This window comes from Arachis ipaensis, chromosome B5 (genome assembly GCF_059453495.1).
Source record: "Arachis ipaensis isolate K30076 ecotype BB chromosome B5, ASM5945349v1, whole genome shotgun sequence".
NCBI lineage: Eukaryota > Viridiplantae > Streptophyta > Magnoliopsida > Fabales > Fabaceae > Arachis > Arachis ipaensis.
In genome coordinates this window covers 57,728,222-57,800,310 of record NC_142440.1, presented here as the reverse complement: position 1 = coordinate 57,800,310, position 72,089 = coordinate 57,728,222, and the positions used below count along the sequence as shown (strand labels likewise).

The 72,089-nt window shown below is 39.1% G+C and overlaps 2 non-coding genes across 2 annotated transcripts; one reads left to right on the top strand and one right to left on the bottom strand.

The window, feature by feature from the left end:
• Positions 1–19,791: 19,791 nt before the first annotated feature.
• Positions 19,792–19,899, top strand: LOC148564299 (small nucleolar RNA R71). The gene has a single exon (XR_015885224.1). It is a non-coding gene; the product is annotated as a small nucleolar RNA R71 (small nucleolar RNA).
• Positions 19,900–46,881: 26,982 nt separating this feature from the next.
• On the bottom strand, positions 46,882–46,985 carry LOC148564298 (small nucleolar RNA R71). Its single transcript, XR_015883883.1, has one exon. It is a non-coding gene; the product is annotated as a small nucleolar RNA R71 (small nucleolar RNA).
• Between the last annotated feature and the right edge of the window lie 25,104 nt (positions 46,986–72,089).

The window sequence follows — 72,089 nt, the reverse complement described above, 5'->3', positions numbered from 1 at the left end:
GTGCTTCAAAGTGAATTTTATTGGCCAACTATATTCAAAGATGCCAAAGATTTTGTGCACCAATGCAATGAATGTCAGAGAGCTGGAGGGCTAACAAAGAAGAACAAAATACCTCAAAACTTAATTTTAGAAGTGGAACTATTTGATCTCTAGGGTATGGACTTCATGGGGCCCTTTCCTCCATCATATTCCTTCAAATACATTCTGGTAGCAGTGGAGTACATCTCTAAATGGGTGGAGGCTATAGCCACAACTACCTATGATGCACCAATTGTCCTTCAATTTCTCAAGAGACACATCTTTACCAGATATGGAGTGCCCAAGGGCCTTATTAGTGATGGTGGCAGTCATTTTTGCAACAAACAAATGGAAAAACTGCTCCACAAATATGGAGTAATTCATAAAGTGGCCACACCATATCACCCTCAAACTAATGGCCAAGCTAAATTGGCAAATAGAGAGCTGAAAAGAATCTTGGAGAAGACAGTTGGGATCATTAGAAGAGATTGAGTAAGAAAGTTGGATGATGCTCTATAGGCATATAGAACAGCATTCAAAAACCCAATTGGAAAGTCACCCTTTTAGCTAATCTATGACAAATCTTGTCACCTTCATGTAGAGCTTGAACATAAAGCTTTCTGGGCCACCAAACTCCTCAATCTTGACTCTTAAGCAGTAGGAGAGAAAAGGCTATTACAACTCAATGAGCTGGATGAGTTCAGACTAGAAGCTTATGAGAATGCTAAGATATACAAGGAAATAGCTAAAAGATGGCATGACAAGAAGATCACAAGAAGGAAATTTGAGCCAGGATAACGTGTTATTGTACAACTCTAGGCTTAAGATCTTTCCTGGGAAGCTCGAGTCTAGATGGACTGGCCTTTATCTGGTGACCAAGGTTTCTCCATATGGAAACCTTGAACTTCTGAATGAAGCTACAAAGGACACATTCACAGCAAATGGTCACAGAGCTAAGCATTATCTAGGAGATCTTGGAACAAAAAAGAGAGCATTCATGAGCTAGGATGAACAAGAATGGAGGATGTCAAGCTAGTGACAATAAACAAGCGCTTGTTAGGAGGCAACCTAACTAGAGGTAGTTTTTCTTTTCCTAGCTGTTTCAATAAAAGAGTTAAGTAGATGTAGCTGTATTGCAAGGAGCTAAGTTTGGTGTTGCACACCAAAACAATTTAAGGGTGAATGTAGGAAGCTAAGTTTGGTGTTCCACCAAAAATTTCATTAAAAACACACTTTAACCCTCTACATAAATGGTCACTGGCTGCAAACAATCAGGGAAACTACTTAACCATTGATTACTTTCTAGCTATAGTTTGTTTTCTTTAATAAAAGCACAAGGTTTCATCTGATGCATAACAGACAGTGGCAAGGAACTAAGTTTGGTGTTCACACACCAAAGTAAGTTCAAAAGCCTACAAACATTCATGCATGATTAACTATTTTTCAAGTGCTTGGGGAACAAGCAACTTCCACTATCATTGGAGAAAATTATTCAACTATTTAGAAGGACTGTACATCATCAACAAGAAAAGCACAAAAGCTAAGGAGGATGATGAAGGACTAAGCAAGAAGATGCCAAAAGGTTGTATTGTTACTCAACTATTTATGCCTGGAAGTGCCAATTGTCCCCTTTCTGATTAAGTTTACCCCTGTCTGCATTTTGTTTGTTTACTGTCTTTTTATTCTTCAATTAAGTGATCTAGCCAAAATGTCTACTTCATTTACATCTGCTTGAATTTATGTCTTGTGCTCCTCTGCATAAATAAGAATAAGAATGAGGATCAGTGGTGGTAATTGCTTGATTAGTTGTTAAGCTCAAATAATAAAAGCTGCAAGGTAGAATATCTCTCTCATGTATAGACTTAGTTGTTGCTATGGACCATCAATTAATAATTATCCTTGGAAGAAAAGATAAAAAAAACAAGTAAGGAAGAAAAGCCAAGGATTGGCAACAAACAAATGAAAGAAACAAATAATAAAGCTAGACACCAATAGCTTGGACCTTAAGACACATGCATGTGGTGATATTGTATTAGGATCTGCTTGGATTATTAGGTTCTTAGGAGTATTTTAAAACTTGGTAACTTGGATTAACTAATCCGGGATTACCAACCGAAAATCCACTATCAAGAGCAACCTAATTACCAGACATTTAGTAACCCAAAGAGGTGCTGGGCATCAATGTTCTTGAGAAGAATTGTGAGTCAAGTGTCTGTAGTGAAGAGGTGTTGAGAAAAATTGAGCCAAAAAGCTGCTGCAACACATGACACTGAGCTACAATTCAAAAATAAGTTTCTGAGCAAAGGGAAGAAAGAAAGTCTAACAAGGATCAATAAAGAATAAGGCATTATAGCAGCAATTCTAGTTAATACTTAAAGAGAAATTTCACATTTGGAAGTTGATAATAATTGAGCTGCATTCTGTCTGCATAAAACCCCATGAACCAAATTCACTTACCTGCTAATAAGAACATATATGCTTTTCTGTTTTCTCTCATTCCTTCTCATGTTTTAGTGCTTTCTTGGGGACAAGCAAGATTTAAGTTTGGTGTTGTGATGACAAGTCATCCTATGCTAGATTCACAAGCATTTGTCAATTGTTTCATTAGGTTTTATGCACTTTCTTGCACAATAAGTAAGTGACTGGAGTGGAATTTCATGTTATCTTGATTCAATTAAACATAATTAATTTTATACAAAATCATGAGATTTATGCAAGAATTAGGTGATTATTATGAATGATGCAAAACCTTATGATTTTGGTGAGACTTTGATTGCATGTTTTGTTGATTTCAGCTGAAAAAAATGCAGAGAAAGAGAGGCAGTGCAGAGTAACGCTGCATTCAAATAAAGAATGCCACGCTCTCTAGCAATGCGCATGCGTACAGGACGGTTACGTGTCGGGGAAGGATTTTTAAAGACCCACCCGTACGCGTGCATGACGCGTACGCGTGGATGGAATTGGCGCTTGTTTGCAAAGAGAGCGCTAGTGCACGAAATTGTGATCATCAATGGCGCCAACAACTTGGTGCGCACAATTGTAATCTCAACTCTTTTTCACAACTCCACACAACTAACCAGCAAATGTACTGGGTCGTCCAAGTAATAAACTTTACGTGAGTAAGGGTTGATCCCACAGAGATTGTCGGCTTGAAGTAAGCTATGGTCATCTTGTAAATCTCAGTCAGGCGGATTTGATGAGATATTTTGATGAGAAACGAATCTCTCCCAAAACACCCAAAACTAGCCGGCAAGTGTACCGGGTCGTATCAAGTAATAAAAACTCACGGGAGTGAGGTCGATCCCACAGGGATTGAAGGATTGAGCAATTTTAGCTTAGTGGTTGATTTAGTCAAGCGAATCAAGTGTTGGTTGGGTGATTTGTGATTTGCAGAATGTAAATTGCATGAAATCAAAGAGAGCGGGAAAGTAAATTGCTGAAACTTAAAGAACAAGAAATTAAATAGCAGAAACTTAAAGTGCAAGAAATGTAAATTGCAGAATCTTAAAGCGCAAGAAATGTAAATGGCTTGAAAAGTAAAGGGGATTGGGATGAGGATTTGCAGAATTTAAACAAGGAAAAACTAAATTGCATCAAATAGAAAAGAAAAAGGGAATTGGGATTGAACCGGATCTTATAACAGCAAAGTAAATGAACAATGAAAGCATTAAACAGAGAATTGAAATGAGGATTTAGATCTCAGGACCCAGAGACTAGAAAACCAAGTCTAGATCTCAATGCCTTCCTAGATCCAACAAGAACAATAGCAAGGAAATTGTAAATTGCAAAGAAAAGAGATGAAGAACAATAAACCGGAAATGAAATTCAGTAAATAAAGCAGAGAGATCCAAGATTGAGATTGAAACAGAATTTCTTCAATTCTCAAATCCAAGATCCAAGACAAAGGTAAAATGAAATTGAAAGCAATGAAGGAAAGAAATTAAAGTTCACTCAAGTTCAAAAGCTCTCCGAAAACTATATTGAAAATTCTAAAAGGAAAGCTCTAAAGGAAAACTCTCCAGCCCAGCTCTTCCATAAATTGAATTCTATCCTATTTATACACTTTCCAAAATGATCTTCAAGCCTTGAGTTGGGCCTTTGTCCTTGGTGGAATTGGGTTGAAAGAGGCCTTGGTTGATTGCTCTTTGAAGATTGAAGAAGAACCGAAGTGAACCAATTGAACCGGAAATGGAGTTAGCCAACGTTGGTCTTCAACGTTAGGGTCAAAGTTAGGGGTCTAACTTTGACCCTAACTTTTCATATCAGCAAACCACATCCTTCTGGTATGGACGTTGGCGCCAACGTTAGGGGTCTAACTTTGACCCTAACGTTGGCCTTGCTTGGTGTGATTGGCGCCAACGTTAGCCTCCACGTTAGGGGGCTAACGTTGGCGCAAACGTTGCCTACTCCCCCATTGTGATTTAAGTGCCAACGTTAGCCTCCAAGTTAGGGGGCTAACGTTGGCGCAAACGTTGGTAGCCCAGGGAGAAACTCTCAAGTTCCAACGTTAGCCTCCAAGTTAGGGGGCTAACGTTGGGGCTAACTTCATGCAACCCAGTTCAATTTTCACTTATTCCATTGTCCTCTCTTCACTCCTAGCCATTCCTCTTTGCTTCAACCTTTCTCCAAGCCTTCTTCACCTATCATTGATCAACCAAACTAATCAAAGTTTTGCTCAAAATCATGAGGTATTCAATCTTCCACAATATGCAACAATTATAGCTTAAAACCTCATGAAATGGTATGAATTCACATATGGTTGGTTCAATCAAGGGAAACATGAAATTCTACTCAATTAGCTTGCTTGTAGCTTAAGAAAGTGCATAATTCTAATGAAAACAAAAGAAAAAGACTAGCTAAAATGGGCTAAGATGACTTGTCATCACAACACCAAACTTAAAGCTTGCTTGTCCCCAAGCAAGAAATGAATTTATTAAGAAGAAAGAATGAAATGGAAGAGGAAGTTCATGCTAGCAAAGTGTTATTGATAGTTCATGGGGTTTTATGTGGATATGCAAATGCTCACTTCTTATTGACTCCTAGGCCTAGAAAGTCTCCTTCAAGCTTCAAGTGACATACTGCTATGACCTCTCATTATTCCTTTATCCTTGGCTTTTACTTTATTCTCAAGCTTTATTTGAGTGTCATGTGTAGCAAGTTCATTTTCTTTTCTTTCTACTTGACACATTATTCACTATAGACACTTGGCTCACATTCCTTCTTAAAACATTGATGCCCAGCACCTCTTTGGGCTACTAAATGCTTTGTAGTTAGGTTGCTCTTGATAGTGGATTTTCAGCTGATGATCCCGGGTTAGTTAACCCAAGTCATCAAGTGTTGAGGCACTCCTAAGAGCTTACTAATCCAAGCAGATCCTATTACAAAAACATCACAGGCATATATTTCAGAGTTCAAGCTATTGGTGTCCAGCTTTGTTTCTTTTTGTTTTTCTTTTGTTTTGCCACCTTTTAGCTTTCTTTGTTCTTTCTTTCTTTTTTTGTTTTTCTTTCTAACCAAGGAATTCTATTCAATTGAGATTCATAGACAATAGGCCACTCTCTACTTAGAAGGAGATATCTTAGCTTTTTATTCACTAAAAGTGAGTTATAATGCAATCACACACACACCACCACTTACTTTTATTCCACTTCTAACTAACAGAGACCATTTCACTTCACATTCAAACTGTTCTTTTATTAAATTTAAAGATGCAGGGGACAACATATACTTCTTGTTAAGTGAAAATGAACACACAAGCCAACACATGAACTAGCTTACTTATTTTGAAATAACCAACATAATGCAAAGACTTTTAAATGACTACAAAAAAAAAAAAAATGCAAAAACAGATTGGAACAGATAGAATGCATGTTGTGATGATCAAGGAGCAAATCCACCTTTTATTTGTCATGCCTTTTCTTTCTCCTTTCATATACTTGGCTGCTAGTGTTCCCACCATCTTTGTTTGGTGGTTCTTGATCTTGCCAAAAGCCAGCCTTGTTCATAGCCTCCTCCACTCTATCTTCAAGTCTCATAGCCCTGTTCACTTCCATCTCACTTCTCATTTTGAAAAATTCATCAAAAGTTGGGAATGCCGGATCCATGTGATGCAAATGTTCTCCAATATAGTTTAGTTTGATTTGGCTATTGACATTGTAATCGGCTTGCACTTCATACCTTGCTTCTTGGAGTGTTGTGAACTCCTTGAAGGCCTTCAAACTTTCAGCTTGCATTTGTTCCAACTTCCCAAAAGATTCATGAGATTGAAAGGCATGTTCTTCTTGCATCGCAAGAAATCTTGACTCAAATTCATTTTGTTTGTTGATTATTCTCAGCTCTCTTTCTTCTTGTGCTTGTTGGTTTTGCATGTACAGAGAATGATATTCCTCTTGCCTTGCTTGGATTCTTGTGTATTGCTGGGATAACCTCCCTATTGCTTCTTGCATTTGAGTCATGTCCATATTGCCTTGTGAGAAAAAGTGTGGCTGTTCCTCCTCCTCTTGTGGCTCTTCTTCCATGTGGGGCTCATCTTCTTCCATTTGCTCTTCTCTTTCCCTTCCTCCATGTGGCCTTCGGCCTTGGTGTGCTTCAAGGGGCATCATCATTCGTTCAATAGTTATGGGCATGCCTTGGCTTAGCCACATTGGATTCTCCTCTTCCAATGGAACTTTGGCCTTTGCACACAACTTCCAAATGGTGCTTGGATAGTACAACCAAGATCCGGCCGAATTTTTTTCAGCTATCTTTAGGATGTCTCTTGCAAGGATCTCATGAACTCTTATCTCTCCACCCACCATGATACAATGCAGCATTAAGGCTCTCTCCCTGTTAACTTCTGAGGTGTTCACTGTCCCCAGAATTGACCTTTTCATCAACTCATACCATCCTTTTGCCTCCGGAATGAGGTTACATCTCTTCAAGAACTTGTATCTGTTCTTGTCATCTCCCTCCCATCTTGAGTTCTCAAAACAAATGTCTCTTGCAATCTCTTCATAATTTTGATCCTCAGTCAATCTTTGTTGGTATCCCGGTTCATCAAAGCGCACTGACTTTAGTTTCAAAACTTTCTTGATTGCATCTGGGCCAAAGTCTACTTCCACCCCACGCACATAGCTCTTGTACGTTGGGGGTCCACGCATGTCAATCCTTGGGGCATTTGCATAAAACTCTCTTATAATATTGGTATTAATTCGAGAGATTGGTGATGTAAGTTCCTCCCATCTTCTCTTCCGGATTTTGTTCTTTATTTCTTGACACCCATCATCCGGCAACATGAATGGAATCTCAGGATAAATTTTTTTCTCGTTCATCCATTGAATTTGCATTTGATGAGACCAAGACTTGAACTTCCATTGGTCATACTCATGTGTTTCTTCCTCTACTATTGGATCTTTTCCTTTTCGTCGTTTGGTTCTTGAGGAGGATGCCATAATCACTTGGTTGGTTGAGAGGGAATGTGGGGAGTGTTGGAGAGTTTTGATGTGTGGTTGGAGGAAAAAGAGATTCGGACTGAACTTGCTAGGGAATTATGAAGAGAAGATTGAGTGTTTGGAGTTTAAAGTAAAAGAAAAAGTTGCACAAGACTTGTAATGTTGAGGAGTGATTCGGTCATGTGCATGGCTTGAAGGTGGTATGCTTTTATATGAGAAATAGAGGGCTAGGATGCAATTAAGCACCATGGGGATCAAGGGTGTGCATGTATGGATGAATGAAGACAAAATTTGCTCCTTCCCTAGCCTTTGCCGTGATCATTTTCAATGAGGGGCAGATTTCTTCCTTGAAGCATGTGATATGATTTTGTCCTTATGCTAAGCTTTCTTTTGTCTTGTCCTTCTTTTCATTGAAGATTCTTTGACCTCCTAGTCATCACAACAAGACACATGCATTAGTCTTATCCCACCGTAGCAATATTATTCTTTTTAGTAAAAATATGTGAACTATCAATTCTTATCTCATGTGAGCCGTGACACTTCCTATGGGGGACACCAAACTTGATGTTTGGTAATATATAAAGAAAATGAGTTTATTCCTCCAATAAGTGAAGTTTAAATGTTCATAAGAATTGTTTTCATCATACTTTCTTTTTCTCTTTTTTTTTTTTTTTTTTTTTTTTTTTTCATGAAGGATTAATTGTATCCTGGTGCATCAAGGTTTGATGAACACCAAACTTGCTTCTTGTCAAAGGGTTCATTACAATTAATACCTTCATCAAAAGAAAATTCTATTTATAAGGTTTTGAAAAATGACAAATGTATGATTATTGATGCATGAATTTCAGATTCTCATGAAGCTATGTGGACACCAAACTTAGTGTTCGGCTATATGCTCTATCAAGACATTTTAAGCATGTGAAACAAAATCCTTTATGATATTGGTTAAGTGTGCTTGAAGACACACCAAACTTAGCATATGTTTCAAAACAGTGCATGCAATAAATGGATACGTTCATGAAAAGAGAAAATAATTCATGCATCAAGTGACCATAGTTTATTGAATGACAAGAATCTTAAAGCATGGGTTGCCTCCCATGGAGCGCTCTTTTATTGTCACTAGCTTGACATTGAAGCTTTCTTTTATGGTGGTTGATGATTGTAGTGCCTCAACTTGTCCCCTCTGATCGTGAGCTTCTTCTTTGTTCCTTGGTGCTCTATCTCAGCATGTTCTAGTGATAATATTTTGCTCACAGTGTAGTAATCGTTAGTCTGTTGGTCTGTTCCCAGTTGTTGATAGACTAACTGCACTTTGTCACCTTTGGAGAGCCCTTCTGTTGGGATTTTTTTGTTCTTCCACCCCTTTTTGATTCTGTTTTTGTTTTTCTTCCTTCCTTTTGTTGATTCTTCTTCTTTGAAAACAGGCTCCCTTTTGAAATTCCTTTTCTTAGTTGCCAATACTACAATGTTCCCTTGAGCTTCTTCATTACTTTGCACAGTCTCTTTCTCTTTTTGGCCTGCTGTATCATCTATCTTTTGCTTGGGAGGGCAGTTGTTGTTTGTCTTGTTGATTTCCTCCCTCCACTGCAGATTCTCCTTGTCTGTTTCTGTACCATCCTTCTTTTCATTACTGTTCTGTGTTTCTGGTAGTACACTCAGAGTGATACTTTCATTATGCATCCTGAGGGTTAATTCTCCTTGCTCTATGTCTATGATGGCCCTAGCAGTGGCTAAGAACGGTCTTCCCAGTATAATGGAGTCGCCCTCATCCTGATTCGAATCCAGGATCACAAAATCTGCTGGGAAGATGAATCTATCTACTTTGACTAGAAGGTTCTCAATTATACCACTGGGGCATATCACTGATTTGTCCACCAATTCTAGAGACATCTGTACTGGTTTTACCTCTTTTATGCCTAACTTTTTCACTAGAGAGGCAGGCATCAGATTGATACTAGCTCCCAAGTCACACATCGCCTTCTTGATAGTCATACTGCCAATGGCGCAGGGTAGAAAGAAACTCCCAGGGTCCTCAAGTTTGGGAGGAAGTCCCTTCTGGATTAGTGTTCTGCATTCCTCAGTGAGCAGTACAGTTTCATTAACTTGCCAACTCCTCTTCTTGTTGATAAGTTCCTTCAAGAACTTTGCGTACAGGGGCATTTGCTCAAGTGCTTCAGTTAAGGGAATATTGATCTCTAACTTCTTGAAGATTTCAAGAAATTTTGGGAATTGTTGGTCCTTAGTTTCCTTGTTAAACCTTTGAGGATATGGCAAGGGAGGAGTGAAGTTATTTCCCTGCCTTTGGTCCTCAGTTGGCCCTTCAATTACTTCCTTTCCCTTTCTTGATTTTTGTGGCTGATCTTCTTTTTCTTGAACTTGATTCTGAGTTGGCTTGCTTGCTGCCTCCTTCTTGTCATTGACTTTCTCTTCTTCAGCTTGTTTCTTGTCACTTTCCTTTGGCTTCTTGGTTGCTTCTTCATTTTTCACCAAGACTCTTCCACTCCTCAGTTGTATTGCCTTGCATTCTTCCTTAGGATTTGGGATTGTGTCGCTTGGCAGTGAGCTTGAAGATCTCTCAACAGAAATCTGTTTAGAGATTTGCCCAATTTGCCTTTCTAGGCTCTTCATGGAGGCTTCATGGTTCTTGGTTGTCATTTCTTGGTGTTTCCACATTTTGTCTATCAAGGTTTCCAAGTTGGTGAGTCTTTGAGATTCAGGTGATGCTTGTGGTGGGTTGTGAAATGTGGATGGTGGATGGTAGGCATTTTGGTTGGTGGGTTGGTTATTAGATTGGTAATGGTTGGGGTTGGAGTAGTTGTTTTGAGATTTTCTGTAGGGGTTTTGGTTGGTTTGCTGCTGGTTGTGGTTTTGGTTGTTTCTTAAAGTGTTTTGGTTTGAGTTTCTCTGCCATGGTTGTTGATTTTGGTTGTGATTGTCTCCCCACCTAAGGTTTGGGTGGTTCTTCCAAGAAGGGTTGTAAGTGTCACCATATACTTCATTTGGCCCAGAATTTTGGTTGTGCATGTACTGGACTTGTTCTTGCTGTTGCTCTTCTTGAGTCTCTTCACTCTGTCCCCATGTGGTTGATGGTTGGCTAGTGTTGACTGCTGCAACTTGGAGACTGTCAATCCTCTTAGCCATTTGCTCAAATTGTTGTTGAAATTGCTGTTGCATTATCTTGTTTTGAGCTAGGATTGAGTCCACTCCGTCTAGTTCCATTACTCCTCTTCTTTGTGATGGTTGGCGGCTTCTTTGATGAGCAAAGAAATATTGATTGTTGGCCACCATGTCCACAAGATTCTGAGCTTCCTCAGCAGTTTTCATTAGTTGTAGTGAACCTCCAGCAGAATGATCTAATGCTTCCTGAGATTTCAATGTCAGGCCTTCATAGAAATTTTGCAGCACGTCCCATTCATTGAACATCTCTGGAGGACACTTTCTGATTAAGGCTTTGTACCTCTCACATGCTTCATACAAGGATTCAGCATCTAATTGTGTGAATGTCTGCACCTCGGTTTTCAGCCTGATGACTCTCTGGGGTGGATAGAATTTGGCTAGGAATTTAGTCACCAAGTCATCCCAACTAGTGATACTTGCTTGGGGAAAAGTTTCAAGCCATTGTGCAGCCTTATCCCTTAATGAGAACGGGAATAGCAGAAGCTTGTAGGTTTCAGGATTCACACCATTGGATTTGACAGTGTCACAGATCCTCAAGAAGGTAGATAGATGTTGATTTGGATCCTCCAATGGTCCTCCTCCAAATGAGCAGTTGTTTTGGACCAATGTGATGAGTTGTGGCTTCAGTTCAAAGTTATTTGCATTGACATTAGGGGTGAGAATGCTGCTTCCACAATGTCTAGCATTTGCAAAAGTATAGGAAGCCAATACTCTCCTCTGTTGTGGTGGATTATTAACTCCTTCTCCTGGATTAGATGTATCTCCTTCCATCTCGTGGTATTCTTCCTCAGATTCTTCTTCTCCAACAATATTTTTTCCTCTTTCGGCCCTTCTTATCCTTCTAAGAGTTCTCTGATCAGCTTCAGATAACACAGGAGCGGATCTTCCTGTACCTGACATACAAACAATACAAAAGAAACCCCAGCAAGATCACTTCAATCTACTGCTAGAATGAAGTTTAGTTTAAGCAAAAATTCAAACAGTTAGTAGGTTAATCAAAAGTTAATGAAAAATAAAGAAAAAGTGCTTGATCTAGATTACCACCTCGCTTAATCATTGTCAATCTAATCAATCCCCGGCAACGGCGCCAAAAACTTGATGAGATATTTTGATGAGAAACGAATCTCTCCCAAAACACCCAAAACTAGCCGGCAAGTGTACCGGGTCGTATCAAGTAATAAAAACTCACGGGAGTGAGGTCGATCCCACAGGGATTGAAGGATTGAGCAATTTTAGCTTAGTGGTTGATTTAGTCAAGCGAATCAAGTGTTGGTTGGGTGATTTGTGATTTGCAGAATGTAAATTGCATGAAATCAAAGAGAGCGGGAAAGTAAATTGCTGAAACTTAAAGAACAAGAAATTAAATAGCAGAAACTTAAAGTGCAAGAAATGTAAATTGCAGAATCTTAAAGCGCAAGAAATGTAAATGGCTTGAAAAGTAAAGGGGATTGGGATGAGGATTTGCAGAATTTAAACAAGGAAAAACTAAATTGCATCAAATAGAAAAGAAAAAGGGAATTGGGATTGAACCGGATCTTATAACAGCAAAGTAAATGAACAATGAAAGCATTAAACAGAGAATTGAAATGAGGATTTAGATCTCAGGACCCAGAGACTAGAAAACCAAGTCTAGATCTCAATGCCTTCCTAGATCCAACAAGAACAATAGCAAGGAAATTGTAAATTGCAAAGAAAAGAGATGAAGAACAATAAACCGGAAATGAAATTCAGTAAATAAAGCAGAGAGATCCAAGATTGAGATTGAAACAGAATTTCTTCAATTCTCAAATCCAAGATCCAAGACAAAGGTAAAATGAAATTGAAAGCAATGAAGGAAAGAAATTAAAGTTCACTCAAGTTCAAAAGCTCTCCGAAAACTATATTGAAAATTCTAAAAGGAAAGCTCTAAAGGAAAACTCTCCAGCCCAGCTCTTCCATAAATTGAATTCTATCCTATTTATACACTTTCCAAAATGATCTTCAAGCCTTGAGTTGGGCCTTTGTCCTTGGTGGAATTGGGTTGAAAGAGGCCTTGGTTGATTGCTCTTTGAAGATTGAAGAAGAACCGAAGTGAACCAATTGAACCGGAAATGGAGTTAGCCAACGTTGGTCTTCAACGTTAGGGTCAAAGTTAGGGGTCTAACTTTGACCCTAACTTTTCATATCAGCAAACCACATCCTTCTGGTATGGACGTTGGCGCCAACGTTAGGGGTCTAACTTTGACCCTAACGTTGGCCTTGCTTGGTGTGATTGGCGCCAACGTTAGCCTCCACGTTAGGGGGCTAACGTTGGCGCAAACGTTGCCTACTCCCCCATTGTGATTTAAGTGCCAACGTTAGCCTCCAAGTTAGGGGGCTAACGTTGGCGCAAACGTTGGTAGCCCAGGGAAAAACTCTCAAGTTCCAACGTTAGCCTCCAAGTTAGGGGGCTAACATTGGAGCTAACGTTGGCTACTTCCAAAGAGTGATTCACATGCCCAACGTTAGCCTCCAAGTTAGGGGGCTAACGTTGGGGCTAACTTCATGCAACCCAGTTCAATTTTCACTTATTCCATTGTCCTCTCTTCACTCCTAGCCATTCCTCTTTGCTTCAACCTTTCTCCAAGCCTTCTTCACCTATCATTGATCAACCAAACTAATCAAAGTTTTGCTCAAAATCATGAGGTATTCAATCTTCCACAATATGCAACAATTATAGCTTAAAACCTCATGAAATGGTATGAATTCACATATGGTTGGTTCAATCAAGGGAAACATGAAATTCTACTCAATTAGCTTGCTTGTAGCTTAAGAAAGTGCATAATTCTAATGAAAACAAAAGAAAAAGACTAGCTAAAATGGGCTAAGATGACTTGTCATCAGGATTCAAATGGTTATGAAGTTTAAAATAATAAAAAGATGAATAAAACATAAAATAAGATAGAGATACTTATGTAATTCATCGGTGAGAATTTCAGATAAGTGTATGAAGATGCTTTGTTCCTCCTGAACTTCTGCTTTCCTATTGTCTTCATCCAATCATCCATACTCCTTTCCATGGCAATCTTTATGTTGGGCTTCACCGTTGTCAATGGCTACCTCCCGTCCTCTCAGTGAAAATGGTCCAAATGCGCTGTCACCGCACGGCTAATCATCTATCGGTTCACGATCATGTTGGAATAGGATCCATTGTTCCTTTTGCGTCTGTCACTACGCCCAACACTCGCGAGTTTGAAGCTCGTCATAATCATCCCTTCCCAGATCCTACTCGGAATACCACAGACAAGGTTTAGACTTTTCGGATCTCAGGAATGGCCGCCAATAATTCTAGCCTATACCACGAAGGTTTTAATCTTAGATTAAAAATCCAAGAGAATATACTCCAGCTGTCGTCCAATGACTACGTTGAACATCATGTAGATCGCTTTGTGGTTGTCAGGCACATGACCTTAGCTAAGCGAGTAACGAAGATTGGGTAGTTGTCACGGGTCACCCTTTCATTTTGACTTAACTGAATTAAGTACAAGAGTATATCTTGGAGAAGAAATAGGCTTGATTTGAATAGAAAAATAATAGTACTTTGCATTAATTCATGAAGAACAGCAGAACTCAACACCTTAATCTATGGTGTGTAGAAACTCCACCGTTGAAAATACAAAAGTGATAATAGTGTTCATTGGCTTCGGCCCCTGAGAGGGAACCAGAAGAACCAAGATGAAAATACAATAGCAAAAGGTCCTATTTATAGAGAACTAGTAGCCTAGGGTTACAGAAATAAGTAATTAATGCAGAAATCTTCTTCCGGGCCCACTTGGTGTGTGCTTGGGCTGAGCATTGAAGCTTTCACATGAATAGACTTTTCTTGGAGTTAAACACCAGCTTTTGTGCCAGTTTGGGCGTTTAACTCTAGGTTTTATGCCAGTTCTGGCGTTTTGACGCCAGAATTTTTATGCTGATGTGGAACGCCGGTTTGGGCCATCAAATCTCAGGCAAAGTATGGACTATTATATATTGCTGGAAAGCCCAGGATGTCTACTTACCAACACAATTGAGAGCGCCTCAATTGGGTATCTGTAGCTCCAGAAAATCTACTTTGAGTGCAGGGTGGTCAGAATCCAACAGCATCTGCAGTCCCTTTTCAGCCTCTGAATCAGATTTTTGCTCAGGTCCCTCAATTTCAGCCAGAAAATACCTGAAATCACAGAAAAACACACAAACTCATAGTAAATTCCAGAAATGTGATTTTTATTTAAAAACTAATAAAAATATAATAAAAACTAACTAAAATATACTAAAAACACACTAAAAACAATGCCAAAAAGCGTATAAATTATCCGCTCATCACAACACCAAACTTAAATTGTTGCTTGTCCCTAAGCAACTAAAAACAAAGTAGGATAAAAAGAAGAGAATATACAATAAATTCCGAAAACATCTATGAAGATTAGTCTTAATTAGATGAGCGGGGCTCTTAACTTTTTGCTTCTGAACTGTTTTGGCATCTCACTTTATCCTTTAAAGTTCAGAATGATTGGCATCTATAGGAACTCAGAATTCAGATAGTGTTATTGATTCTCCTAGTTTAGTATGTTGATTCTTGAACATAGTTACTTTATGAGTCTTGGCCGTGACCCTAAGCATTTTGTTTTCCAGTATTACCACCGGATACATAAATGCCACAGACACATAACTGGGTGAACCTTTTCAGATTGTGACTCAGCTTTGCTAGAGTCCCCAATTAGAGGTGTCCAGAGCTCTTAAGCACACTCTTTTGCTTTGGACCACGATATTAACCGCTCAGTCTCAAGCTTTTCACTTGACACCTTCACGCCACAAGCACATGGTTAGGGACAGCTTGTTTTAGCCGCTTAGGCCAGGATTTTATTCTTGTGGGCCCTCCTATCCACTGATGCTCAAAGCCTTGGATCCTTTTTATTTTACCCTTGCCTTTTGGTTTAAAGGGTTATTGGCTTTTTCTGCTTGCTTTTTCTTTTTCTTTCCTTTTTCTTTTCTTCTTTTTTTTCGCAAGCTTTTCACTGCTTTTTCTTGCTTCAAGAATCAATTTTATGATTTTTCAAATTATCAAATAACATTTCTCCTTTTTCATCATTCTTTCAAGAGCCAACAATTTTAACATTCATGAACAACAAATTCAAAAATATGCACTGTTCAAGCATTCATTCAGAAAATAAAGAGTATTGCCACCACATCAAAATAATTAAACTATTTTAAAATTCAAAATTCATGTACTTCTTTTTCTTTTTCATTTAAAAACATTTTTCATTTAAGAAAGGTGGTGGATTCATAGAAAATTCATAGCTTTAAGGCATAGGCACTAAGACACTAATGATCATGTAGTAAAGACACAAACATAGATAGAACTTAAAGCATAGGAAATGAAAAACAGAAAAATAAAGAACAAGGAAATTAAAGAACGGGTCCACCTTAGTGATGGTGACTTGTTCTTCCTCTTGAAGATCTTATAGAGTGCTTGAGCTCCTCAATGTCTCTTCCTTGCCTTTGTTGCTCCTCCCTCATGACTCTTTGGTCTTCTCTAATTTCATGGAGGAGGATGGAATGCTCTTGGTGCTCCACCCTTAGTTGTCCCATGTTGGAACTTAATTCTCCTAGGGAGGTGTTGATTTGCTCCCAATAGTTTTGTGGGGGAAAATGCACCCCTTGAGGCATCTCAGGAATCTCATGATGAGGAATTTCCTCATGCTCTTGGTGAGGTTCATGAGTGGGCTCTCTTGTTTACTCCATCATTTTCTTAGTGATGGGCTTGTCCTCATCAATAAGGATTTCTTCCTCTATGTCAATCCCACCTGAATTACAGAGGTGACAAATGAGATGAGGGAAGGCTAACCTTGCCAAAGTAGAGGAATTTTCCGCCACCTTGTAGAGTTCTAGGGATATAACCTCATGGACTTCTACTTCCTCTCCAATCATGATGCTATGGATCATGATAGCCCGGTCTATAGTAACTTTAGACCGGTTGCTAGTAGGAAATGATTGAGCGTTGGATGAACTCCAACCATCCCCTAGCTACGGGCTTGAGGTCATGCCTTCTTAGTTGAACCGGCTTCCCTCTTGAATCTATCTTCTATTGAGCGCCCTCTTCACAGATGTCTATAAGGACTTGGTCCAACCTTTGATCAAAGTTGACCCTTCTAGTGTAGGGGTGTGCATCTCCTTGCATCATAGGCAAGTTGAATACTAACCTTACATTTTCCGGACTGAAATCTAAGTATTTCCCCCGAACCATTGTCAGCCAGTTCTTAGGGTCCGGGTTCACACTTTGATCATGGTTCTTGGTGATCCATACATTGGCATAGAACTCTTGAACCATTAAGATCCCGACTTGTTGAATGGGGTTGGTGAGAATTTCCCAACCTCTTCTTCAAATCTCATGTCGGATCTCCGGATATTCACCCTTTTTGAGCTTGAAAAGGACCTCGAGGATCACCTTCTTCTTGGCCAAAACTTCATAGAAGTGGTCTTGATGCACCCTTGAAATGAATTTTTCCATCTCCCATGACTCGGAGGTGGAAGCTTTTGCCTTCCCTTTCCTCTTTCTAGAGGTTTCTCCGGCCTTTGGTGCCATAAATGGTTATGGAAAAATAAAAAGCAACGCTTTTACCACACCAAACTTACAAGGTTTGCTCGTCCTCGAGCAAAAGAAGAAAGAAGAGAGTAGAAGAAGAAGAAATAGAGGAGATGGAGAGGGTTAGTGTTTCGGCCAAGGGGGTGAGTAGGGTGTATGATGTGTGAAAATGAAGGAGTGAAGATTGGTTTATATAGGAGTGGAGAGAGGGGTAGGGTTCGGCCATGTATGGGTGGGTTTGGGAGGGAAATTGGTTTGAATTTGAATGGTGAGGTAGGTGGGGTTTTATGATGGATGGATGTGGATTGGTGAAGAGATTATGGAGAAGAGGATAGGATTTGATAGGTGAGGGGTATTTGGGGAAGAGGTATTGAGGTGATTGGTGAAGGGTATTTGCGGAAGGGTGTTATGGACAGGTGTGAAGAAGAGAGAGAGAGATGAAGTAGGTGGGGATCCTATGGGGTCCACAGATCCTGAGGTGCCAAGGATTTCTCATCCCTGCACCATATTGGTGTGTAAACGCCCCTTTGATTGCCAATCCTGGCGTTAAACGCCAGGTTGCAACCCATTTATGGCGTTTAACACCAGCTTTAATCCTCTTTTTGGCGTTAAACGCCAGTCTTGTGCCCATTCCTAACATTAAACGCCAGTCTTGTGCTAATTTCTGGCGTTAAACACCCAGAATGTTGCCAGACTGGGCGTTTAACGCCCATTCTGCTATTCTTACTGGCGTTTAAACGCCATCAAGCTTCTCCTCTAAGATGTGCTATTTTTAATACTGTTTTTCATTCTGTTTTTGTTTTTTCAGTTGTTTTTGTGACTTCACATGATCATCAACCTACAGAACACATAAAATAACAATTGAAAATAAATAGATAAAATAAAATTGGGTTGCCTCCCAACAAGCGCTTCTTTAATGTCAATAGCTTGACAGTGGGCTCTCATGGAGCCTCACAGATACTCAAAGCATGATGATGGCCTCCCTACACCAAACTTAGAGTTTGAATGTGGGGGCTCTATTTGACTCTGCATTGAGAGAAGCTTTTCATGCCTTCTCTCCATAGTTACAGAGGGAGATCCTTGAGCTTTAAATACAAGGGAGTCCTAATTCACTTGAAGGACCAATTCTCCTCTGTCAACATCAATCACAGCTTTTGTTGTGGCTAGGAAGGGTCTGCCAAAGATGATGGATTCATCCATACACTTCCCAGTGTCTAGGATTATGAAATCAGCAGGGATGTAGTGGCCTTCAACCTTTACCAAGACATCATCTACAAGTCCATAAGCCTGTTTCCTTGAATTGTATGCCATCTCTAGTGAGATTCTTGCAGCTTGTACCTCAAGGATCCCTAGCTTCTCCATTACAGAGAGAGGCATGAGGTTTATGCTTGACCCTAGGTCACACAGAGCCTTTTCAATGGTCATGGTGCCTATGGTACAAGGTATTGAGAACTTTCCAGGATCCTGTCTCTTCTGAGGTAATCTCTGCCTAGTCAAGTTATCCAGTTCTTTGGTGAGCAAGGGAGGTTCATCCTCCCAAGTCTCATCACCAAATAACTTGGCATTTAGTTTCATGATTGCTCCAAGGTACTTAGCAACTTGCTCTTTAGTAACATCTTCATCCTCATCAGAGGAAGAATACTCATCAGAACTCATGAATCGCAGAAGCAAGTTTAATGGAATCTCTATGGCCTCTGTATGAGCCTCAGATTCCCATGGTTCCTCATTAGGGAACTCCTTGGAGGCCAGTGGACGTTCATTGAGGTCTTCCTCAGTAGAAATCACTGCCTTTCCCTCCTCTATACATTCGGCTATGTTGGTTAAAGTTATGGCCTTGCACTCTCTTTTTGGATTCTCTTCTGTATTGCTTGGGAGAGTACTAGGAGGGAGTTCAGTAACTTTCTTACTCAGCTGACCCACTTGTGCCTCTAAATTTCTAATGGAGGACCTTGTTTCAGTCATGAAACTTTGAGTGGTCTTAATTAAATCAGAGACTATGGTTGCTAAGTCAGAGTGGCTCTGCTTAGAATTCTCTGTCTGTTGCTGAGAAGATGATGGAAAAGGCTTGCTATTGCTAAACCTATTTCTTCCACCATTACTGTTGTTGAAGCCTTGTTGAGGCCTCTGTTGGTCCTTCCATGAGAGATTTGGATGATTTCTCCATGAAGGATAATAGGTGTTTCCATAGGGTTCTCCCATGTAATTCACCTCTTCCATTGCTGGATTCTCAGGATCAAAAGCTTCTTCTTTAGATGAAGCTTCTTTGGTACTGCCTATTGCTGCTTGCATGCCAGACAGACTCTGAGAAATCATATTGACTTGCTGAGTCAATATTTTGTTCTGAGCCAATATGGCATTCAGAGTATCAATCTCAAGAACTCCTTTCTTCTGATTTGTCCCATTATTCACAGGGTTCCTTTCAGAAGTGTACATGAATTGGTTATTTGCAACCATTTCAATGCGTTCTTGAGCTTCTGCAGGTGTCTTCTTCAGATGAAGAGATCCTCCAACAGGGCTATCCAATGACATCTTGGACAGTTCAGACAGACCATCATAGAAGATACCTATGATGCTCCATTCAGAAAGCATGTCAGAAGGACACCTTCTGATCAATTGCTTGTATCTTTCCCAAGCTTCATAGAGGGATTCACCTTCCTTCTGTCTGAAGGTCTGGACTTCCACTCTTAGCTTACTCAATTTTTGAGGTGGAAAGAATTTGGCCAAGAAGGCATTGACTAGCTTTTCCCAAGAGTTCAGGCTTTCTTTAGGTTGTGAGTCCAGCCATGTCCTAGCTCCGTCTCTTACAGCAAAAGGGAAGAGCATAAGTCTGTAGACCTTAGGGTCAACCCCATTGGTCTTAACAGTGTCACAGATTTGCAAAAATTTAGCTAAGAACTGATGGGGATCTTCTAATGGAAGTCCATGAAACTTACAATTCTGTTGCATTAGAGAAACTAATTGAGGCTTAAGCTCAAAATTGTTTGCTCCAATGGCAGGGATTGAGATGCTTCTCCCATAAAAGTCGGGAGTCGGTGCAGTAAAGTCACCAAGCACCTTCCTTGCATTGTTGGCATTGTTGTTGTTTTCGGCTGCCATGGCTTCTTCTTGTTTGAAAATTTCTGTTAGGTCCTCTACAGAGAATTGTGCATTAGCTTCTCTTAGCTTTCTCTTCAAGGTCCTTTCAGGTTCAGGATCAGCTTCAACAAGAATGCCTTTGTCCTTGCTCCTGCTCATATGAAGGAGAGGAGAAGAAAGTATAGAGACCTCTATGTCACAATATAGAGATTCCTTGAGGTGTCAGAGAAAAAGATGAATGGAAGGAGGAGGTAAAGAGGAGAGAATTCGAACTTATCAAGAGGGATAGGGTTTGAATTACACATTGAGGAGGAGTGTTAGTCCTTTAAATAGAAAATGTTAGAAGGAGGAAGAATTTTCGAAAATAATAAAAAAAGATTTTGAAATAATTAAAGAAATCTTGAAAATTTGATAAATGATTTTCAAAAATTTAAAATTGAGAAAGTAATTAAGTGATTTTGAAAAAGATTTTGAAATCAGAAATAAATAAAAATATATGACTGAAAATTATTTTGAAAAAGATGTAATTGAGAAGATATGATTGAAAATCAATTAAAAAAAGGAATTTTTAAAATTAAAGTTGATTAACAAGAAATTTAAAAGATATGATTCTAAAATTTAAAATTTGATCCTTTCTTGATAGGCAAGTAACAACTTGAAAATTTTGAATTAAATCATTAATTGTAGCAAGGATTTTCGAAAATAGTAAAAAGAAAAAAATGGAAATAAATTGATTTTGAAAAGATATGATTGAAAAGATTTGATTTTGAAAAATTATGAAAAATTGAAAAAGATTTGAATTAAAAACAAAATCTTCCCTCTTGTGCCATCCTGGCGTTAAACGTCCAGAATGGTATCCATTCTGGCGTTTAACGCCCAAAATACTACCTTTTTGGGCGTTTAACGCCCAGCCAGGTACCCTAGCTGGCGTTTAAACGCCAGTTTTCCTTCCTCACTGGGCGTTTTGAACGCCCAGCTTTTTCTGTGTAATTCCTCTACTGCATGTTCTGAATCTTCAATTCTCTGTATTATTGACTTGAAAAGACACAATTTTGAAAATTTTTTTGAATTTTTAATGATGAAAAACAACAAAATGAAACTAATCATGTAAAACTAAGATCAAATAAACAAAGCATGCAGGACACCAAACTTAGGACTTTTCATATTAGAGACACTAAGAAATTGAGAATGCATATGAGAAACAACAAAACACACAAAACAAGTGAATTTAAAGATCAGACCCAATAAAATCATCAAGAACAACTTGAAGATCAATGAAGAACAGAATGCATGTAATTTTTGAAAATTAGGAGAATGCGATTGACACCAAACTTAAAATTAGACACTAGACTCAAATGAGAAACATAAATTATTTTTGGTTTTATGATTTTATAAAATTTTTTGTAATTTTTCGAAAATTAATTTGGAAAAAGAGAAAGATAAGGAGATTCAAAATTTTTAATAAGAATTCCAGGAATCATGCAATGTTAGTCCAAAACTCCGGTCCAGGAATTAGACATGGCTTACTAGGCAGCCAAGCCTTCAATGAAAGCTTCGGTCCAAAACACTAGACATGGCCAATGGCCAGCCAAGCTTTAGCAGATCATTACTTTCAATAGCAAAATTGATAGAAATCAACAAGCTCTTGTGATGATAAGTTGAAACCTCAGTCCAAGAGATTAGACATGGCTTCACAGCCAGCCAGACTTCAACAAATCATCATGAAACTCTAGAATTCATTCTTAAAAACTCCGAAGAACAGAATAGAAATATTAATTTTTTCCTTTTTTTTTTTGAAATTTTTCGAAAATAAAAAGAAAAAAGCTTAAATATAAAATAAAATTACCTAATCTGAGCAACAAGATGAACCGTCAGTTGTCCAAACTCGAACAATCCCCGGCAACGGCGCCAAAAACTTGGTTGTGCGGGGATTGTTTGTTCCCTGGCAACGGCGCCAAAAACTTGGTGCACGAAATTGTGATCATCAATGGCGCCAACAACTTGGTGCGCACAATTGTAATCTCAACTCTTTTTCACAACTCCACACAACTAACCAGCAAGTGTCCTGGGTCGTCCAAGTAATAAACCTTACGTGAGTAAGGGTCGATCCCACAGAGATTGTCGGCTTGAAGCAAGCTATGGTCATCTTGTAAATCTCAGTCAGGCGGATTCAACTGTTTATGAAGTTTAAGATAATAAAAAGATGAATAAAACATAAAATAAGATAGAGATACTTATGTAATTCATTGGTGAGAATTTCAGATAAGCGTATGAAGATGCTTTGTTCCTCCTGAACTTCTGCTTTCCTATTGTCTTCATCCAATCATTCATACTCCTTTCCATGGCAAGCTTTATGTTGGGTTTCACCATTGTCAATGGCTACCTCCCGTCCTCTCAGTGAAAATGGTCCAAATGTGCTATCACTGCACGGCTAATCATCTGTCGGTTCTCGATCATGTTGGAATAGGATCCATTAATCCTTTTGCGTCTATCACTACGCCCAACACTCGCGAGTTTGAAGCTCGTCACAGTCATCCCTTCCCATATCCTACTCGGAATACAACAGACAAGGTTTAGACTTTCCGGATCTCAGGAATGGCCGCCAATAATTCTAGCCTATACCACGAAGGTTTTAATCTTAGATTAGAAACCCAAGAGAATATACTCCAGCTGTCGTCCAATGACTACGTTGAACATCATGTAGATCGGTTTGTGGTTGTCAGGCACGCAACCTTGGCTAAGTGAGTAACAAAGATTGGGTGATTGTCACGGGTCACCCTTTCATTCTGACTTAACTGAATGAAGTACGAGGGTATATATTGGAGAAGAAATAGGCTTGATTTGAATAGAAAAACAATAGTACTTTGCATTAATTCATGAAGAACAGTAGAGCTCAACACCTTAATCTATGGTGTGTAGAAACTCCACCATTGAAAATACAAAAGTGATAATAGTGTTCATTGGCTTCGGCCCCAGAGAGGGAACCAGAAGAACCAAGATGAAAATACAATACTAAAAGGTCCTATTTATAGAGAACTAGTAGCCTAGGGTTATAGAAATAAGTAATTATTGCAGAAATCTTCTTCCGGGCCCACTTAGTGTGTGCTTGGGCTGAGCATTGAAGCTTTCACATGTAGAGACTTTTCTTGGAGTTAAACGCCAGCTTTTGTGCCAGTTTGGGCGTCTAACTCCAGGTTTTATGCCAGTTCTGGCGTTTTGACGCCAGAATTTTTATGCTGACGTGGAACGCCTGTTTGGGCCGTCAAATCTCGGGCAAAGTATGGACTATTATATATTGCTGAAAAGCCCAGGATGTCTACTTTCCAACACGTTTGAGAGCGTGCCAATGAGGCTTTTGTAGCTCCAGAAAATCTACTTCGAGTGCAGGGAGGTCAGAATCCAACAGCATCTGCAGTCCTTTTTCAGCCTCTGAATCAGATTTTTGCTCAGGTCCCTCAATTTCAGCCAGAAAATACCTGAAATCACAGAAAAACACACAAACTCATAGTAAAGTCCAGAAATGTAATTTTTATTTAAAAACTAATAAAAACTAACTAAAATATACTAAAAACAATGCCAAAAAGCGTATAAATTATCCGCTCATCAAGCGCTACGTTACTTACACGAGTGCCTGCGATAAAATGAGACTTTGGGATTGAATTTTTGCAACCGACACGCACGCGTATGTGACGTGCACGCATCGATGGAGCATCTGGGATGAAGCACGCATACGCGTGGTTGGCGCGGAAGCTTGGAATTGACATTTTACCACCCACGCGCATGCGCAGTGGACGCGCACGCGTGGGTAGCGTTCATGGCGCGAACGTAGCACTCATTTAACGAATGCTATCAGTGACGCACATGCGTGAATGGTGCGTGCAAGCATGATGGAGGCTAAATATGGCAGTGACGCGCACGCGTACATGATGCGTACGCATCGATGTGCAAAAATACAAGGGGACGCATGAGCGCGAAGCATGCGTACGCGTGATGATGCATTCAGCGAAGAAGGACGCGCACCCACAGGGGATGCATACGCATGGGTGAATGAACGATGCGCTCAATTTCAGAACGCTACGTTCTCCGGGAGCTGCAACCAAGTACCAATTCTGACCCACTTCATCAGAGGCCAAAAAGCCCACTCCAAGTACTTGATGACTAAATTAGAAAGTGTATAAATAGTAGAAAATTTGATTTCATGAGGACCTTCCTTCACTTTTTCTGGCTAAAATTGAGGGACTTGAGCAAAAATCTGATTCAGAGGCTGAAGAAGGACTGTAGATGCTCTTGGATTCTGACCTCTCTGTACTCAAAGTGGATTTTATGGAGCTACAGAATCCCATTTGGCGCGCTCTCAATTGCGTTGGAAAGTAGACATCCAGGGATTTCCAGCAATATATAATAGTCCATACTTTGCCCGAGTTTTGATGACGTAAACTGGTGTTCAAACACCAACTTCCTGCCCTATTCTGAAGTTAAACGCCAGAAACAGGTTACAAATCAGAGTTAAACGCCAGAAACAGGCTACAACCTGGCGTTTAACTCCAAGAAGAGTCTCTACACATGAAATCTCAATGCTCAGCCCAAGCACACACCAAGTGGGCCCGGAAGTGGATTTCTGCATCATTTACTTATCTTATGTAACCCTAGCTACTAGTTTAGTATAAAAACTACTTTTAGTGATTTATTATACATCTTTTGGATAATTTTATGTTCAGAGATCACGTTTAGGGGGCTGGCCATTCGGCCATTCCTTGACCACTTTCACTTATGTATTTTTCAACGGTGGAGTTTCAACACCCCATAGATTAAGGTGTGGAGCTCTGCTGTTCCTCATGAATTAATGCAAAGTACTATTTTTTTCTATTCAATTCAAGCTTATTCTTATTCCAAGATATTCACTTGTACTTCAACCTAATGAATGTGATGATCCGTGACACTCATCATCATTCTCACATATGAACGCGTGCTTGACAACCACTTCTGTTCTATCCGCAATAACTTGAGTGTTTATCTCTTGGGCTCCTGGTTCAGATCAGAGTCTTCGTGGTATAAGCTAGAATCCATTGGCAGTATTCTTGAGATCCAGAACGTCTAAACCTTGTCTGTGGTATTCTGAGTAGGATCTGGGATGGGATGACTGTGACGAGCTTCAAACTCATGAGTGTTGGGCGTAGTGACAGACGCAAAAGGATCAACGGATCCTATTCCAGCATGAGTGAGAACCGACAGATGATTAGCCATGCGGTGACAGCGCATTTGGACCATTTTCACTGAGAGGACGGATGGTAGCCATTGACAACGGTGATCCCCAACATACAGCTTGCCATGGAAAGGAGTATGAAGGATTGAATGGAGGCAGTGGGAAAGCAGAGATTCAAAGGGAACAAAGCATCTCCATATGCTTATCTGAAATTCTTACCAATGAATTACATAAGTATCTCTATCTTATTTTAAGTTTATTTATATTTTAATTATCAAAATCCCATAACCATTTGAATCTGCCTGACTGAGATTTACAAGATGACCATAGCTTGCTTTAAGCCGACAATCTCCGTGGGATCGACCCTTACTCACGTAAGGTTTATTACTTGGACAACCCAGTGCACTTGCTGGTTAGTTGTGCGGAGTTGTGAAAAGGAGTTGAGATTATAATCGTGCGCACCAAGTTTTTGGCGCCGTTGAGATCACAATTTTGTGCACCAAGTTTTTGGCGCCGTTGCCGGGGATTGTTCGAGTTTGGACAACTGACGGTTCATCTTGTTGCTCAGATTAGGTAATTTTATTTTAATTTTAAGCTTTTTGCTTTTATTTTTATTTTTGAAAAAAAATAATTTTCAAAAAATAAATTATTCTATGTTCTTCAGAATTTTTAAGAATGAATTCTAGAGTTTCATGAGATATGTTGAATCCTGGCTGGCTGTTAAGCCATGTCTAATTTTTTGGACCGAGGTTTCAACTATCCTTAGAAGAGCTTCTTTATCTTTCTCAGCAATTTAGCTGTTGTATGTAATGATCTGCTAAAGCTTGACTGGCCATTGGCCATGTCTAGTGTTTTGGACCGAAGCTTTCACTGAGAGCTTGGCTGGCTAGTAAGCCATGTCTAATTCCTGGACCGGAGTTTTAGACTAACATTGCATGATTCCTGGAATTCTTATTAAAAATTTTGAAATCCTTATTTTTTTTTCCAAATAATTTTCGAAAAATCCAAAAAAAATTATAATTTCATAAAACCAAAAATAATTTTGTGTTTCTTGTTTGAGTCTAGTGTCAATTTGTAAGTTTGGTGTCAACTGTATTTTTTTAAATTTTCATTAAAATTTTCGAAAACTCATGCATGGTGTTCTTCATGATCTTCGAGTTGTTCTTAATGATCTCCTTTGTTTGATCTTTAATTTTTCTTGTTTTGTGTCTTTTCTTGTTTATATATGCATTTTTGAATCCTTAGTGTCTAAAGTTTGAAAATTTCTAAGTTTGGTGTCTTGCATGTGTGTCTTTTCTTAAAAATTTTAAAAAATAAGTTCTTGATGTTCATCTTGATCTTCAAACTGTTCTTGGTGTTCATCTAGACATTCAAGATGTTCTTGAATGCATTGTGTGTTTTGATTCATAATTTTCATATTTTGAGTCTTTTTATTGTTTTTCTCTTTCCCCATTAAACATTCAAAAATAAAAAAAATGTCTTTCCCTTATTCTTCTCAGAAATTTCAAAAGTTTGAATTGATTTAGTTATAAAGTTTTAAAATTTAATTGTTTTTTATGAATCAAGTCAAATTTTCAATTTAAAAATTCTATCTTTTTTAAATTTTTTTCAAAAATCAAATCTTTTTTCATTTTTCTTTCATAGTTTCGAAAATTTCAAATTGATTTTCAAAAATCTTTTTCTTATTTTGTTTCATATTTTCGAATTCTTTGCTAGCATTTAATATTTTGATTTAAAAATTTCAAGTTGTTACTTGCCTATTAAGAAAGGATCAATCTTTAAATTTTAGAATCATATCTTTTAGTTTCTTGTTAGTCAAATAATCAACTTTAATTTTCAAAATCGAATCCTTTCAATTTCCAATTCAAATCTTTTTCAAAATTGATTTTTAAATCTTTTTCAATTAATCTTATCTTTTTGTTTGATTTTAAAGTTTACTATTTCTCATCTTTTTCAAATTTTATTTCTCTTTTGAATTTTCGAATTTTAACTAATATTTGAAATAAAAACAAAAATATTTTCCTTTTATTTTAAATTAAATTCGAATTCTCTCCCCCTCTCTCATCTCCTTTTGTTTATTTATCTACTAACACTTCTCTCCCACCCAAAACTCGAACCCCATTGACGATCGGTTTTTCTATCGGTAAAGAAATATAAAAATATGATCGCGTTGTAAGTATAGCTTCTAAACCAACAGAAAATCCTTTCGTACAAACATTTTGGTTGTCACAAGTAACAAACCCCTTTAAAATTGATAACCGAAGTATTTAAACCTCGGGTCATCTTCTCAAGGAACTGTAGGGAGGTGTTCTAATTATTGGTTATGAGTTTTGTAAATTGGGGGTTTTGAAAGTAAGGAACAAGTAATTTAAATGACAAGTAAAATAAATAAATAACTGTAAAATAAACTCTTGGCAAGGTATGAAAATTAGAAGTCCTATCCTAGTTATCCTTATCAATGGTGATGAGAATTATATTTTGCTCCCACTAAGTCAACCTCTAACTATGAAGGTAAGTCAAGTGGATAAATTAATTTAACACCTAAAGTCCTAGTCAACTCCTAAGGAAAGACTAGAGTTATAGGAATTTAGATCAATCAGCAAAGATAACAATTATCAATCACAATGAGTTTGACAACTCAAGAGTTACCAATTAATCAATTTAAACCAAGAATATAAAAAGCTAATAAGAATCATAAATCTGAAATACCTCAGTTTATATTAAATAAAGAAAATCCTAACATGAATGGTTCATAAGCCAATTTGGCAACATAAGTAATTAAATGAGAGCATTAAAGTATATGAAAGTAAAGAGAAATATAAAGTAAAAGAAATATTGAACTTGATGAAGAGTTGAAATACTAAATCCTTTAAGAGGAATCCTAATCCTAAAACCTAAGAGAGAGGAGAGAACCTCTCTCTAAAAACTACATCTCAATCATGAAAAGTGAATAATTGAAGGCCTTCTCATGAATGGATGCATTCCCCCCACTTTATAACCTCTCATCTATGCTTTCTGTACTTAGATATGGGCCAAAAAGGGTTTCAAAAATCACTGGGAGCGTTTTCTGCAGTTTCTGGTGCGTGCCGTCTGTCACGCGTCCGCGTGGGTCACGCGGTCGTGTCATCTGGGAGTTTTCCTTGTCACGCGTTCGCTTCGTTCATGCGTACGCGTCATCTGTGTTCTGCTCAAGGCACGCGTCCGCGTTAGTCACGCGCTCGCGTCACTGCCTTTTCGCGCTAGGCATGCGGCCGCGTTGTCCATGCGTTCGCGTCGCTGCCAGTTTCTTCAAAAACTCCATTTTGTGCTTTCCTTCTATTTTTGTATGTTTCTTTTCCATCCTTTAAATCATTCCTGCCTTAGGAGATCTGAAACACTTAACACAGAAATCACGGCGTCGAATGGTAATAAAAGTTAATTAAAATAATTATTTTTAAAGCATAGGAAACATGTTTTTCACATATATCACATAATAAGGAAGGGAAAGTAAAACCATGCAATTTCACATGAATAAGTGGGTGAAGGGTTGAATAAATCACTTAAATTGAGCACAAAATATATCATAAAATATGGGTTTATCAACCTCCCCACACTTAAACAATAGCATGTTCTCATGCTAAATCCAAGATAAAGAGTAAGGTAAGGTTAAAGTGGTGGAATCTCATGCAATGCAATCTATTCTAAATGCAGCTACCTAAATGAATCATGCAATTCTAATTATTATTCACTTGTATATAAAGCTTACATGTAGTTAAATTAATTCATATCCTCATATATGCATAACCAAACCTTAGATAATGTTAAAGCACCTTTACAATTGAGATGGGTAAAAATCTTTCACAAACTTGCAAGACAATTAACAATTTAAGCAGAGATATATGGTGATGAGCTATTGAACCCTCATTGGATTTTGTGTTTACTCTCTAGTCACTCAGTGTTTATTGGTTAATCACTCTATTCTTTTTCTATCCTTACTTTCTATAACTTTGTTCTTCATATAACCAATCAACAATTATAGAATACAGACATACAAAAATCATGAGGTCTTTTTCAAGGTTGTAATGGGGCCAAGGTAAAGGTGAAGGCATATGTATAAGGCTAAGTGAGCTAAAAAGCGAATCCTTGATTAGTCTAAGATCTCACCTAACATACATACTTTATGAATCAAAGTTTTTTAACCTATTTGCCCAAATTTTCCCTCTTTGTATTGCAAACTCATGTATTAAATTTAATTTTGTCCCATGTGCATTGATTCTTTTTATTTTGCATTTGGGAAATTTTTGTATCCCCTTATTTAAATACTGGAATTTTTTTAATGCACATGGTAATTCAATTGTTTTGATTTCACATGAGCATGCTTCCCAAATTTTTGCATTTGAAATAGCTTATTCTTTTTAAATTCCTACTTTGTTTCTATAATCCCATGTTCCCATAAAATCCTCCACACTTAAACAATATACAATTTCTATCTTAAGCTAACCAAGGATTCAACTTGGGATTTTTATTTTGTTTTTCTGCTTAAGGCTAGTAATGTTGTTTATAGAGCAAGAGGGGATTAAAAAGCTCAAGGGGGCTAACAAAGGTGATGTAAAAGGTAGGCTAATTTGGGATAAGTGAGGAAAAATTCAAATGATGGCCTCAATCATCTCTTGGTATGTATCTATATTCTATAATTGGACATATAGATTAAAACAAAGTAAAGAACATCAGAATGAAAAAGAAGGGTAAAACACACAGGAATGAAAATTATGGTTTGAATGTAACCATATAATTAAGCTCAAGACTCATAGGCTGTGTGTTCTCCAGCTCGAAAATCATATATCAGTTATACATGTCATGCAAGTAAAAATTAAGAGTTCCCATTATTCTCAATGTAAATCTTAGGGTGGCCCTTAAAATCTTAGTGTTGTTCCTTGATGAAATGTTGCTAACTAACTAACATGTAATGCTATATATACAAGGTGTGTGGATTGTTTTAAATTACTAAGATGTCTAGTTTACTCCTTTTATTTTCAATTAAATCAAACTATTATATGCTAAAAGGGTAAACTATACTAATGAATCCACATATTCTATAATTAATAAGTTTAGAACTGCAAACTAAACTAAATGGCTAAAATATGAACTAAAGTACAAAATGTGGAAATAAAGTAGAAATACAGCAAAAGAACAATGTATAAGTACTAAAAAATAAAAATAAAGATAAAAATAAAAAATAAACAAAATAAGATAAAAAAAGAGTCTGTAGTGGTTCACCAAAAAGATACGCTAGGGATGGCGACCTCCCCACACTTAAAATAAAGCATCGTCCTCGATGCTCACTTAAGCTGGGTGTGAAGGAGTGTCATCACTGGAAGGATCGGCTGTTGGAGTCTCGGTGGTAGCCTGAAGGTCTGCAGACTGGATGAGGGTAGGAAGATCTGTCTGCTGCAGTGGAGGCTCTGACTGTATTGGAATCTCTGGGTCTGCGGCCTGAATCTGGTGTGGCTCCTCCTGCTGTGGCGCAGCCTGCTCTGGTCCTACCTGCTCAGCCTCTCTCTATGCATGTGTCTCCTCCTCATGCTCGTCCGCCTCCTCCTCGGATGGCTCTGATGGTGTGTCAGGCTCCGGGGGATGTCGCCGCCAGATCGGATCATCAACCTGAGGTGCTCATAGCGTCGCTTGTTGCGACGATTAGATCTCTCATATCACCGCCAGTTGCGGTGCTCCATCTGGTCCATCTACTGAAATAAGCGGTGCTCGAGGTGGTAACAGGCTCTGAGGCAGGTGGAGGTGCAGTGGTGGTAGCTGGGGCAGCAGTAGATGAAGAAGAGGCAGCTGAAGGTGTGGCAGTCTCATCAGAAGTGGTGAGGAATGGGGGTCTATAACCCAAGGCCTGAAACTTCCTGCTGTGAGGAATGATCTTCTTGATGTTTATAGCAGTCGGCTTCGCATCAGTCAGCTCCCAAGGCACGTCAGCTCGACGGCCGAGCTGGGTAATCAGATATGGGAAAGGGAGAGTGCCTCTGACATGGACCCTGACCATGTAATACCGGATGAATCGTGGAAGATACAGGTCCTTACCCTCCATCACACACCAGAGGAGGGTGATTATAGCAGTAGGCAGCTTCGTCTCATGAGTGCTCGGCATAACAAAGTTGCTGAGGATCTGGTGCCAGAGCTGAGCCTCATCATTCAGATACATCAGCTTGATTCCCTTAGGCATTGCTGTGTTCTTTCCCAAGACCCATGGGACAGTAGGATCAAGGGCTATCCTCTGCTTGACAGCATCCCAGTCAAATCTCAGAAAGCGTATGTCCTCTTCAGCCTTTTGGTAACTGTTAGGCTGATCTGACTTAGGCTGAAGCTATAGAATATCCTCAATGGCTTCCTCAGTGACCAGTATCTATTTCTCTCTGAGGTGCACTACATCCAGGGAAGTCTTGAAATTGTTACAATAAAACTCTCTGACCCAGGAAGCATTGACCTCTGTCAAGTTTCTCTCCAAGAAGAACCAGCCTCTCTGTTTGATCTGATCGGAGGTGTACTGCTGTAGTTCTTCTGAAATTTTCAGAGTTCTCTCCAGGTATAGGTTTCTGGAGGTGGCAAACACTGGATATTTCAACTCACAGTATCTGTTTGCAAATTTTACCGGATCATTGGCAGTGAGGAGCTGGTCAGCCTTCTCCTGCGGGGTAAAGTGCTTTTCCCGCTAGGAGTCATCATGCATAATGTCCAGGATAGACATAGAGGATTCACCTCTTTTTCTTTTACCAGTGGTTGCCTTGCCTTTTCCTTTTCGTTGAGGGTCAGACATCCTAAAAAGCAAAAATTCCAGTATATAAATGAAGAACAAAGCAGGAAAACAAGTAGGCAAATAGAATAATAACAATATAAGCACATAATGTCAAAAGAGCAATAGAATAATGAAATGAGTTAAATAAATGTACATTTTGGATTGTTTCGGAGTTAAAAATCTGAGATGAGAAATCATAATCCAAAATATATTATAAGTAGAGTTGGTTAAAAAGCAAAGGGAAATGTTAGAAAGTGAAAAGTGGTTAAAAGTTAAAGAGGTTAGAAAGTGGAAAGCAGTGAGTTAGGAGAAAGAAAGTTAATGTAAGTGGCATGATAAATATTTCCTAGGAAACAAGAAATTCACAAATTTAAAGAATAATCAACTCATATTCAAGCAAAGATATCATGTTGATGATGATTCATATAGATATAGAAATAGCAAAAATTGAAATCGAATCATCAAAAGTGCAATTTATGAACCAGGAAATTGAAAGGAAAAAGAATGCTGGCCCCTGCATTCATGAATTGGTTTGGTTGTAGCTAAGTAGTGCAGAATTGAAAATTGCCAAAACCAATCCTGAATGTAAAAATGAAACAATTTGCAGAAAATTGGGCAGCATTCCGGCTAAAATTGGATGTTCCCGGGTAATAAACAGCAAGTAGAACAGTTCATATAAAGTAAAATAAAGCTGCAAATAGACACAAGTAATATGAACATGAAAGAGCAGTGTAACAGTAGCATGAAACAGTGAAGAATAGCATATGAACAATATGATCATCACACCAACATCATAATTGCAAAATTTATAAAACAAGTAGCAAGAAGAGCGCAATTATCAGGCCTAAATTCACTAACCACATCCTAGCTACCTAACCACGTAGAATCCACTACAAACATGCATCTCTAACTAGCTTAATTCGAACATAATCTAAAAAAATATGAAACTAACTACGAATGAAAGAAAAAGTGGCGTTTCGGCGGAACCTGGTATGCGTATGAACTAAGGTAGGGATCAGAGATATGGCGGTGGTGAAGTGGCGGTGCTGGGAGGGGGCATAGTGGCGCTGTGGCGGAACAGGGTGGCGCGGTGGAGGTGCAGGTTGGGTTGGAGGTTGGGTTTTGGGTTGGGTGAGGGGTTGTGATGGTGGGAGGGGTGGCGCTCGCGGCGGTGTGGTCGGGGCCGGCCGCGGTGGGGGGCAGTGGCGGAGGAGGGCGGCGGTGGGTGAGAGGGAAGGTTGGGAGTGGTGGAGGGAGAAAAGAAAGAAGAGAAGGAGAGAGGGGGTGGTTTTCGGCGATGGGGTGTGGTGGTGGGGGTGGTGCGGTGGTTGGTGGTGGTGGCTGGAGGTGTTGGTGGTTGGGTGGTGGAGGAGGGAGGGTTGCAGAGAAGAGAGGAAGAAGAAGGGGGTATGCGAACGCGTGGAGCACGCGATCGCGTGATTAGGGCGAAATGGGGTTTGACGCGGTCGCGTGGTTGACGCGATCGCAAGGAATGGGTAAAAGATGGATGACGCGGACGCGTGAAGCACGCGACCGCGTCGCTGTAAATCGTGCTAAACGCACAATTCCAGCATCGATTCAGCGCAGCTCTCTATCTCCATTAGGGTGCCATGCTATCCACACGACGCGGACGCGTCGCTCACGCTTTCGCGTGGGATGAGTGTTTTGCAAGTGACGCATCCGCGTCAGGGACACGAACGCGTGGCCCATTTTCTACTAAACGCACACCAGCCGCATGACTCTAGCCCAGATTTCTGGGCGTTGGATTTTTACACTGATTTCCAGATCACGCGTTCGCGTGAGTGACGCGGGCGCGTGGAAGGTGTTTTTTGCGACTGACGCGAACGCGTTAGCAACGTGGTCGCGTCGCGCGGTTTTTCTTTTTTTAATCTTATGCAATTATGCAATTATACAATTATGCAGTATGCAATACTAATGAATAATATTCAGGTTCAATGAAAATAATATAATATAAAAACAAACAACACGAAATAAAATTGAAAAAGAAACGACCATACCATTGTGGATTGTCTCCCACCTAGCACTTTTAGTTAACGTCCTTAAGTTGGACATTGGATGAGCTTCCTGTTATGGTGGCATATGCTTAAATTCATCCAGAAATCTCCACCAATGTTTGGAATGCCAACAGCCTCCGGGGTCCCAAACTAGGCATGTAAAGCTGTTGAGCAGCTTCAAATAGGTTCTCAGGCTCCCAGGGTGACGAATGTCAGAATAGATTCCAGGATCCCAAACTTTGCTTTTAAATCCGCCTTCGTCTTGATCTATATTCTTCCATCCGGGCGGTTTAGAAATTGTCTTCTCACCAAGATGACCAAACGTCTTTCGAGACCCATTCAACTGAACTTGGTACCAATCCGTTCACTTCGAATTGAAGCGTGGAACCTTATTGAATTTTCCACACCAGCTCTGAGTACGAGCCATTTCCCTCTTACTCTTAAAGACGCAGAGAGCTCTAAGCTGGCCATCTGTTTCAACCAAACCATATTCAAGTGGAAAAGTAAAGATAAAGGTTAAGGATTGTACCCACTTGAAGCTTGTATTAGGTGGTAATGGCCTTGGGACAGGTGTTTCCAGTGGTTCTGTAAGTTCCACACCCTTGTATTCTTCTGTGAATTCCTCCACTTCTTTGCAAAATTCTTCAACTGCAACTGCGTCCTGATCAAAGTCTTCTATGTCTTCCTCGTCACTCAAGTCATATGTTGGAGGTTGAGAGAAATCTACCTCGATATCATCTTCGTATTCACTTGGATAAGATTCTTCAGGCTCAAGGAGTTCAGTTGTGGATGTGAGTTCGTGATTAGAAGAGCTTGATTCATGATCATCACTGCCTATGGAATCAACTTCTTGGTCTGTTCCGTCCAATAATTCACAAGGTATATGCTTTGGAGGTTGTGCACTGTCCTCTTTGGCATCAATTTCAAACTTCTCAGCAGAATCCTTTACAGCTCTCGATTCCCATGGAGGTTCAGCATCTCCTAAATCTTCAACCACTTCTTCCTCTACAACTATCATGGCTTCCTCCACTTTTTCCAATACAAAGCCATGCTCCTCATTGTCCACTGGAGTTTCTAGTGTCTCCTCCATGCTACGCTCTTCTTTTGATTCTCCACATGTAGCCATGGGGGTATTTTGAGCACTCAGATGTCGGGAAGCTATTATATTTACTATCTCAGTTAAGGCAGTAGTGAGTTCCAGTACGCCCTTTTCCATCCTCGCTTGCCCTTGAAGAAGAACTTGAAGTTTGTCATTCATTGGAGGTTGGGGTGGGTATGAGGGTTCATTGGTTGGGGAAGAGGGTTTAAAATAAGAATGTGGCGGTTCTTGGGAGTAATTGGATTGAAATTGTGGTTGATAAGGGTCATACGATGGTGAATGGTGAAAAGGAACTTGTGAGTGTGGTGGTTCAGAGCTACGTTGAGAGGATGGTCTATAAGCACAGGGTGGGGCTTGTTGGTAATTACAAGGGGGTCCACCATGTCTATCAGCTTGGTATGCATTGTAGAGTGGTCCTTGCCCATGATATCTTGGAGGGTGTTGTTGCCTAACGGGTTGATCAGGGCCTCTTGGCTCCATCCATCTTTGATTGCTTAGACCTTGATGCATATTCCTGTTGTAGCTTCCACTCCTTTCAACAGATTTAGAACCAAACTCAAAGCGAGAGGGGTGAGAATTCATAGTAGCTAATAGAAATAAAAGGGAAAAACAAAAACAAATAAACAAGTAAAAGAAAAATATTTATAATAACCAATAATAAGGCACACATTTGTAGTTCCTCGGCAACGGCGCCATTTTGACGATCGATTTTTCTATCGGTAAAGAAATATAAAAATATGATCGCGTTGTAAGTATAGCTTCTAAACCAACAGAAAATCCTTTCGTACAAACGTTTTGGTTGTCACAAGTAACAAACCCCTTTAAAATTGATAACCGAAGTATTTAAACCTCGGGTCGTCTTCTCAAGGAACTGCAGGGAGGTGTTCTTATTATTGGTTATGAGTTTTGTAAATTGGGGGTTTTGAAAGTAAGGAACAAGTAATTTAAATGACAAGTAAAATAAATAAATAACTGTAAAATAAACTCTTGGCAAGGTATGAAAATTAGAAGTCCTATCCTAGTTATCCTTATCAATGGTGATGAGAATTATATTTTGCTCCCACTAAATCAACCTCTAACTATGAAGGTAAGTCAAGTGGATAAATCAATTTAACACTTAAAGTCCTAGTCAACTCCTAAGGAAAGACTAGAGTTATAAGAATTTAGATCAATCAGCAAAGATAACAATTATCAATCACGATGAGTTTGACAACTCAAGAGTTACCAATTAATCAATTTAAGCCAAGAATATAAAAAGCTAATAATAATCATAAATCTGAAATATCTCAGTTTATATTAAATAAAGAAAATCCTAACTTGAATGGTTCATAAGCCAATTTGGCAACATAAGTAATTAAATGAGAGCATTAAAGTATCTGAAAATAAAAGAGAAATATAAAGTAAAAGAAATATTGAACTTGATGAAGAATTGAAATCCTAAATCTTTTAAGAGGAATCCTAATCCTAAAACCTAAGAGAGAGGAGAGAACCTCTCTCTAAAAACTACATCTCAATCATGAAAAGTGAATAATTGAAGGCCTTCTCATGATTGGATGCATTCCCCCCACTTTATAACCTCTCATCTGTGCTTTCTGTACTTGGATGTGGGCCTGATGAGCGGATAATTTATACGCTTTTTGGCATTGTTTTTAGTATGTTTCTAGTAGGATCTAGTTACTTTTAGGGATGTTTTCATTAGTTTTTATGTTAAATTCACATTTCTAGACTTTACTATGAGTTTGTGTGTTTTTCTGTGATTTCAGGTAATTTCTGGCTGAAATTGAGGGACTTGAGCAAAAATCAGATTCAGAGGTTGAAGAAGGACTGATGATGCTGTTGGATTCTGACCTCCCTGCACTCAAAATGGATTTTCTGGAGCTACAGAACTCAACATGGCGCGCTTCTAATTGCGTTGGAAAGTAGACATCCAGGGCTTTCCAGCAATATATAATAATCCATACTTTGCCCAAGTTTAGATGACGCAAACTGGCGTTCAACGCCAGCTCTCTGCCCAATTCTGGCGTCCAGCGCCAGAAACAAGTTGCAAAGTGGAGTTCAACGCCCAAACTGGCACAAAAGCTGGCGTTCAACTCCAAGAATGACCTCTCCATGTGTAGACTTCAAGCTCAGCCCAAGCACACATCAAGTGGGCCCCGGAAGTGGATTTATGCATCAATTACTTACTTCTGTAAACCCTAGTAGCTAGTTTATTATAAATAGGACCTTTTACTATTGTATTAGACATCTTTGAATCTTGGAATCTTTGAATCTTTGGATCATCTTTGGACGCCTAGTTCTTAGATCAGAGGGGCTGGCCATTTGGCCATGCCTGGACCTTTCACTTATGTAATTTTAACGGTAGAGTTTCTACACTCCATAGATTAAGGTGTGGAGCTCTGCTGTTCCTCAAAGATTAATGCAAAGTACTACTATTTTCTATTCAATTCATCTTATTTCGCTTCTAAGATATTCATTCGCACTTCAACCTGAATGTGATGAACGTGACAATCATCATCGTTTCCTATGAACGCGTGCCTGACAACCACTTCCGTTCTACCTTAGATTGAATGAGTATCTCTTAGATCTCTTAATCAGAATCTTCGTGGTGTAAGCTAGAATGATGGCGGCATTCAAGAGAATCCGGAAAGTCTAAACCTTGTTTGTGGTATTCCGAGTAGGATTCAATGATTGAATGACTGTGACGAGCTTCAAACTCGCGAGTGCTGGGCGTAATGACAGACGCAAAAGGAGGGTGAATCCTATTCCAGCATGATCGGGAACCTCAGATGATTAGCCGTGCCGTGACAGGGCATCTTGGACCATTTTCACAAGAGGAGGGGATGTAGCCACTGACAACGGTGATGTCCTTGCATAAAACCAGCCATGGAAAGGAGTAAGACTGATTGGATGAAGACAGCAGGAAAGCAGAGGTTCAGAGGAACGAATGCATCTCCATACGCTTATCTGAAATTCTCACCAATGATTTACATAAGTATTTCTATCCTTCTTTTATTATTAAATTTCGAAAACCCCATTACTATTTTATATCCGCCTGACTGAGATTTACAAGGTGACCGTAGCTTGCTTCATACCAACAATCTCCGTGGGATTCTACCCTTACTCACGTAAGGTATTACTTGGACGACCCAGTGCACTTGCTGGTTAGTTATGCGAAGTTGTGAAGATATGTTTAGACCATGGTTCTGTGCATCCGTTTTTGGTGCCATTGCCAGGGAATCAATTTTGAACAATTCACAACCTGAGTAACAATTTTGCATACCAAATTTTTGGCGCCGTTGCCGGGGATTGTTCGAGTTTGGACAACTGACGGTTCATCTTGTTGCTCAGATTAGGTAATTTTCTTTTTGTTTTGTTTTCAAAAATTTTTTTTTTCAAAAATTTTTCAAAAATTTCTCCTTTGTTTTCGAAAAAATTCTTAAAATAAAAAATGTTTTCAAAAATATATTTTTCTTCAGAATTTTTAAGAATGAATTCTAGTGTTTCATGAAGCATGTTGAAGCCTAGCTGGCTGTAAAGCCATATCCAAACTCCTTTGGGATTGGTCTTCAACTAATTACCTCAATGGATGTAATTCCATTCTAAAGCTTGGCTGGCAATTAAGCCATGCCTGACCCTTTGATTGGAGCTTTAGACTAAAGAGCATAAGATTCTTGGAATTCATATTAAAAATTTTGGAATCCTTATTTTTCTTTTTCAAAATGATTTTTGAAAAAAAAAAACATTAAAAGAAAATACAAAAAAATTATAAAATCATAAAAATCAAAAAATATCTTGTGTTTCTTGATTGAGTCTTGAGTCATGTTATAAGTTTGGTGTCAATTGCATGTGCATCTTGCATTTTTTTTCGAAAATTTCATGCATTCATGGTGTTCTTCATGATCTTCAAGTTGTTCTTGGTAAGTCTTCTTGTTTGATCTTTGCATTTGCATGTTTTGTGTCTTTTCTTGTTTTTCATATGCATTCTTGAATTCTTTATGTCTAAGCATTAAAGAATTCTAAGTTTGGTGTCTTGCATGTTTTCTTTGCATTAAAAAAATTTTTCAAAAATGTGTTCTTGATGTTCATCAAGATCTTCATAGTGTTCTTGGTGTTCATCTTGACATTCATAGCATTCTTGCATGCATTCATTGTTTTGATCCATAACTTTCATGCATTGCATCATTTTTTTTGTTTTTCTCTCTCATCATAAAAATTCAAAAATAAAAAAAAAATATCATTCCCTTTTTCTCTCATAAATTCGAAAATTTGAGTTGACTTTTTTAAAAAAAATTTTAAAATTCTAGTTGTTTTTATGAGTCAAATCAAATTTTCAATTTAAAAATCCCATCTTTTTCAAAATCTTTTTCAAAAATCAAATCTTTTCCATTTTTTCTTAGTTATTTTCGAAAATTCAAAAAAGATATTTTTCAAAAAAAAAATCTTTTTCTTATTTTTATATCAAATTTTCGAAAATAACAATAACAATTAATGTTTTGATTCAAAAATTTCAAGTTTGTTACTTGCTTGTTAAGAAAGATTCAAAATTTGAGTTCTAGAATCATATCTTGTGATTTCTTGTGAATCAAGTCATTAATTGTGATTTTTAAAAATCAAATCTTTTTCAAAAACTAATTTCAATCATATCTTTTCAAAAATATCTTCTTATCTTACCTTTTTCAAAAATTTGATTTCAAAATATCTTTTCTAACTTCTTATCTTCTTATATTTTCAAAATTGATTTTCAAATTTGTTTCAACTAACTAACTAACTTTTTGTTTGTTTCCTACCTTTTTCAAAACTACCTAACTAACCCTCTCTCTCTAATTTTCGAAAATATCTCCCTCTTTTTCAAAATTTCTTTTTAATTAACTAATTATTTCAAATTTTAAATCTTAATTTTCGAAAATTACTAACATTTTTCAAAAACCATTTTCGAAAATCACTAACTCTTTTTCAAAAATTATTTTTGAAATTCTTTCTTTCTCATCTCCTTTTATTTATTTATTCATCTACCAACATCTCTTCCTCACATCACTCACCAAATTCGAACCCCCTCTTCTATCTGTGTTCGAATTTTTCTTCTTCTCTTCTTCTACTAACAATAAGGAACCTCTTTACTGTGACATAGAGGATTCCTCTTCTTTTCTTTTTCTCTTCTCTTTCTTATGAGCAAGGATAAAGAAAAAGGCATTCTTGTTGAAGCTAATCCAAAACCTGAAAGGACTCTGAAGAGAAAACTAAGAGAAGCTAAATTACAACAATCCAGAGACAACCTTATTGAAAATTTCGAACAAGTAAAGGAGATGGCAGCCGAACCCAACAACAATACTGCAAGGAGAATGCTTGGTGACTTTACTGCACCAAATTCCAATTTACATGGAAGAAGCATCTCCATCCCTGCTATTGGAGCAAACAATTTTGAGCTGAAACCTCAGCTAGTTTCTCTGATGCAGCAGAACTACAAGTTTCATGGACTTCCATCTGAAGATCCTTTTCAGTTCTTAACTGAATTCTTGCAGATCTGTGATACTGTTAAGACTAATGGAGTAGATCCTGAAGTCTACAGGCTCATGCTTTTCCCTTTTGTTGTAAGAGACAGAGCTAGAGTGTGGTTGGACTCTCAATCCAGAGATAGCCTGAACTCTTAGGATAAGCTGGTCACGGCTTTCTTAGCCAAATTCTTTCCTCCTCAAAAGCTGAGCAAGCTTAGAGTGGATGTTCAGACCTTCAGACAGAAGGAAGGTGAATCCCTCTATGAAGCTTAGGAAAGATACAAGCAACTGACCAAAAAGTGTCCTTCTGACATGCTTTCAGAATGGACCATCCTGGATATATTCTATGATGGTTTATCTGAGCTATCAAAGATGTCATTGGATACTTCTGCAGGTGGATCCATTCACCTAAAGAAAACACCTGCAGAAGCTCAAGAACTCATTGACATGGTTACTAATAACCAGTTCATGTACACTTCTGAGAGGAATCCTGTGAGTAATGGGACGCCTATGGAGAAGGGAGTTCTTGAAATTGATACTCTAAATGCCATATTGGCTCAGAATAAAATATTGACTCAGCAAGTCAATATGATTTCTCAGAGTCTAAATGGAATGCAAGCTGCATCCAACAGTACTCAAGAGGCATCTTCTGAGGAAGAAGCTTATGATCCTGAGAACCCTGCAATAGCAAAGTTAAAATACATGGGTGAACCATATGGAAACACCTATAATCCATCATGGAGAAATCATCCAAATCTCTCATGGAAGGATTAAATGCCTCAACAAGGCTTTAATAATGGTGGAAGAAACAGGTTTAGCAATAGCAAGCCTTTTCCATCATCCACTCAGCAACAGACAGAGAACTCTGAACAAAATACCTCTAATTTAGCAAACTTAGTCTCTGATCTATCTAAGGCCACGGTAAGTTTCATGAATGAAACAAGGTCTTCCATTAGAAATTTGGAAGCACAAGTGGGCCAGCTGAGTAAAAGGATCACTGAAATCCTTCCTAGTACTCTCCCAAGCAATACAGAAGAGAATCCAAAAGGAGAGTGCAAGGCCATTGATATAAGCACCATGGCCGAACCTGTAAGGGAAGGAGAGGACGTGAATCCCAAGGAGGAAGACCTCCTGGGACGTTCAATGATCAATAAGGAGCTTCCCTCTGAGGAACCAAAGGACTCTGAGGCTCATCTAGAGACCATAGAGATTCCATTGAACCTCGTTATGCCATTCATGAGCTCTGATGAGTATTCCTCTTCTGAAGAGAATGAGGATGTTACTGAAGAGCAAGCTGCCAAGTTCCTTGGTGCAATCATGAAGCTAAATTCCAAATTATTTGGTATTGAAACTTAGGAAGATGAACCTCCCTTGTTCACCAATGAACTAAGTGATCTGGATCAACTGACATTGCTTCAGAAGAGACAGGATCCTGGAAAGTTCATAATACCTTGTACCATAGGCACCATGATCTTTAAGGCTCTGTGTGACCTTGGTTCAGGAATAAACCTCATGCCCCTCTCTGTAATAGAGAAACTGGGAATCTATGGGGTGCAAGCTGCTAAAATCTCATTAGAGATGGCAGACAATTCAAGAAAACAGGCTTATGGACAAGTAGAGGACGTGCTAGTAAAGGATGAAGGCCTTTACATCCCTACTGATTTCATAGTCCTGGATACTGGAAAGGAAGAGGATGAATCCATCATCCTAGGAAGACCTTTCCTAGCCACAGCAAGAGCTGTGATTGATGTGGACAGAGGAGAATTGATCCTTCAATTAAATAAGGACAACCTTGTGTTTACAACTCAATGATCTCTCTCTGCATCCATGGAGAGGAAGCAAAAAAAGCTTCTCTCAAAGCAGAGTCAACCAAAGCCCCCACAGTCAAACTCTAAGTTTGGTGTTGGGAGGTCTCAACAAAGCTCTACACATCTGTGAGGCTCCATGAGAGCCCACTGTCAAGCTATTGACATTTAAGAAGCGCTTGTTGGGAGGCAACCCAATGTTTATCTATCTAATTTTATTTTTCTTTTTCATGTTTTATTAGGTTCATGATCATGTGAAGTCACAAAATAAACGAAAAATTTAGAAACAGAATAAAAAACAGCGGAAGAAAAATCACACCCTGGAGGAAGCACCTGTTTGGCATTCAACGCCAGAACAGAGCAAAGTTCTGGCGTTGAACGCCCAAAATGGGCAGTATCTGGGCGCTGAATGCCCAAAATGGGCAGCATCTGGGCGCTGAACGCCAGAATTGCACCCTGGAGAAGAGCTGGCACTGAACGCCCAGAACAAGCATGGTTCTGGCGTTCAACGCCAGAAATGGGCAACAAATGGGCTTTGAACGCCCAAAATGGGCACCAACCTGGCGCTGAACGCCCAGAGTTGTGTGCAAGGGCATTTTACATGCCTAATTTGGTGCAAGATTGTAAATCCTTGAACACCTCAGAATCTGTGGACCCCACAGGATCACCTCAGGATCTGTGGACCCCACAGGATCCCCACCTACCTCCACTCACTTCTTCTCACCCCTCTTTCACACAATCCCATAAACACTCTTCCCCAAAACCCTTCACCAATCACCTCAATCTCTCTTCCCCATCACCTCTTCACCACTCACATCCATCCACTCTTCCCCATAAACCTACCTCATAAACTCCACCTACCTTCAAAATTCAAAATCAATTTCCCACCCAAACCCACCCTATATGGTCGAAACTTACCCCCCCTCCCTTCCCTATATATAGCCTTCCAGCATTCTTCCTCATTTTCACACAACACAACCCTCTCTTTCTCTTCTTGGCCGAAACACACCTCTGATGCCAAGGCATCTTGGCCAGTTTCACTGACCTTTTCTTTACTATTTTTAGGTTAGTTTCATGCATTTCTTTAGGAAATAAGCTAGTTTTGGGTAGATATTCACCTATGCCTTGATTCAAGCATACATTGTGCATTTTACATAATTTTGATGAGGATTTTGCATAAGTTTAGTGACAAAGATTATGTTGCATTACTCATGACTTGGACTAGAGCTTTGATGCACTTTATTGCTTGATTTCAGGAGCAAAAGGAAGCAAGAAAAAGGGAGGTAACTTGCAAGGATAATGAGAAAAGTGATTGCCAATAACACTCTCAAAAAGCCATCAATGCCCACGTTAGAGAGTCACGTTAACTAAGTTAACGTGAACTCTAACGTGGAGAAGAGAAGTTGAGCCAACGTTAGTGACACTTAACATTGTCACTAACGTTGGCAATTACTCATAAGTGGCCACGTTAGAAGCCACGTTAACCTAGTTAACGTGGCCTCTAACGTTAAGGGGGGAAGAGAAGCCAACGTTAGTGACACTCAACATTGTCACTAACGTTGGCCTATGATGCAAAGTACCACGTTAACTCCCACGTTAACTTGGTTAACGTGGGAACTAACGTAAGAGATGAAGAGTTGTCGACAATGTTAGTGACACTCAACATTGTCTCTAACGTTGAAGCAACCACACAACCCTCAAGAGTCACGTTAACTTCCACGTTAACTTGGTTAACGTAGAAGCTAACGATGAGGAATGAAGGATGAGCCAATGTTACTGACACTCAACATTGTCACTAACGTTGGGATGGCTAAGGATGGCCATGTTAGAAGCCACGTTAACCTAGTTAACGTGGGCTCTAACGTAAGACCTAGGGGCACATAGGAACGTTAGTGACAATGTTAAATGTCACTAACGTTCTCGAAGGATGGCAAGGGCCACGTTTGAAGCCACGTTAACCTAGTTAACGTGAGCTTTAACGTGAAGCAAGAAGGGGCACACTGGAACGTTAGTGATAATGTTGAGTGTCACTAACGTTCTTGAAGTTTCACAAGGCAACGTTAAAAGCCACGTTAACCTAGTTAACGTGGGTTTTTACGTGAGGCAAAGGGGTGCATTGGAACGTTAGTGACAATGTTAAGTGTCACTAACGTGCTCGAACTTATATTCTCACTAAATATTAACACCCCTAACGTCCTGAACTAAAGTCTCCGCCCACTTCGCACTTTCTCTCTGCAAGTAAAGCCAAGCCCAAATAAAGAAAGGAACTACTTCAAACTCAAGATCCAAAGGCCCAAAACTTGAAGAATCACACTAGAAGCTGAGAAGAGTAGTATATATAGGAGTAGCTTTGAATTGAGAAGGAGTTCTGAAAGGCTGGGAAAAAGAGAACTACTCTCTGTATTTACTTTTCTTTGCAATTTCTAGTTTTATGATGTATTCTCCATCTTTGTTTTCATTTTCAAGAGCTATGAACAACTAAACCCATTTCATTGGGTTAGGGAGCTCTGCTGTAATTTGATGGATCAATACTAATTTTCATTATTCTTCTTCTATCTTTCCTCTTGATTTTACTTGAAAGCTTTCGATCTTCATCCAATTGAGTAGTTATCTTAGAAGAGAAGCTATTCAAACTTGGATCTTTTTTGAACCTTGAAAGAGGAATGAAGAGATCAAGCTAGAAATGCTTTCTCATGCTAGACCAAATTGGGTTTGGATGGGTATGTGACTATAACCCTCTCAACACTTGATTTGGAAAATGCATGTGGTATAATCAGTGACCATACTTCATCTCTTCTCATGAGCAATTGACCAAGGAATTGGCTATTGATCAAGATTTGAGAGATTGAATTGCAAGAAATTGTAATTCAATCACTTAAGATTGCCAAGGAGATCAATGAGTGCATTAATTGAGGAAGAGATGAAAATGAACTTGATCCGGAGAATTGCAACATCTCCTAAGCCCAATGAACTCCCCATCTCTGATCTTACCCATTCTCTTTAATTTCTGCTATTTACTTTTATGAGCAAATCCCCCATTTCCATTTACAATTCTGCATTTTATTCTCAGTCATTTACTTCCAGTTCTTTAATTCTAGCATTTACTTTTCTGTTATTTACATTCCCGCCATTTTATTTTCTGCAACTCTCAACCCAAATTCTGGATTCGCTCAACTAGAACATTCTTATAATTAAAGTTGCTTGATCAATCAATCCCTGTGGGATTCGACCTTACTCTATTGTGAGTTTTTACTTGACGACAACTTCGGTACACTTGCCGAAGGGAGATTTGTTGAGAGACAAGTTTTCCGTGCATCAAGTTTATGGCGCCGTTGCCGGGGATTGATTGTGCATCAACAATGATTAAATTGGAAGATCACTAGATTGAGCATTTTATTTTGTGAATTTTATTTTTCTGTTTGAGTGATTTACTTTTTGTTTTAGTTAAACTTCTTCCCTTCACCCTCTACTCTTTTGTTTTTCTTTGTTATTTTCAATTCTGTTTGCTAACCCACTAACTGTTTGATATATTGCATCACCCATAACTAACAGCAATTCTGACACAAATACTGTCTGCACCTATTTTCCTTTCTTGTGCTTGTTGGTTGTATGACAGGGAGAAGAAGCGGGGCTTCAACTTCCTTTGATTCTGAACCTGAGAGAACCTTCCTTAGACTAAGGAGGGAGGCAAAAGAAAAACGTGTAGTTGGTGCTGAAGAAGAGGAGGAACACTTTGAGAAATACTTTGAACCAAACATGGAAGAAAACATGGAAAATCATCATGAAGAAGAGACTCACAACCATGGCAGAGGAGGTGGAGCAAATCATGCTGGGGAGGATAGAAGAGTTTTGGGCTCTTACATTAATCCAAACCCAGGCAATTGTGGAAGTAGCATCCAAAAGCCAACAATCCATGCCAACAACTTTGAACTTAAACCACAGCTCATCACTCTTGTTCAGAACAACTGTTCGTTTGGAGGAGGTGTTCAAGAAGACCCCAATCAACATTTAACCACCTTCCTGAGAATATGTGACACAGTGAAATCTAATGGTGTCCATCCTGACGCCTATAGACTGCTCTTATTTCCTTTCTCACTCAGGGACAAAGCAGCCAAGTGGCTGGAATCTTTCCCAAGGGAGAGCTTGACAACTTGGGAGGATGTGGTGAACAAATTCTTAGCAAGATTCTACCCTCCTCAACGAATCAATAGGCCGAGAGCTGAGGTTCAAACTTTCAGGCAACAAGATGGTGAGACTCTGTATGAAGCATGGGAGAGGTTCAAGGACTTGACAAGGAGGTGTCTACCTGACATGTTCAATGAATGGGTCCAGCTGCACATTTTCTATGAAGGTCTCTCTTATGAGTCAAAGAAGGCCGTGGACCATTCATCTGGAGGATCCTTGAACAAGAAGAAAACCATTGAGGAAGCCATAGATGTTATTGAAACAGTAGCAGAAAACGACTACTTATATGCTTCCGAAAGAGGGAACACAAGAGGAGTGATGGAGCTAAACAATATAGATGCTCTGTTGGCCCAAAACAAACTCATTACCCAGCAGCTGGCTGACCTCACCAAGAAGATGGAAAGGAACCAAGTAGCAGCAATCTCATCTTCATCAACAATCCAAGAAGGAGTGAATGAAGAAGCAGAGGGGAGTCAGGAGCAAGCTAATTACATTGGGAATTCACCAAGGAAAAACTATGATCCATACTCCAAGACTTACAACCCTGGATGGAGAAACCACCCAAACTTTGGGTGGGGAAGTGAGCAAGATCAAAACCAAGACCAGAGACGTTACAACTCCAACAACAATGCAGCTCACCAGCAATTCACCCAGAGGACATCTCAACACCCCCACAACAACACTTCTTCACACACTTATCAAAACCAAAACAGCACATCTGCTCCGAATCACTCATCAATTGATGACAAGCTCTCTAAGATTGAAGCCTTACTTGAAGGAATATGCCAAGAGATTCAAGAAAATAAGGTGTTCAAAGAGGAGGTGCGAGCCAATATTAAGAACCAGAGAGAGACCATTAGGAAGCTGGAATTCCAGGTGGGGTATTTAGCTGAGAAGATTCCCAAACTTACTGATAGCTTCCCAAGTGACACGGAGAAAAACCCCAAGGGAGATGCAAAGAAAGTAAGATGGGAAGATTGCAAAATGGTCACTACAAGTGATCAAGAGATTGAAGACAAGAAAGGCAAAATGTGCAAACAACCTGAAGACAAATCAACAAAGGAGGAGGATAGAGAGCACAAAGAACCATAAATCTCACAACAAGAGTTGCTGAAGTTCTATGCTCCCTTCCCTCAACTGCTCAATGGTGCTGTGGGAAAGAGAATATACTCAAGGTTCCTAGAATTGTTTGCATCTCTGCATGTAAACATGCCATTCGTCAAGGCAATTCAACAAATGCCTGCATTCATCAAGTATATGAAGGAACTTCTTCCCAGGAAAAGCTCACTCAAAGGAGGCCAGACTATAGTGATGAACAAGGAATGTAGTGCCCTTATTCAACTTGAGCTGCCTACGAAAAGAAGAGACCCAGGGAGTTTTCACATCCCTTGTGCCATAGGTGAAACTATGTTCGATAGAGCACTATGTGATTTGGGGGCCAGCATCAACTTACTGCCTTTATCCCTGGTGAAGAGGCTGCAGATTAATGAGATAATGCCCACAGATGTAATCATCAGACTGGCTGACAAAACTCAAAAGCAAGCAATAGGAGTGGTGGAAAATGTGTTGCTAAAGGTTGGGAAGTACTTTCTCCCAACAGACTTTGTCATTCTGGACATGGAAGAGAGTCACACTCACCCAATCATATTGGGAAGACCATTCCTAGCTACGGCCAGAGCACTTATCAATGTAGAGAAAGGGGAGCTAATATTGAGAATCCATGATGAACGACTCAGCTTCAATGTCTTCAAACTCTCACAAGAAACAGATCAAGAGGACAAGGAACTAAGCACAAATGATAAGGAGACACTGAAAGAGGAGAAAAGCACTGAAGCACAGCCAGTTCATTCTGAAACCCCCTCAATTGATAAACAAGGAAAACAGCAATTGCCACAGCTCAAAGAAAAGTTGGAGGAACCCAAACCTCTAGAGGCAGGCGAAGACAGCATCATAACTCCTTGGAGAAAAGAGGTCACCAAGAGGAAGGCAACCTCAAAAGAAACAAAGAAGAAGGTACCAAGGAGATGGAGGAACAAGAAGATCCCTACGGAAGATTTCTCTCCAAGGGATAGAGTTGTCTCAGCTTACTTCCCAGATATTCCCCCTAATCTTCCTACTGTACCATCTCAGTTACCTAAGGTCTTCACTATCAACAGAGTTCTTTCCCTGGAACATGTGGAGATCATTGATCCAACCAATGGATACAAGTCCACAGCAAGAGGGGAGGACTTTAAGCACTACCAACCACCCTGATGAAGGGAAAACGTCAAGCTAGTGACGCGAAAGAAGCGCTTCATGGGAGGCAACCCATGTTTTATATGTTTTTAAAATAATGAATAAATCAATGTTTATGAATTTCAACCCAAACTTGACAAACATTTGGTGAAATCTTTATCAAGCAGTATATAGTGAAGAACAAGTTTGGTGTTCAAAGCAAGCCAAGATGCATGCTAGTCTTGGGAGCTTTGAACAAAACCTTTCATCACATTGCTTCAAACTAAGTTTGGTGTCACCCCATGGTGCCACCAAAATGCATATAAGGACCCACTAATAGTTAGTTAGTTAGTTGGAATTCATAAATGAACAATCAAATCCTTTCTTTCATTTTATTCTAGCCGTAGAGTTTGAATTTTTTTATGATATTAATTGCTTTATTTTAAATCTTTATAGGAGAGGAAAAGAAGCATGAAAAGGGATAGATTGGACAACCAAACAAAAAAGGTGGTGGAGTTCCTTCTTTGTTCCATCTTTCTCTATGTCTTAAAATAAGGAAGATCTTGTATGAAATAGAATCTGCTTCCATGTTATGTTTAAACTTTTTAAAATTCTGTCTTTTAAGTTTTCCTTCTGAATAGGTCCATAATTTCTGGTTTAAATGTCAATGCATCATTCCCTTATTTACTTGTAAGCTTGTCCATTTTAAATCAAATTGAAGAAGAGAATGATTATGTTTTTTTTAAAAGACCAGAGCAGAGTTCATATTGTGGAAGTGCATTCATGAATCTTTGGGGTAGTCATAAGTTAGCTAAGTTGGTTCAACCACAAGGCTGGGATGACAATTATATGGCCTGAATACTTTGCTTTGGATACACTCATGAGACTAAGTTAATAACAAGATCCTAAGAAGAAAAAAGGGAAAGAACAATGGAAGTGAAAAACAAAAGAAAAAGAGTAAGCAATAAGGCTAGGCATCAATGGTTTTAATCTTGAGGCAAGTGTCTGTGGTGCTCCTGTGTGAGAGATCTACTTGGATGAATAAGCTCTTAGGGGTGCCTTATCACCTGGTAACTTGGGTTAACTAACTCGGGATTATCAGCAGAAAGTCCACTATCAAGAGTAACCTTCACTACAGAACATTTAGTAACCCAAAGAGGTGCTGGACACCAAGGTCTCAAGAAAAGAAAATAAACAAACTATATGCCTGTGGTGTGTATGTATGGGGGATAGGCTTGAGGGAGTAAGTCCTTAGGGGTGTCTCAACACCTAGCACCTTGAACCAACTGGTTCGGGAGTGTTGGCTGAAAGCTTATCTTAAAGAGTTGCCCCCTTACAGAGCACTTAGCCTAAATAACACAAACAACCCTTGAAATAACAATAAAATGATCAATGAATAAAAGTCTCATGGGATATAAACAAAGTGGGTGTTTTAGGACATGATAAAGGTCTGAAAGCTAGTAATGGAATGAACCTAAGTTGCTATGCATGAAACCACCATAAAATCAGTAACATGACTTCCACAAGAATGACTCATTCCTCTGGACATTCCATTCATCATTCTCTTGTTCCAGTACTTGCTTAGGGACAAGCAAGCCTTAAGTTTGGTGTTGTGATGCTAAGGCATCTTGGCCAGTTTCACTGACCTTTTCTTTACTGTTTTTAGGTTAGTTTCATGCATTTCTTTAGGAAATAAGCAAGTTTTGGGTAGATATTCACCTATGCCTTGATTCAAGAATACATTGTGCATTTTACATAATTTCATGAGAATTTTGCATAAGTTTAGTGACAAAGATTATGTTGCATTACTCATGACTTGGACTAGAGCTTTGATGCACTTTATTGCTTGATTTCAGGACCAAAAGGAAGCAAGAAAAAGGGAGGTAACTTGCAAGGTTAATGAGAAAAGTGATTGCCAATAACACTCTCAAAAAGCCATCAATGCCCACGTTAGAGAGTCACGTTAACTAAGTTAACGTGAACTCTAACGTGGAGAAGAGAAGTTGAGCCAACGTTAGTGACACTTAACATTGTCACTAATGTTGGCAATTACTCATAAGTGGCAACGTTAGAAGCCACGTTAACCTAGTTAACGTGGCCTCTAACGTTAAGGGGGGAAGAGAAGCCAACGTTAGTGACACTCAACATTGTCACTAACGTTGGCCTATGATGCAAAGTACCACATTAACTCCCACATTAACTTGGTTAACGTGGGAACTAACGTAAGAGATGAAGAGTTGTCGACAGCGTTAGTGACACTCAACATTGTCACTAACGTTGAAGCAACCACACAACCCCCAAGAGTCACGTTAACTTCCACGTTAACTTGGTTAACGTGGAAGCTAACGATGAGGAATGAAGGATGAGCCAACGTTAGTGACACTCAACATTGTCACTAACGTTGGGATGGCTAAGGATGGCCACGTTAGAAGCCACGTTAACCTAGTTAACGTGGACTCTAACGTAAGACCTAGGGGCACATAGGAACGTTAGTGACAATGTTGAATGTCACTAACATTCTCGAAGGATGGCAAGGGCCACGTTAGAAGCCACGTTAACCTAGTTAACGTGGGCTTTAACGTGAAGCAAGAAGGGGCACACTGGAACGTTAGTGATAATGTTGAGTGTCACTAACGCTCTCGAAGGTTCACAAGGCAACGTTAAAAGCCACGTTAACCTAGTTAACGTGGGTTTTTACGTGAGGCAAAGGGGTGCATTGGAACGTTAGTGACAATGTTAAGTGTTACTAACGTTCTCGAACTTATATTCTCACTAAATATTAACACCCCTAACGTCCTGAACTAAAGTCTCCGCCCACTTCGCACTTTCTCTCTGCAAGTAAAGCCAAGCCCAAATAAAGAAAGGAACTGCTTCAAACTCAAGATCCAAAGGCCCAAAACTTGAAGAATCACACTAGAAGCTGAGAAGAGTAGTATATATAGGAGTAGCTTTGAATTGAGAAGGAGTTCTGGAAGGCTGGGAAAAAGAGAACTACTCTCTGTATTTACTTTTCTTTGCAATTTCTAGTTTTATGATATATTCTCCATCTTTGTTTTCATTTTCAAGAGCTATGAACAACTAAACCCCTTTCATTGGGTTAGCGAGCTCTGCTGTAATTTGATGGATCAATACTAATTTTCATTATTCTTCTTCTATCTTTCCTTTTGATTTTACTTGAAAGATTTCGATCTTCATCCAATTGAGTAGTTATCTTGGAAGAGAAGCTATTCAAACTTGGATCTCTTTTGAACCTTGAAAGAGGAATGAAGAGATCAAGCTAGAAATGCTTTCTCATGCTGGACCAAATTGGGTTTGGATGGGTATGTGACTATAACCCTCTCAACACTTGATTTGGGAAATGCATGTGGTATAATCAGTGACCATACTTCATCTCTTCTCATGAGCAATTGACCAAGGAATTGGCTATTGATCAAGATTTGAGAGATTGAATTGCAAGAAATTGTAATTCAATCACTTAAGATTTCCAAGGAGATCAATGAGTGCATTGATTGAGGAAGAGATGAAAATGAACTTGATCCAGAGAATTGCAACATCTCCTAAGCCCAATGAACTCCCCATCTCTGATCTTACCCATTCTCTTTAATTTCTGCTATTTACTTTTATGAGCAAATCCCCTATTCCCATTTACAATTCTGCATTTTATTCTCAGTCATTTACTTCTAGTTCTTTAATTCTAGCATTTACTTTTCTGTTATTTACATTCCCGCCATTTTATTTTCTGCAACTCTCAACCCAAATTCTGGATTCGCTCAACTAGAACATTCTTCTAATTAAAGTTGCTTGATCAATCAATCCCTGTGGGATTCGACCTCACTCTATTGTAAGTTTTTACTTGACGACAACTTCGGTACACTTGCCGAAGGGAGATTTATTGAGAGACAAGTTTTCTGTGCATCAACCTCCCCCCTCCTCTCCATATTTTCTTCTTCTTCTTCATCTATTCTTTCCTCTCTTGCTCGAGGGCGAGCAAAATTCTAAGTTTGGTGTGGTAAAAGCATAAGCTTTTTGTTTTTCCATTACCATTGATGGCACCTAAGACTGGAGAATCCTCTAGAAAAGGGAAAGGGAAGACAAAAGCTTCCACCTCCGAGTCATGGGAGATGGAAAGGTTCATCTCCAAAGCCCATCAAGACCACTTCTATGATGTTGTGGCCAAGAAGAAGGTGATCCCCGAGGTCCCTTTCAAGCTTAAGAGAAATGAGTATCCGGAGATCCGACATGAAATCCAAAGAAAAGGTTGGGAAGTTCTAACAAACCCCATCCAACAAGTCGGTATCTTAATGGTTCAAGAGTTCTATGCCAATGCTTGGATCACTAGGAACCATGATCAAAGTAAGAACCCGAATCCAAAGAATTATCTCACCATGGTTCGGGGGAAATACTTAGATTTTAGTCCGGAAAATGTGAGGTTGGCGTTCAACTTGCCAAACATGGAAGAGAACGCACGCCCCTACACAAGGAGATTCAACTTTGATCAAAGGTTGGACCAAGTCCTCATGGACATATATGTAGAAGGAGCTCAATGGAAGATTGACTCAAAAGGCAAACCGGTTCAACTAAGAAGACTGGACCTTAAGCCTGTAGCTAGAGGATGGTTGGAGTTCATTCAATGCTCAATCATTCCCACTAGCAACCGGTCTGAAGTTACTATAGACCGGGCCATCATGATCCATAGCATCATGATTGGAGAAGAGGTGGAAGTTCATGAGATTATACCTCAAGAACTCTACAAGGTGGCTAACAAGTCCTCCACTATGGCAAGGTTAGCCTTTCCTCACCTCATTTGCCACCTATGCAATTCGGCTGGGATTGACATAGAGGGAGATATCCTCATTGAAGAGGACAAGCCCATCACTAAGAAAAAGATGGAGCAATCAAGAGAGCATAGAGAAGCTCATCATCAAGAAATCCCTGAGATTCCTCAAGGGATGCACTTCCCTCCACAGAACTATTAGGAGCAAATCAACACTTCCCTAGGAGAATTAAGTTCCAACATGGGACAACTAAGGGTGGAACATCAAGAGCACTCCATCATCCTTCATGAAATAAGAGAAGATCAAAAAGCAATGAGGGAGGAGCAACAAAGACAAGGAAGAGACATAGAAGAGCTCAAGGACATCATTGGTTCCTCAAGAAGGAAATGCCACCATCACTAAGGTGGATTCATTCCTTGTTCTTATTTCTTCTATTTTTTGTTTTCTATGTTAAGTGCTTATCTATGTTTGTGTCTTCATTACATGATCATTAGTAGTTAGTAACCATGTCTTAAAAGTTATGAATGTCCTATGAATCCATCACCTCTCTTAAATGAAAAATGTTTTAATCCAAAAGAACAAGAAGTACATGAGTTTTGAATTTATCCTTGAACTTAGTTTAATTATATTGATGTGGTGACAATGCTTCTTGTTTTCTGAATGAATGCTTGAACAGTGCATATGTCTTTTGAAGTTGTTGTTTAAGAATGTTAAATATGTTGGCTCTTGAAAGAATGATGACTAGGAGACATGTTATTTGATAATCTGAAAAATTATAAAAATGATTCTTGAAGCAAGAAAAAGCAGCAAAGAACAAAGCTTGCAGAAAAAAAAATTAGGCGAAAAAAAATTAGAAAGAAAAAGAAAAAGCAAGCAAGAAAAAGCCAAAAGCTCTTAAAACCAAGAGGCAAGAGCAAAAAGCCAATAACTCTTAAAACCAAAAGGCAAGGGCAAATAAAGAGGATCCCAAGGCTTTGAGAATCAGTGGATAGGAGGGCCTAAAGGAATAAAATCCTGGCCTAAGCGGCTAAACCAAGCTGTCCCTAACCATGTGCTTGTGGCGTGAAGGTGTCAAGTGAAAATTTGAGACTGAGCGGTTAAAGTCAAGGTCCAAAGCAAAAAAAAAAAAAAAGAGTGTGCTTAAGAACCCTGGACACCTCTAATTGGGGACTCTAGCAAAGCTGAGTCACAATCTGAAAAAGTTCACCCAATTATGTGTCTGTGGCATTTATGTATCCGGTGGTAATACTGGAAAACAAAGTGCTTAGGGCCACGGCCAAGACTCATAAAATAGCTGTGTTCAAGAATCATCATACTGAACTAGGAGAATCAATAACACTATCTGAACTCTAAGTTCCTATAGATGCCAATCATTCTGAACTTCAATGGATAAAGTGAGATGCCAGAACTATTCAAGAGGCAAAAAGCTATAAGTCCCGCTCATTTGATTGGAGCTGTGTTTCCTTGATAGTTTGGAATTTATAGTATATTCTCTTCTTTTTATCCTATTTGATTTTCAGTTGCTTGGGGACAAGCAACAATTTAAGTTTGGTCTTGTGATGAGCGGATAATTTATACGCTTTTTGGCATTGTTTTTAGTATGTTTCTAGTAGGATCTAGTTACTTTTAGGGATGTTTTCATTAGTTTTTATGTTAAATTCACATTTCTAGACTTTACTATGAGTTTGTGTGTTTTTCTATGATTTCAGGTAATTTCTGGCTGAAATTGAGGGACTTGAGCAAAAATCAGATTCAGAGGTTGAAGAAGGACTGCTGATTCTGTTGGATTCTGACCTCCTTGAACTCAAAATGGATTTTCTGGAGCTACAAAACTCAAAATGGCGTGCTTCCAGCTTCGTTGGAAATTAGAGATCCAGGGCTTTCCAGCAATATATAATAGTCCATACTTTACCCAAGTTTAGACGACACAAACTGGCGTTCAACGCCAGCTCTCTGCCCAATTCTGGCGTCCAGCGCCAGAAACAAGTTGCAAAGTGGAGTTCAACGCCCAAACTGGCACAAAAGCTGGCGTTCAACTCCAAGAATGACCTCTCCATGTGTAGACTTCAAGCTCAGCCCAAGCACACACCAAGTGGGCCCCGGAAGTGGATTTATGCATCAATTACTTACTTCTGTAAACCCTAGTAGCTAGTTTATTATAAATAGGACCTTTTACTATTGTATTAGACATCTTTGAATCTTGGAATCTTTGAATCTTTGGATCATCTTTGGACGCCTGGTTCTTAGATCAGAGGGGCTGGCCATTTGGCCATGCCTGGACCTTTCACTTATGTAATTTTAACGGTAGAGTTTCTACAATCCATAGATTAAGGTGTGGAGCTCAGCTGTTCCTCAAAGATTAATGCAAAGTACTACTGTTTTCTATTCAATTCATCTTATTTCGCTTCTAAGATATTCATTCGCACTTCAACCTGAATGTGATGAACGTGACAATCATCATCATTCCCTATGAACGCGTGCCTGACAACCACTTCCGTTCTACCTTAGATTGAATGAGTATCTCTTAGATCTCTTAATCAGAATCTTCGTGGTGTAAGCTAGAATGATGGCGGCATTCAAGAGAATCCAGAAAGTCTAAACCTTGTCTGTGGTATTCCGAGTAGGATTCAATGATTGAATGACTGTGACGAGCTTCAAACTCGCGAGTGCTGGGCGTAGTGACAGACGCAAAAGGAGGGTGAATCCTATTCCAGCATGATCGGGAACCTCAGATGATTAGCCGTGCCGTGACAGGGCATCTTGGACCATTTTCACAAGAGGAGGGGATGTAGCCACTGACAACGGTGATGCCCTTGCATAAAGCCAGCCATGGAAAGGAGTAAGACTGATTGGATGAAGACAGCAGGAAAGCAGAGGTTCAGAGGAACGAATGCATCTCCATACGCTTATCTGAAATTCTCACCAATGATTTACATAAGTATTTCTATCCTTCTTTTATTATTAAATTTCGAAAACCCCATTACTATTTTATATCCACCTGACTGAGATTTACAAGGTGACCATAGCTTGCTTCATACCAACAATCTCCGTGGGATTCGACCCTTACTCATGTAAGGTATTACTTGGACGACCCAGTGCACTTGCTGGTTAGTTATGCGAAGTTGTGAAGACATGTTTAGACCATGGTTCTGTGCATCCGTTTTTGGCGCCATTGCCAGGGAATCAATTTTGAACAACAATTCACAACCTGAGTAACAATTTCGCATACCAGGGCCAAAATGGGTTTCAAAAATCGCTGGGAGTATTTTCTGCAGTTTCTGGTGCGTGGTGTCTGTCACGCGTCCGCGTGGGTCATGCGGTCGCGTCATCTGGGAGTTTTCCTTGTCACGCGTTTGCTTCGGTCACGCGTACACGTCATCTGCGTTCTGCTCAAGGCACGCGTCCGCGTCAGTCACGCGCTCGCGTCACTGCCTTTTCGCGCTAGGCATGCGGCCGCGTTGTCCATGCGTTCGCATCGCTGCCAGTTTCTTCAAAAACTCCATTTTGTGCTTTCCTTCTATTTTTGTATGTTTCTTTTCCATCCTTCAAAAACTCCATTTAGATGATTTAGCAAGTTCACTAATAAAGATGAAAGGTAGAATGTCCCTTTCAAGCATGAACTTAGCTGCTGTGTGTGATACCTTGGTGAATAAATGTCCTTGGAAGAAAGAAAGAACAAGAAAGAAAAGAAGAAAGGCCAACGTTGGTGGCAAAGTTGGGCCACCAACGGCTAGCACCAACTTTGGCAACAAACAGAAAAGAAACATGTAATAAGCTAGGCACCAATAGCTTAACCCTTAAGACACATGCCTGTGGTGTTTTTGTATTAGGATCTGCTTGGATGATTAGGTTCTAAGGAGTGTTTTAACCTTTTGTAACTTGGGTTTAAGTAACCCGGGATTATCAACCAAAAGTCCACTATCAAGGGCAACCTAGTTACAAGGCATTTAGTGACCCAAAGAGGTGGTGGGCATCATTGTCTTTAAGATGAATTGTGAGCCAAGTGCCTGTGGTATGTATGTGTTGAGGAGAGGCTTGAGTTAGTAAGTCTGAGGGTTGATTCATCACCCAACACCTTAAGCCAACTGGATCAGGAGTGTTGACTGAAAAGTTACCTAAAAAGATGCCTCAACACAAAACACTGAGCTGCAAATAAAGAATAAGTTTCTAAGGAAAAGAAAAGCAAAAATCAAACACCATGGATCAATGAATAACAAGGTGTCATAGTAGCACCTTAGTTAGTACTTAAGGGGACATCTCAAACCTGGATAACAATAAGAGTTGAGCTTCAAATATATCTAGCATGAAACCCCATGAATCAAGATTGATTGTCTTCCCATAAAGACCCACATTCTTCTCTGTTTTCATTCATGCTTCACATGTTTTATTGCTTGCTTTGGGACAAGCAAGATTTAAGTTTGGTGTTGTGATGCCTAGGCATATTAGGCTAGTTTCACAAGCCTTTTTTATTTGTTTTCATTTAGCTTCATGCACTTTCTTGAGAAATAAGTAAGTATTTTGATGAGATTTATACAAGATTTACCTAATGCTATGAATGATGCAAAATCTTGTGATTTTGACAAGGCTTTGATGCATTTGTTTGGTTGATGATAGGTGAAGAAAAGCAGAGAAGGAGCAAGGAAGAAGCTAAGAGAGCAACGTTGGTGGCCAAAATTGGCTCACCAACATTGCCTCAAATGTGCCAAGAAGAAGAGGGAAGCAACATTGGTGGCCAAAGTTGGCTCACCAACGTTGCCTCAAACATTGAGGAAGAAGGACAAAGCAAAGTTGGTGGCCAAAGTTGGCTCACCAACGTTGCTAGGCAACGTTCCAAGGCTAAGGTGCAACGTTGGTGGCCATTTGGCTCACTAACGTTGCTGGCAACGTTATGCAAAAGTGGTGCAAACATTGGAGGGGACGTTGGTGAACCAACGTTACCCCCGACGTCTTCAATTAATCTCAAAATTGGAGCTGGAGAAATTGCCTGGTGTGCGTACGCACAAGAAGAAAAATTACAAGTGTGCGCACGCACAGGGCAGTATGCACACGCACAAGGGTGCAACGTTGGAGGGAACGTTGTTGAACCAACGTTACACCCAACGTTTGTGATCAAATTTTAGTTTGAGTTGGGAAATTTTGATATGACGCGTACGCGTCGATAACACGTACGCGTGAAAGTGCAAAAATCCATCTTTGACGCGTACACATGGATGATGCGTATGTGTGACCATGAAAGCGTTGGTGTGAAAATGTTGCCACAAATGTTGCCACCAACGTTTTTGATTGTTTTTGAGAAAGTTGCATCGAAACCTAGTCATCGACGCTTACGCATGCGCGATGCGTACGCGGGACCAGGTCAACGTTGGCAGTAATGTTGGTACACAAACGTTGCCTCAAACATTCTTCACTAGTTTAAAGAGGATGTTGGCCAACGTTAGTAGCGACCAACGTTAGTGACTAACGTCCATACTGAGCTCATTCCCAGTAGCACCCATGCAAGTTTATGAACGTTGTATAGCTCAAGTCCACGTCAACTTCACTCAAAGCCACTCTTAACTTACTTCAACAAAAGCCAAAGCCCACATCCAAGAATTGAAGATTGATTGGGAAAGTGTATAAATAGGATAGAATTTAAGTTAAAAAAAAGGCTGGAAGCAGGGGACGCTAATTTGGAAGCCCTGGGAAAGATTTTCTTTGTACTTTTCTTTTAGTTTACGTACTTTCTTTTCCTTTTCTATGTTGACTGAGCAATGATGAACTAAACCCCCATTTCATTAGGGGGAGAAGCTCTATTGTAATCATAATGAATCAATGAAATTCTTCTTCTTCTCAATCTGCTTGTGTAGCTATAGGATAACTTCTGTTTTGATCGTGAATCATTCACTCCGGAAGGGGGTTTGATTCAATTGAATGCTTGTGTGAGCTTCGGAAGGAGAATCACTTGCGTTAGAATTTGAGCTCTATCCTTCACAATCCTCTTGACCAACACTATTCGTTAGGAATTGAGGTCTTGAGGATTTGTGTGGCGATGAGCGGATAATTTATACGCTTTTTGGCATTGTTTTTAAGTAGTTTTCAGTATGATTTAGTTAGTTTTTAGTATATTTTTATTATTTTTTAAATAAAAATCACATTTTTGGACTTTACTAAGAGTTTGTGTGTTTTTCTATGATTTCAGGTATTTTCTGGCTAAAATTGAGGGACTTGAGCAAAAATCTGATTCAGAGGCTGAAGAAGGACTACAGATGCTCTTGGATTCTGACCTCCCTGTACTCAAAGTGGATTTTATTGAGCTACAGAATCCCAATTGGCGCGCTCTCAATTGCGTTGAAAAGTAGACATCCAGGACTTTCCAGTAATATATAATAGTTCATACTTTTCCTGAGTTTTGATGACGCAAACTGGCATTCAAACACCAACTTCCTGCCCTATTCTGAAGTTAAACGCCAGAAACAGGTTACAAATCAGAGTTAAACACCAGAAACAGGCTACAACCTAGCATTTAACTCCAAGAATAGTCTCTACACATGAAAGCTTAATGCTCAGCCCAAGCACACACCAAGTGGGCCCGGAAGTGGATTTCTGCATCATTTACTTATCTTATGTAACCCTAGCTTATAGTTTAGTATAAAAACTACTTTTAGTGATTTATTTCACATCTTTTGGATAATTTTATGTTCAGAGATCACGTTTAGGGGGCTGGACATTCGGCCATGCCTTGACCACTTTCACTTATGTATTTTTCAACGGTGGAGTTTCTACACCCCATAGATTAAGGTGTGGAGCTCTGCTGTTCCTCATGAATTAATGCAAAGTACTATTTTTTTTCTATTCAATTCAAGCTTATTTTTATTCCAAGATATTCACTTGTACTTTAACCAGATGAATATGATGATCCGTGACACTCATCATCATTCTCACATATGAACGCGTGCCTGACAACCACTTCCGTTCTATCCGCAATAGCTTGAGTGTTTATCTCTTGGGCTTCTGGTTCAGATCAGAGTCTTTGTGGTATAAGCTAGAATCAATTGGCAGTATTCTTGAGATCCGAAACGTCTAAACCTTGTCTGTGGTATTCTGAGTAGGATCTGGGATGGGATGACTGTGACGAGCTTAAAACTCATGAGTGCTGGGCGTAGTGACAGATGCAAAAGGATCAACGGATCCCATTCCAGCATGGGTGAGAACCGACAGATGATTAGCCGTGCGGTGACAGCGCATTTGGACTATTTTCACTGAGAGGACGGATGGTAGCGATTGACAACGGTGATCCCCCAACATACAGCTTGCCTTGGAAAGGAGTATGAAGGATTGAATGGAGGCAGTGGGAAAGCAGAGATTCAAAGGGAACAAAGCATCTCTATACGCTTATCTAAAATTCTTACCAATGAATTACATAAGTATCTCTATCTTATTTTAAGTTTATTTATATTTTAATTATCAAAATCCCATAACCATTTGAATCTGCCTGACTAAGATTTACAAGATGACCATAGCTTGCTTTGAGATTATAATCGTGCGCACCAAGTTTTTGGCGCCGTTGAGATCACAATTTTGTGCACCAAGTTTTTGGCGCCGTTGCCGGAGATTGTTCGAGTTTGGACAACTGACGGTTCATCTTGTTGCTCAGATTAGGTAATTTTATTTTAATTTTAAGCTTTTTGCTTTTATTTTTATTTTTGAAAAAAAATAATTTTCAAAAAATAAATTATTCTATGTTCTTCAGAATTTTTAAGAATGAATTCTAGAGTTTCATGAGATATGTTGAATCCTGGCTGGCTGTTAAGCCATGTCTAATTTTTTGGACCGAGGTTTCAACTATCCTTAGAAGAGCTTCTTTATCTTTCTCAGCAATTTAGCTGTTGTATGTAATGATCTGCTAAAGCTTGACTGGCCATTGGCCATGTCTAGTGTTTTGGACCGAAGCTTTCACTGAGAGCTTGGCTGGCTAGTAAGCCATGTCTAATTCCTGGACCGGAGTTTTAGACTAACATTGCATGATTCCTGGAATTCTTATTAAAAATTTTGAAATCCTTATTTTTTTTTTCCAAATAATTTTCGAAAAATCCAAAAAAATTTATAATTTCATAAAACCAAAAATAATTTTGTGTTTCTTGTTTGAGTCTAGTGTCAATTTGTAAGTTTGGTGTCAATTGTATTTTTTTAAATTTTCATTAAAATTTTCGAAAACTCATGCATGGTGTTCTTCATGATCTTCGAGTTGTTCTTAATGATCTCCTTTGTTTGATCTTTAATTTTTCTTGTTTTGTGTCTTTTCTTGTTTATATATGCATTTTTGAATCCTTAGTGTCTAAAGTTTGAAAATTTCTAAGTTTGGTGTCTTGCATGTGTGTCTTTTCTTAAAAATTTTAAAAAATAAGTTCTTGATGTTCATCTTGATCTTCAAACTGTTCTTGGTGTTCATCTAGACATTCAAGATGTTCTTGAATGCATTGTGTGTTTTGATTCATAATTTTCATATTTTGAGTCTTTTTATTGTTTTTCTCTTTCCCCATTAAACATTCAAAAATAAAAAAAATGTCTTTCCCTTATTCTTCTCAGAAATTTCAAAAGTTTGAATTGATTTAGTTATAAAGTTTTAAAATTTAATTGTTTTTTATGAATCAAGTCAAATTTTCAATTTAAAAATTCTATCTTTTTTAAATTTTTTTCAAAAATCAAATCTTTTTTCATTTTTCTTTCATAGTTTCGAAAATTTCAAATTGATTTTCAAAAATCTTTTTCTTATTTTGTTTCATATTTTCGAATTCTTTGCTAGCATTTAATATTTTGATTTAAAAATTTCAAGTTGTTACTTGCCTATTAAGAAAGGATCAATCTTTAAATTTTAGAATCATATCTTTTAGTTTTTTGTTAGTCAAGTAATCAACTTTAATTTTCAAAATCAAATCCTTTCAATTTCCAATTCAAATCTTTTTCAAAATTGATTTTTAAATCTTTTTCAATTAATCTTATCTTTTTGTTTGATTTTAAAGTTTACTATTTCTCATCTTTTTCAAATTTTATTTCTCTTTTGAATTTTCGAATTTTAACTAATATTTGAAATAAAAACAAAAATATTTTCCTTTTATTTTAAATTAAATTCGAATTCTCTCCCCCTCTCTCATCTCCTTTTGTTTATTTATCTACTAACACTTCTCTCCCACCCAAAACTCGAACCCCATTGACGATCGGTTTTTCTATCGGTAAAGAAATATAAAAATATGATCGCGTTGTAAGTATAGCTTCTAAACCAACAGAAAATCCTTTCGTACAAACGTTTTGGTTGTCACAAGTAATAAACCCCTTTAAAATTGATAACCGAAGTATTTAAACCTCGGGTTGTCTTCTCAAGGAACTGCAGGGAGGTGTTCTAATTATTGGTTATGACTTTTGTAAATTGAGGGTTTTGAAAGTAAGGAACAAGTAATTTAAATGACAAGTAAAATAAATAAATAACTGTAAAATAAACTCTTGGCAAGGTATGAAAATTAGAAGTCCTATCCTAGTTATCCTTATCAATGGTGATGAGAATTATATTTTTCTCCCACTAAGTCAACCTCTAACTATGAAGGTAAGTCAAGTGGATAAATCAATTTAACACCTAAAGTCCTAGTCAACTCCTAAGGAAAGACTAGAGTTATAGGAATTTAGATCAATCAGCAAAGATAACAATTATCAATCACAATGAGTTTGACAACTCAAGAGTTACCAATTAATCAATTTAAGCCAAGAATATAAAAAGCTAATAAGAATAATAAATCTGAAATACCTCAGTTTATATTAAATAAAGAAAATCCTAACATGAATGGTTCATAAGCCAATTTGGCAACATAAGTAATTAAATGAGAGCATTAAAGTATCTGAAAGTAAAAGAGAAATATAAAGTAAAAGAAATATTGAACCTGATGAAGAGTTGAAATCCTAAATCCTTTAAAAGGAATCCTAATCCTAAAACCTAAGAGAGAGGAGAGAACTCTAAATCTACATCTCAATCATGAAAAGTGAATAATTGAAGGCCTTCTCATGAATGGATGCATTCCCCTATCCTGAATGGATGCATTTTCTGCAGTTTCTGGTGCGTGGCGTCTGTCACACGTCTGCGTGGGTCACGCGGTCGCGTCATCTGGGAGTTTTCCTTATCACGCGTTCGCTTCGGTCACGCGTACGCGTCATCTGCATTCTGCTAAAGGCACGCGTCCACGTCAGTCACGCGCTCGCGTCACTGCCTTTTCGCGCTAGGCATGTGGCCGCGTTGTCCATGCGTTCGCGTCGCTGCCAGTTTCTTCAAAAACTCCATTTTGTGCTTTCCTTCTATTTTTGTATGTTTCTTTTCCATCCTTTAAATCATTCCTGCCTTAGGAGATCTGAAACACACAAATCACATCATCGAATGGTAATAAAAGGTAATTAAAATAATTATTTTTAAAGTATAGGAAACATGTTTTTCACATATATCACATAATAAGGAAGGGAAAGTAAAACCATGAAATTTCACATGAAAAAGTGGGTGAAGGGTTGAATATATCACTTAAATTGAGCACAAAATATATTCTAAAATATGGGTTTATCAACCTCCCCACACTTAAACAATAGCATGTCCTCATGCTAAATCCAAGATAAAGAGTAAGGTAAGGTTAAAGTGGTGGAATCTCATGCAATGCAATCTATTCTAAATGCAACTACCTAAATGAATCATGCAATTCTAATTATTATTCACTTGTATATAAAGCTTACATGTAGTTAAATTAATTCATATCCTCATATATGCATAGCCAAACCTTAGATAATGTTAAAGCACCTTTACAATTGAGATGGGTAAAAATATTTCACAAACATGCAAGACAATTAACAATTTAAGCAGAGATATATGGTGATGAGCTATTGAACCCTCATTGGATTTTGTGTTTACTCTCTAGTCACTCAGTGTTTATTGGGTTAATCACTCTATTCTTTTTCTATCCTTACTTTCTATAACTTTGTTCTTCATCTAACCAATCAACAATTATAGAATACAGACATACAAAAATCATGAGGTCTTTTTCAAGGTTGTAATGGGGCCAAGGTAAAGGTGAAGGCATATGTATAAGGCTAAGTGAGCTAATAAGTGAATCCTTGATTAGTCTAAGATCTCACATAACATACATACTTTATGAATCAAAGTTTCATAACCTATGGCGTTAGGATTTTTGCTAGTAAAGAAGTTCATAAAAACAGTCGCGTTGTAGATATAGTCTCTAAACCGACAAAAATCCCTTCGTACAAACGTTTTGGTTATCACAAGTAACAAACCCCTTTAAAATTGATAACCGAGTATTTAAACCTCGGGTCGTCTTCTCAAGGAATTGCAGGGAGGTGTTCTTATTATTCATTATGAAAAAGTGTGTTTTTGGGGAATGTTGAATTTGGGCAATGGGCACAGATATATTTAAATGACAAGTAAAATAAATAAATAACTGTAAACTAAACTCTTGGCAAGGTAAGAGAAATTGGAAGTCCAGACCAAGTTATCCTTATCAATGATAATGAAAATTGAATCTTAATTCCACTTGGTCAACCCTTACTAAAGTAAAGGAAAGTCAAAGGACTAATTAGTTTGATCTTCGAATCCTATTTATTTCCTAAGAAAAGATTGGGATTATTGAAGTTCAATTCAATTGGCAAGATAACAATTAATTATTATGCTGTTGAGTTGGATGACTCCTGAGTTACTGATTTCTTAACCAAAACCAAAAGGGAAAAAGTAAATCTACTGGAATAAAAATGCCTTCAGATGTAAAGTAACAATAACAGCAATCATAAATTGAAATACCTCAAATAACATTAATTAAGAAAATTATATGTAACATGGAAGAGTTCATAAATTAAATAAAAATAAACAACCTGGGATTGAGAGTCACTCCTAAAACTAAGAGAAGTCCTAAATCCTAATCCTAAGAGAGAGGAGAGAACCTCTCTCTCTAAAAACTACATCTACTCCTAAAATTGTGAATATGAGAGCCTCCCTATGAATGGATGCAATCCCCCACTTTATAGCCTCTAATCTGTGTTTTCTGGGCCGCGAACTGGGTCGAAAACAGCCCGGAAATCGCTGGAGAAGAATTCAAACACGCTGATTTTCGTCACTGCGATGCGGCCGCATGGATCACGCCGTCGCGTCACCTAGCATCAGGGGAACTATAATATATTATATATCAAATCGAAGCCCCAGAAGTTAGCTTTCCAATGCAACTAGAACCGCGTCATTTGGACCTCTGAAGCTAAAGTTATAGTTGTTTGAGTGCAAAGAGGTCAGGCTGGACAGCTTAGCAACTTCTTCATCTTCTTATATTTCTTCCACTTTTGCATGCTTCCTTTCCATCCTCCAAGTCATTCCTGCCCTATAATATCTGAAAACACTTAACACACATATCAAGGCATCTAATGGTGATAAGAGAGGATTAATAATAAGCAAATATAAGATCAAAGAAGCATATTTTCAATCATAGCACAAAGTCAGGAAGGAAATATAAAACCATGCAAATATTATGAATAAGTGGGTAAAGAGTTGATAAAATCCACTCAATTGAGCACAAGATAAACCCTGAAATAGTGGTTTATCAACCTATTTTCCCAAATTTTCCCTCTTTGTATTGCAAACTCATGTATTAAATTTAATTTTGTCCCATGTGCGTTGATTCTTTTTATTTTGCATTTGGAGAATTTTTGTATCCCCTTATTTAAATACTGGAATTTTTTTTAATGCACATGGTAATTCAATTGTTTTGATTTCACATGAGCATGCTTCCCAATTTTTTTCATTTGAAATAGCTTATTCTTTTTAAATTCCTACTTTGTTTCTATCATCCCATGTTCCCATAAAATCCCCCACACTTAAACAATACACAGTTTCTATTTTAAGCTAACCAAGGATTCAACTTGGGATTTTTATTTTGTTTTTCTGCTTAAAGCTAGCAATGTGGTTTATAGAACAAGAGGGGATTAAAAAGCTCAAGGGGGCTAACAAGGGTGATTTAAAAGGTACGCTAATTTGGGATAAGTGCGGAAAAATTCAAATGATGGCCTCAATCATCTCTTGGTATGTATCTATATTCTATAATTGAACATATAGATTAAAACAAAGTAAAGAACATCAGAATGAAAAAGAAGGGTAAAACACACAGGAATGAAAATTATGGTTTGAATGTAACCATACAATTAAGCTCAAGACTCATAGGCTGTGTGTTCTCCAGCTTGAAAATCATATATCAGTTATACATGTCATGCAAGTAAAAATTAAGAGTTCCCATTATTCTCAATGTAAATCTTAGGGTGGCCTTTAAAATCTTAGTGTTGTTCCTTGATGAAATGTTTTTAACTAACTAACATGTAATGCTATATATACAAGGTGTGTGAATTGTTTTAAATTACTAAGATGTCTAGTTTACTCCTTTTATTTTCAATTAAATCAAACTATTATATGCTAAAAGGGTAAACTATACTAATGAAACCACATATTCTATAATTAATAAGTTTAGAATTGCAAACTAAACTAAATGGCTAAAATATGAACTAAAGTGCAAAATGCGGAAATAAAGTAGAAATACAGCAAAAGAACAATGTATAAGTACTGAAAAATAAAAATAAAGACAAAAATAAAAAATAAACAAAATAAGATAAAAAAAAAGAGTCTGTAGTGGTTCACCAAAAAGATACGCCAGGGATGGCGACCTCCCCACACTTAAAATAAAGCATCGTCCTCGATACTCACTCAAGCTGGGTGTGAAGGAGTGTCATCACTGGAAGGATGGGCTGCTGGAGTCTCGGTGGTGGCCTGAAGGTCTGTAGACTGGATGAGGGTAGAAAGATCTGTCTGCTGCAGTGGAGGCTCTGACTGTATAGGAATCTCTGGGTCTGTGGCCTGAATCTGGTGTGGCTCCTCTTGCTGTGGCGCAGCCTGCTCTGGTCCTGCCTACTTAGCCTTTCTCTGTGCATGTGTCTCCTCCTCATGCTCGTTCGCCTCCTCCTCGGATGGCTCTGATGGTGTGTCAGGCTCGGAGGGGATGTCGCCGCCAGATTGGATCATCAACTTGAGGTGCTCATAGCGTCGCTTGTTGCGACGCTCAGATCTCTCATATCGCCGCCGGTTGCGGCGCTCCATCTGGTCCAGCTACTGAAATAAGTGGTGCACGAGGTGGTAATGGGCTCTAAGGCAGGTGGAGGTGCAGTGGTGGTAGTTGGGGCAGTAGTAGATGAAGAAGGGGCAGCTGAAGCTGTGGCAGTCTCATCAGAAGTGGTGAGGAATGGAGGTCTGTAACCCAAGGCTTGAAGCTTCCTGCTGTGAGGAATGATCTTCTTGCAGTTTGCAGCAGTCGGCTTCGCATCAGCCAGCTCCCAAAGCACGTCAGCTCGACGGCCGAGCTGGGTAATCAGATATGGGAAAGGGAGAGTGCCTCTGACATGGACCCTGGCCATGTAATACCAGATGAATCGTGGAAGATACAGGTCCTTACCCTCCATCACACACCAGAGGAGGGTGATTATAGCAGCAGGCAGCTCCGTCTCATGAGTGCTCGGCATAACAAAGTTGCTCAGGATCTGGCGCCAGAGCCGAGCCTCATCATTCAGATACATCAGCTTGATTCCCTTAGGCATTGCTGTGTTCTTTCCCATGACCCATGGGACAGTAGGATCAAGGGCTATCCTCTGCTTGACAGCATCCCAGTCAAATCTCAGAAAAGTACATGTCCTCTTCAGCCTTTTGGTAACCGTTAGGCTGATCTGACTTAGGCTGAAGCTGTAGAATATCCTCAATGGCTTCATCAGTGACCAGTATCTGTTTCCCTCTGAGGTGCACTGCATCTAGGGAAGTCTTGAAATAGTTACAGTAAAACTCTTTGACCCAGGAAGCATTGACCTCTGTCAAGTTTCTCTCCAAGAAGAACCAGCCTCTCTGTTTGATCTGATAGGAGGTGTACTACTGTAGTTCTTCTGGAATTTTTAGAGTTCTCTTCAGGTACAGGTTTCTGGAGGTGGCAAACATTGGATACTTCAGCTCACAGTATCTGTTTGTAAATTTTACCGGATCATTGGCAGTGAGGAGCTGGTCAGCCTTCTCCTGCGGGGTAAAGTGCTTTTCCCGCCAGGAATCATCATGCATAATATCCAGGATAGACATAGAGGATTTACCTCTTTTTCTTTTACCAGTGGTTGCCTTGCCTTTTCCTTTTCGTTGAGGGTCAGACATCCTGAAAAGAAGAAATTCCAGGATATAAATGAAGAACAAAGCAGGAAAATAAGTAGGCAAATAGAATAATAACAAATAAGCACATAGTAGCAAAAGAGCAGTAGAATAATGAAATGAGTTATATAAATGTACATTTTGGATTGTTTCGGAGTTAAAAATCTGAGATGAGAAATCACAATCCAAAATATATTATAAGTAGAGTTGGTTAAAAAACAAAGGGAAATGTTAGAAAGTGAAAAGTGGTTAAAAGTGAAAAAGAGGTTAGAAAGTGGAAAGCAGTGAGTTAGGAGAAAGAAAGTTAAAGTAAGTGGGATGATAAATGTTTCCTAGGAAACAAGAAATTCACAAATTTAAAGAATAATCAACTCATATTCAAGCAAGGATATCAGGTTGATGATGATTCATATAGATATAGAAATAGCAAAAATTGAAATCAAATCATCAAAAGTGCAATTTATGAACCAGGAAATTGAAAGGAAAAAGAATGCTGGCCCCTGCATTCATGAATTGGTTTCGTTGTAGCTAAGTAGTGCAGAATTGAAAATTGCCAAAACCAATCCTGAATGTAAAAATGAAACAATTTGCAGAAAATTGGGCAGCATTCCGGCTAAAATTGGATGTTCCCGGGTAATAAACAGCAAGCAGAATAGTTCATATAAAGTAAAATAAAGCTGCAAATAAACACAAGTAATATGAACATGAAAGAGCAGTGTAACAGCAGCATGAAACAGTGAAGAACAGCATATGAACAATATGATCATCACAGCAACATCAGAATTGCGAAATTTATAAAACAAGTAGCAAGAACAGTGCAATTATCAGGCCTAAATCCACTAACCACATCCTAGCAACCTAACCACCTAGAATCCACTATAAAGATGCATCTCTAACTAGCTTAATTCGAGCATAATCTAAAAAAATATGAAACTAACTACGAATGAAAGAAAAAGTGGCGTTTCGGCAGAACCTGGTATGCGTATGAACTAAGGTAGGGATCAGAGATATGGCGGTGGTGAAGTGGCAGTGCTGGGAGGGGGCACGGTGGCGCTGTGGCGGAACAGGGCGGCGCGGTGGAGGGGCAGGTTGGGTTGTAGGTTGGGTTTTGGGTTGGGTGAGGGGTTGTGATGGTGGGAGGGGTGGCGCTGGCGGCGGTGTGGTCGGGGCTGGCCGCGGTGGGGGGGCAGTGGCGGAGGAAGGCGGCGGTGGGTGAGAGGGAAGGTTGGGAGTGGTGGAGGGAGAAAAGAAAGAAGAGAAGGAGAGAGGGGGTGGTTTTCGGCGATGGGGTGTGGTGGTGGGGGTGGTGCGGTGGTCGGTGGTAGTGGCTGGAGGTATTGTTGGTTGGGTGGTGGAGGAGGGAGGGTTGGAAAGAAGAGAGGAAGAAGAAGGGGGATATGGGGGGCGCGACAGGTATGGTTTCGCGGGATAGGGGGTTAGTGATTTTAAATCCATACGAACGAATGGAGCAAGCGATCGCGTGATTAGGGCGAAATGGGGTTTCACGCGGTCGCGTGGTTGACGCGATCGCATGGAATGGGTAAAAGATGGATGACGCGGACACGTGAGGCACGCGACCATGTCGCTGTAAATCGTGCTAAACGCACAATTCCAGCATTGTTTCAGTGCAACTCTCTATCTCCATTAGGGTGCCATGCTATCCACACGACGCGGATGCGTCGCTTATGCTTTCGCGTGGGATGAGTGTTTTGCAAGTGACGCGTCCGCGTCAGGGACGCGAACGCGTGGCCCATTTTGTGCTAAACGCACACCAGCTGCACGATTCCAGCCCAGATTTTTGGGCGTTGGATTTTTACGCCGATTTCCAGATCACGCGTTCGTGTGAGTGATGCGGTCGCGTGTGAGGTGTTTTTCGCGACTGACGCGATTGCGTTAGTAACGCGGTCGCGTCACGCGCTTCTTTTTTTTTTAATCTTATGCAATTATGCAATTATGCAATTATGTAGTATGCAATACTAATGAATAATATTCAGGTTCAATGAAAATAATATAATATAATAACAAACAACACGAAATAAAATTGAAAAAGAAACGACCATACCATGGTGGGTTGTCTCCCACCTAGCACTTTTAGTTAAAGTCCTTAAGTTGGACATTGGATGAGCTTCCTGTTATGGTGGCTTATGCTTAAATTCATCCCGAAATGTCCACCAATGTTTGGAATGCCAACAGCCTCCGGGGTCCCAAACTAGGCATGTAAAGCTGTTGAGCTGCTTCAAACAGGTTCTCAGGCTCCCGGGGTGACGAATGTCAGAATAGATTCCAGGATCCCAAACTTTGCTTTTAAATCCGCCTTCGTCTTGATCTATATTCTTCCATCCGGGCGGTTTAGAAATTGTCTTCTCACCAAGATGACCAAACGTCTTCCGAGACCCATTGAACTGAACTTGGTACGAATCCGTGCACTTCGAATTGAAGCGTGTGGAACCTTATTGAATTTTGCACACCAGCTCTGAGTACGAGCCATTTCCCTCTTACTGTTAAAGCCGCAGAGAGTTCTAAGCTGGCCATCTGTTTCAAGCAAACCATATTCAAGTGGAAAAGTAAAGATAAAGGTTAAGGATTGTACCCACTTGAAGATTGTATTAGGTGGTAATGGCCTTGGGACAGGTGTTTCCAGTGGTTCTGTAAGTTCCACTCCCTTGTATTCTTCTATGAATTCCTCCACTTTTTTGCAAAATTCTTCAACTGCAACTTTGTCCTGATCAAAGTCTTCTATGTCTTCCTCATCACTCAATTCATACGTTGGAGGTTGAGAGAAATATACCTCAACATCATCTTCGTATTCACTTGGATAAGATTCTTCAGGCTCAAGGAGTTCAGTTACGGATGTGAGTTCGTGATTAGGAGAGCTTGATTCATGATCATCACTGCCTATGGAATCAACTTCTTGGTCTGTTCCATCCAATTTTTCACAAGGTATATGCTTTGGAGGTTGTGCACTGTCCTCTTTGGCATCAATTTCAAACTTCTCAGCAGAATCCTTTACAGCTCTCGAT